The sequence below is a fragment of the Zea mays genome, chromosome 8 (genome assembly GCF_902167145.1).
Source record: "Zea mays cultivar B73 chromosome 8, Zm-B73-REFERENCE-NAM-5.0, whole genome shotgun sequence".
Lineage (NCBI taxonomy): Eukaryota > Viridiplantae > Streptophyta > Magnoliopsida > Poales > Poaceae > Zea > Zea mays.
This window is the reverse complement of record NC_050103.1, coordinates 6219679-6290723: the sequence shown is the minus strand read 5'-3', so window position 1 is coordinate 6290723 and position 71045 is coordinate 6219679. Positions and strand designations below refer to the sequence as shown.

Sequence of the window (71045 nt, the reverse complement as noted above, 5' to 3'; positions counted from 1 at the left end):
AGCAAATTTAGATTTTCTACCTCTTTTAACAAGAATAAAACATTTACTCCCAAATACTCTAAAATATGAAACATTGGGCTTTTTACCAGTGAGGAGTTCGTATGATGTCTTCTTGAGGATTTGGTGAACATAGAGCCGGTTGATGGAGTAGCAAGCAGTGTTGATTGCTTCCGCTCAAAATCGGTCCGGTGTCTTGTACTCATCAAGCATGGTTCTTGCCATGTCCAGTAGAGTTATATTCTTCCTCTCCACTACACCATTTTGTTGAGGTGTGTAGGGAGAAGAGAACTCATGCTTGATCCCTTCATCCTCAAGAAAGCCTTCGACTTGAGAGTTCCTGAACTCCGTCCCGTTGTCGCTTCTTATCCTTTTGATTCTCAATCCGAACTCATTTTGAGCTCATCTCAAAAATCCTTTTAAGGTTTCTTGAGTTTGTGTTTTTTCCTACAAAAAGAACACCCAAGTGAATCGAGAATAATCATCCACAATAACTAGACAGTACTTACTCCCGCCGATGCTTATGTAAGCGATCGGGCCGAATAGGTCCATGTGGAGTAGCTCGAGCGGCCTGTCCGTCGTCATGATGTTTTTGTGTGGATGATGGGTGCCAACTTGCTTTCCTGCTTGACATGCGCTATAAACCCTGTCTTTCTCAAAATGAACATTTGTTAGTCCTAAAATGTGTTCTCCCTTTAGAAGCTTGTGAATATTCTTCATCCCAACATGGGCAAGTTGGCAATGCTGGAGCCAGCCCATATTAGTCTTAGCAATTAAACAGGTGTTGAGTTCAGCTGTGTTCTCATTAAAATCAACTAAATATAGCTAACATTCTAACACTCCCTTAAATGCTATTGAATCATCACTTCTTCTAAAGACAGTAACACCTATATCAGTAAAAAGACAGTTGTAGCCCATTTTGCATAATTGAGATACAGAAAGCAAATTGTAATCTAAAGAATCTACAAGAAAAACATTAGAAATAGAATGGTCAGGAGATATAGCAATTTTACCCAATCCTTTGACCAAACCTTGATTTCCATCCCCGAATGTGATAGCTTGTTGGGGATCTTCGTTTTTCTCGTAGGAGGAGAACATTCTTTTCTCCCCTGTCATGTGGTTTGTGCATCCGCTATCAATTATCCAACTTGAGCCCCCGGATGCATAAACCTGCAAAAACAATTTAGGCCTTGTTTTTAGGTACCCAAACAGTCTTGGGTCCTTTGATGTTAGAAACATGCATCTTGGGTACCCAAACACAAGTCTTAGGACTCTTGTGTTTGCCCCAACATATTTGGCAACTATTTTGCCTGATTTGTTAGTTAAAACATAAGATGCATCAAAAGTCTTAAATGAAATGTTATGCTCATTTGATGCAGTAGGAATTTTCTTTTTTGGCATTTTAACATGAGTTGTATGCCTAGAGCTAGATGTCTCATTCTTATACATAAAAGCATGGTGAGAAACAGAATGAGATTTCCTAGCATGAATTTTCCTAATTTTGTGCTCAGGATAATTAGCAAGATATAAAATATAGCCCTCCTTATTATGAACCATGGGTGCCTTGCCCTTAACAAAATTAGACAGTTTCTTAGGGGCATTGAGCTTGATATTGCTTCCCTGTTGGAAACCAATGACATCCTTAATGCCAGGGCTTCTCCCATTATAGAGCATACTTATAGCAAATTTAAGCTTTTCATTTTTAATTTCATGCTCATTAATTTTAGTAGTCAATTTAGCTATGTGATCATTTTGTTGTGTAATCATGGCAAGGTGATCATCCATAGCTTCTACATTAATGTCTACATCTGGTGCAGATGGAAACATGCTCAACAGTAGATGTAGATAGTTTGCAAACATTTAATTCATCTATCTTAGATTTTAACATGGCATTTTCATTTCTAAGACAGGAAATAGAATCATTGCAAACATTTAAATCTTTAATCTTAGACACTAAATTATCATTTTCAGTTCTAAGACTAGAAATTGCATCATTCAATTTATCAACCTTAACATTTAGACTAGTATTTTCATTTCTAAGACCGACAATTGAATCATGGTAAATGCTAAACTCCTTAGTCAAGTTTTCATTTTTCTCTACTTCCTGAGCATAAGCATTTTTTACTTTAACATGCTTCTTGTTTTCTTCAATAAGGAATTCTTCTTGGCTATCCAAAATTTCATCCTTCTCATGAATGGCTCCTATCAATTCGTATAATTTTTCCTTTTGTTGCATGTTAATGTTGGCGAAGAGAGTAAGCAAACCATCTTCATCTTCACTAGAACTACCCTCTTCACTAGATGTAGTATATTTGGGGTGGTTCTAGATTGTACCTTCTTCTTTTTGTCGTCCTTTGCCATGAAGCATTTGTGGTCGACGTTGGGGAAGAGGAGACCCTTGTTGACGGCGATGTTAGCGGCATCCTCGTCGGAGGAGGAGTCAGTGGAGCTCTCGTCGGAGTCCCATTCCCGACACACATGGGCATCGCCGCCCTTCTTCTTGTAGTACATCTTCTTCTCCTTCTTCTTCCCCTTCTTGTCGTCGCCCTTGTCACTATCACTAGACATTGGACATTTAGCAATAAAATGACCGGGCTTACCACACTTGTAGCACACCCTCTTAGAGTGGGGTTTGTAGTCCTTCCCCATCCTTTGCTTGAGGATTTGGTGAAAGCTCTTGATGATGAGCGCCATTTTCTCGTTTGTCAAGCTTGGAGGCATCGATTGGAAGCCTACTTGGTGTAGACTCCCTCTTTTCTTCTTCCGTCGCCTTGAATGCGACGGGTTGCACCTCGGGTGTGGAGGTGGCGCCTTGCTCCAAGTTGACGATGTGTTTAGAGTTTTTGATCATTAGTTCAAAGCTCACAAACTTTCCTATCACTTCCTCGGGAGACATTAATTTGTATCTAGGATCTCCACGGATTAGTTGCACTTGAGTAGGATTGCGAAAAACAAAAGATCTTAGAATAACTTTGACCGTCTCATGGTCATCCCATTTAGTGCTCCCGAGGTTGCGCACTTGGTTCACCATTGTTTTGAGCCGGTTGTACATTGCTTGTGGCTCTTCTCCTTGGTTGAGGACGAATCGACCGAGCTCCCCCTCGATCGTCTCTCTTCTGGTGATCTTGGTCACCTCGTCCCCTTCGTGCGCCGTCTTGAGGACGTCCCAAATTTCTTTGGCGGTCTTTAACCCTTGCACCTTATTATACTCCTCTCGACACAAGGAGGCAAGGAGTATAGTTGTGTCTTGGGAGTTAAAGTGCCTAATTTGGTCGGTCTCGTCCGAATCGTAGTCCTTGTCCCCTACCTTCGGTACCTGCGCTCCAAACTCAACAATCTCCCATATGCTTTTGTGGAGTGAGGTTAGGTGATGCCTCATTTTATCACTCCACATACAACAATCTTCACCATCAAAATATGGTGGTTTGCCTAGGGGAACGGAAAGTAATGGAGTGCGCTTAGAAATGTGAGGATAGCGGAGGGGCATCTTACTATATTTCTTGCGCTCATGGTGCTTAGAAGTAGTGGACGACAAGTCGGAGCCGGAGGTGGAGGGCGAGGATGAGTTGGTCTCATAGTAGACCACTTTCTTCATCTTCTTCTTATCGCCTCTCTGATGGGTCTTGTTGGAGAAAGAGGATTCCTCCTTATGCTTGTGGCCGGACTCCCTTGAGAGGGTCCTCCCCGAGCTTGCGGGCTTGTCGCCGGTCACGATCTCCCTCTTGGCGTGATCTACCGACATCACTTCGAGTTGTTAGACTCTAATGATGAACCGGGCTCCGATACCAATTGAAAGTCGCCTAGAGGGGGGGTGAACAGGCGTAATCTGAAATTTACAACTTGAAACACAAACTACAAGCCGGGGTTAGCGTTAGAATTAAATCTAAGTCCGAGAGAGAGGGGGAAAACAAATCAACCAAGAAATAAAACGGATGAACACGGTGATTTGTTTTACCGAGGTTCGGTTCTAAAGAACCTAGTCTCCGTTGAGGTGGTCACAGAGACTGGGTCTCTTTCAACCCTTTCCCTCTCTCAAACGGTCACTTAGACCGAGTGAGCTTTCTCCTTAATTCTCACGGGTCACTTAGACCCCGCAAGGACCACCACACAATTGGTGTCTCTTGCCTTGCTTACAAAACATTTGGGAACAAGAATGAGGAAGGAAGAAAGCGGTCCAAGCAACAAGAACGCAAAGAACACAAACAAACTCTCTCTTAAGTCACTAGGTGGTTGGAATGAATTCTAGACTTGGAGAGGCTTTGATCTTTTAGAAATGTGTCTTGGAGTGAATGCACTAGCTCTTGTATTGAATGTGAAGTGCTGGATGCTTGAAGTGGTGGTGGTTAGGGGGATTTATAGCCCTCAACCACCAAATAAATGTTGGGGCAAGCTGCTGTTGATGGGCGCACCGGATAGTCCAGTGCGCCACCAGACACTGTCCGGTGTGCCAGCCACGTCACCCAACCATTAGGGTTCTGGAGCATTTGACCGTTGGAGGCTTTGTCCTCTAGTGGCACCGGACAGGTCCTGTTCACTGTCCGGTGTGCCTTTGACTTCTGCCGTGCACTGTAGCGCACTGTAGCGTTTGTAGAGTCGACCGTTGCACGAAGGAGTCGTTGCTCCGCTGGTGCCCCGGACAGTGTCCGGTGGCACACCGAACAGTCCGGTGTGCCAGACCAGAGCACACTCGGTTTCTTTGCTCCTTTGTATTTGAACCCTAACTTGAATATTTATTGGTTTGTGTTGAACCTTTATGCACCTGTAGAACATATATTCTAGAGCAAACTAGTTAGTCCATATATTTGTGTTGGGCATTTAACCACCAAAATTAATTGTGGGAAAATGTTAACCCTATTTCCCTTTCACTCCTAAGTTTAATACTGTCACACTCGGATTTAAGGGACAAATCTGGGTGCATCTCATATGTGCGCCAAGGAAGAACAACACACATAATAACAGAGTGCATAGAGATAAATGTCATAAATATCATAAATGTACTTATTACATAGCGGAAGTCTTACAAAAATAAATGATAAAATAAAACGAACTAATAATTATTCCCTGGCGCCACAAAGCTGACTAGGAGACGCCACCTAGATCAAGTCGAATGCCTCAGTGTTAGGCGGCTCCTCTTCGACCACCTGTTCTTCTCCTGTGGGGGGTGTGAGACAGCAAGAGTGAGCACACATACGTTCATAGCTCAACAAGTCGTGGGGAATAATGTGGCATTAACTCACCAAAGGCGGGAGTTCATGAAGTGTAAGGCTGATCAATGAAATAAAGGCTGAAGCTGAGCATTGCTTTTATAAGTTGGTCAAAATTTTATTAGCAATTACTAAGTGTAAGTAAATACCAAACCTTAATAATAATAAAGAAAGTAATAGTAAAATAATCCCAAATGCGATGCAAATATCAAATTAAATTTAGGTTCCATAAATTAATCATGTGAGGGTCCGAGCTGCTCATGACCATGAGCATGGCTAGTATACCAGTTTTACACTCTGCAGAGGTTGCACATCTTTACCCACAAGTCATGTTACCCATCTTCCAAGAGACGGCCAATCCCATACACCTCTACCGAGGAGGCGAGGCAGGGTAACACTACGAGGCCTTTACAAAGTTACACTAGCTTCAGAAATTCTGCTACAGTTTATAGGAAGCTCCAATGCAGGAATCCCTCGCCTGACCGTCATCGCAGCAAAATCAACCCAATGACCTCCCTACACTGACCACTCCCCTACTGCCCTTGCCCCTTTTGGGGAAGGAAGACATCCACTAGCTTTCCTAGTTAATCAGCCAAGGGCGTCCCATTAAACCCTTGTGGTAGCACTGTTTTCCCGGGTGGTCGCTCGATGTTCCCATTAACTTAATGATCTTAACATGAACAGTAATAATAAAAAGATAATTAAAATAGTAATCATAAATAGTGTATCTCCATACCCAAATCCACATAAAGCAATAGCAAGTACTACCCAAAAATATTTCAGTGGTAAACAAGGTATAAAGATAACCAAAACTGGGGTAACCTATAGGATCCCATCAAAATTAACCTATGCAGATCATTATAATTAATAAGAACATGGCTGGGAAAAAGTAAGTGATCAAGGGCACAACTTGCCTTCAATGAGCTCCTGCTCAGCAACTTCTATCTGCTAAACTTCAGAATCCACAGTGGCTTGCTCGTCTACTCGCATCAACACAATACATACATAGTATAGCATAAATTAACATCACATCAAATAGATAAATAAAATATACAATAAAAATCTACACATTAAAATGAGAACCTAGGAACAGGAATCATTAATTTTGGAGTTATATATTTTAAGTTATGAATTTCTAAAGGTTTAATGTGCTTGAAATAGAATTAAATGAGAAATTAATTCTCTTACTGTTTTCATGACAAAACAGAGACACTAAATGATAGAGAATATTATTACAAAAATTTATAAATTGGAATGGAGTGATTTGGATTAAAAATGAATTTCCTATGGATTTATCAAGTTCTAGTATTTATTTTCATATTAAAAATCCCTTTGTATTTATTTTCTCTGATTTAATACTGTTATGGACTGGGCCTCAATTTCCAGAAAGGTCAGGGGGTTCTGGCGTAAGTTTACCGAGACTTAGAGAATAGGAACTGAGGACGGCGGGTTGAAAAGGTACAACCCCGGGGTCTCTTTTGCAAACTACGCTAGCCGAAGGGGTACGGGGTAATCAGATCTATCCGATCCAGAACCGAGGGCCCAGATTAAAAACCAGCACATAATTGAACCGGTACGCTACCTGACCGTGCGATATGTGATCAACGGCACCGATTGATCCACGGCCCTGATAAACCTGCGCTCGCCCTCACCCGTAGGATCCAAGATCCACGGTGGTAAAACCCCCCTAGCGAAACACTACGCCCGGATCAATCAGAGTCGCACAATCATGATCCAATGGACAGCGAGGCTTCTTCCCCACCCGCTGGCCAGGCGCGGCCGAAGAACATCGCCCGTGGTGGCGTGCTCCGGCGAGCTCGACCCAATGGCGCACTGGTGCACGATACTCAAATCGGAGGAGAGCTACATCAATCGAGGAACCGAACAAAGGAGACAGGGGTAACGAAGCGGTGTAGAAGCAGGCGATTTCCTCTGGCCATAGCGAATGGCGGCACAACGGCGGAAACATGTGCCCGGCGTGCAATTCGTAACGACCAGGTGACTTGCTTCGCCCAGGGAGGCCAAGGCTAGCTTCGGCAGTCGCCCGAGATTGCCCCAATGCCTTGCGACGGTCGATTCGTTGCCCCCATAAGCTCCAAGCTAGCCGTGGCTAGCTGTAGGTTTTCTGGGAAATGAGCTCGCGTGAGGGGGTAGCAGGGGATAGGAACGGATCACGGGTGCGCTATTATACGACGTGGCGAAGACCGAGGGTGGTCTGCACACCGATCAGCTCCGGCGTTATCGCGGCGGACGTTGCGCACAGTGAGCGAAGAAAGGGGAAAAAGGTGGGCATCGTGCGCACGGAGATCTCGGCGGCAAGGTAGGAGAAGCTGGCTAGTGGGTCCCATGAACCAGCGAGTCAGGCGTGGGTGTACGTGAGCGCGAAGACGGGCGTGTGGGGTCCGCTAGTCGGCCACCAGAGAGCGATGCCCGTGAAGACACACGCGCGGCTGACGGGAGGGGCCCGCATGTCGGCGCCATCCTCCGGGTGGGTTACGCGGCAATAGAGTTAAGTGGGCCGAAATACCGCCTGGCGGCCCAGTTAGATGTCTTTCTTTGTCTCTTTTATCTTTTTCTTTCTCTGTTCTTCCTTTTTAGGTTTAAATTTGAATTTGAATTTTGAAGTCAAACTTGTGCTACATTAATCTTTATTACTTTTGTGAAGTTAAGAATACCAATTCTTGAAATATAATTATATCATTTATATTTCTATATCATTTCTCTCCTTCTTATTTTCAAAAACCCTAATTTTAAGTTAGGGTTTGATTTAACTTCTAGTATTTATTATCTTATTATCCTTATTTTTATTTTTATTTTTATTTTGTTTTATGCACAAACATATAAACTCCACATGATGCATTTCCTTTTATTTTGGTATCATTGGTTTTAATTAATCACTCTCGATTACTTGTGTGCTCTTTTTATGATGCAAATGTGGCACATGAAATGAGGAGATCTACTATACATTCCTTGAATACAACTTTAAGTATTACAAATCCTACCCCCTTAAAAATAATCTCGTCCTCGAGATTTAGGAAGATCTAGGGAAGAGGTGGGGAAAATCTATGCGAAGCTCTTCTTCTCTTTCCCAAGTAGCTTCATCTTCTCCGTGGTGACTCCATTGCACTTTGCACATCTTTATAACTTTATTCCTCGTGACACGAGTCAGTGTATCTAGAATCTTGATGGGGTACTCAACATAAGTCAGATCATCTTGAACACTAAGGTCCTCCATTGGTAACTGCTCTTTAGGTACCCTGAGAGGTAACTGCTCTTTAGGTACCCTGAGACATTTCTTAAGCTGAGATACATGAAAAACATCATGAACATCCGCAAGATGATCCGGTAACTCCAATTGATATGCCACCTCTCCCACTCGCTTTAAGATTAAGAAGGGTCCAATAAAGCGAGGGGACAAATTTCCTTTGACTTTAAATCTTCTCATACCCCTGAGTGGTGACACTTTCAAATAGACATAATCACCCTCCTTAAACTCTAGCAGTTTTCTTCGGGTATCGGCATAGCTTTTCTGTCTTGACTGTGCAGTTCTCAAATTCTCCCTTATTTGCTAGACTTGCTCCTCAGCCTCTTGTATAATTTTAGGTCCAAATAACTGTCTTTCACCAGTTTGATCCCAATATAGTGGAGTCCTGCACTTTCTTCCATACAAAGCCTCAAACGGTGACATCTTCAAACTGGCCTGATAGCTATTATTGTAAGAGAACTCCGCATAGGGCAAACTCTTATCCCAGCTACCACCATGCTTAAGAGCACAAGCTCTTAACATATCTTCTAGCACTTGGTTGGTCCTCTCAGTCAGCCCATCAGTCTGTGGATGGTAAGCCGAACTAAAATTCAATCTTGTATACAAGGACTCGTGCAACTTCTTCCAATACCGAGAAGTAAACTGTGATCCCCGGTCTGACACAATCTTCTTTGGCACACCATGTAGGCAGACAATCTGTGTCATGTACAACTCTTCTAACTTGGCTCCTGAATATGTGGTCTTCACTGGAATAAAGTGGGCTACTTTAGTTAGCCTGTCCACAATCACCCAAATAGAGTCATACCCAGCAGATGTGCGGGGTAATCCAACAATGAAGTCCATACCAATCTCTTCCCATTTCCACTCAGGTATCTTAAGCGAGTGCAGTAAACTAGCAGGTCTTTGATGTTCCGCTTTCACCCTCTGGCAAACATCACTAAGTGCAACATGTGAAGCAACATCCTTCTTTAGTCCATACCACCAATACTTCTGCTTCAGGTCCTGGTACATCTTAGTACTACCAGGGTGGATAGAATAAACTGAGTCATGTGCCTCCTTCAATATGGTTTCCCGAAGACTATCGATATCAGGAACACAGATCTGATTCTTGAACCATACCGTGCCTTGCTCATCCTCCGTGAAATCTGGGCCTCTACCCTCTGTTATCAGATCCTTGATCTCCTGGATTTTAGCATCACCAATCTGACCTCTTCGAATTTCTTGCTCCAAGGTGGGTTCCAATTCAATGGTAATTCCTTCCATATGCGTAATAATTCCCAGGTTGAGCCTCTCAAAATCTTTTGCTAATTCATCGAGTAGCTGGACAACAATAGCGGAATGAACGTGCTCCTTCCGACTCAAGGCATCTGCAACCAAATTTGCCTTGCCCGGGTGGTAATGAATCTCCAAATCATAATCCTTAATAAGCTCCAACCAACGGTGTTGCCTAAGGTTGAGATCCTTCTGAGTGAATATGTACTTCAAACTCTCATGATCCGTGTATACTTGGCACTTAGTTCCCATAATATAGTGTCTCCAAATCTTAAGAGCATGCACCACTGCTGCCAGTTCCAAGTCATGAGTGGGGTAGTTCAATTCATGTTTCCGCAACTGACGAGACGCATAGGCGATCACATGTCCTTCTTGCATGAGCACACATCCTAACCCTTGGCCACATGCATCACAATAAATGTCAAATCCTTTCTATAGATCTGGCATAATCAACACTGGTGGTGACATCAATCTCTTCTTCAATTGATCAAAGCTATCTTGGCATTTCTCATCCCACTTAAATTCTCTTCCTTTTTCCAGCAGCGAGGTCATAGGCTTAGCAATCTTAGAAAACCCTTCAATAAATTTCCGATAATATCCTTCAAGCCCCAAGAAACTCCGGATCTCGGTGACAGTAGTGGGCACGCTCCATTCCATTATCTTCTTCACTTTGGCAGGATCCACTGCTATTCCTCCCTTCGAAATAATATGTCCCAGGAATGGCACCTTGTCAATCCAAAACTCGCACTTGCTAAACTTGGTGTAGAGTTCATTATCTCGTAGCTTCTGTAGCACCAACCTTAGATGTTCTTCATGATCACTTTCACTCTTAGAGTAGATAAGAATATCGTCGATGAACACCACGACAAATCTGTCCAAATACTCCATAAACACCTTATTCATCAAATTCATGAAATAAGCTGGTGCATTGGTTAATCCAAGTGACATAACAGTAAACTCATATAATCCATATCGTGTCGAGAAAGCCGTCTTAGGAATATCCGATGGTCTAATCTTTATTTGATGGTATCCCGATCGGAGATCAATCTTCGAGAATACCCTGGCACCTCTTATCTGATCAAATAAATCCTCAATACGGGGTAATGGATACTTGTTCTTCACAGTAACATCATTAAGTGATCTATAGTCCACACACATCCGTTGCGAACCATCCTTCTTCTGTACAAATAGTACCGGTGCTCCCCAAGGTGAGGAACTCGGACGAATGTACCCTGCTTCCTGTAACTTAGTTAACTGCTTCTTAAGCTCCTTTAGTTCTTCTACAGCCATCATGTATGGTCGTTTAGAAATAGGGGCAGTTCCAGGTAAAAGATCAATGACAAACTCAACTTCCCTATCTGGTGACATCCCTGGTAACTCCTCTGGAAAGACATCCGGAAAATCTCTAACCACCCGGATGTTGTCACCAACAAACTCCTCTGCTATAAAGTATATCGCCCATTTGGAATGGTTACTGCAATTTGAACTTGAAATGTTTCTCCTTTAGGACTAGTGAGCTCTATAGTACCCCTACCACATGCTATAATGGCCTTTGCCTTCCTTTACCATGACATACCAAGGATCAGATCTATACTGCTGGCCTCTAATATTATAGCAGTAGCTCCAAACTCTCTTCCCATGATTGTTAATGTCAATCTACGTGTCATTTGATTTGCCTCAATAGGCCCTTTAGGTGTGATTACTATCATTGGTTTTCTCATATTTAGCAGTGGTATCTCATTTGTGTTGGCATATCGAGTAGACATGAATGAATGTGTAGCATCAGAATCAAATAATATTGTTGTAGGAATGGCATTAATGTAAAACATACCAAGTATGATGTCAGCACCATCAGGAATATCATCGACGCTGACTTGATTAACTCTGGCTATATAATACCCCTTGCCAGGAGTCTGTTGCTTGTTCTTAGCTGGTGTACTAGAATTTCCCATCGGACAAGCATTAGCATAGTGCCCAATCTAACTGCACTTGAAGCATGTAGGGCCGGTCTTCTGTCCTGCAGTCCTCGCCGGGGTGCCAGTGGGAGTAGCCTGACGAGTAGGAGGTGTCCGTGGAGACCCCTGTGGAGCGTACTGAGCTGGGCGTGGTCCCCCTGGTCGAGTCGGTGTACCCTGTGGCGAAACGTAGCGGGGACGAACACTGCTGCTATCCTGTCCCTGCGAGATAGCCTTCCTCTTCAAGTCTCCTAGTTGAACATGCTTGTGTTCAATAGCAAGAGCCTTATCCAGCAGTCTCTGAAATGATGGAAATGTGTGTGCAACCAGTGCATACTGTAGGGATCCATTAAGTCCTTCAATAAAATGCTCCTGCTTTCTCTCATCCTCAGCAACCTTGCCCGGAGCATATCTTGACAGCTGAATGAATTTATCTCTGTACTCGCTGACAGACATGTTGCCTTGCTTCAATGACAGGAACTCCTTCTTGATCTTCATCAATCCAGCTGGAATGTGGTAGTTTCTGAACTGTGTACTGAATTCCGCCCAAGTAATAGTATCAGCAGCATCATGGCAGCAGTATAAGAATCCCACCAGTCAGCAGCAAGACCTGTCAGACGACCAGAGGCATAAAGAACTTTCTCCCGGTCTGAGCATTGGGCGATGTTGAGCATCTTCTCAATTGACTTCAACCAATCATCTGCATCAAGTGGATCTGGCGAACTGGCAAAGGTCGGTGGCTTATGGCTCATAAACTCCCAGTGCTTATCACGAGGTGGAACTGGTGGTGGTGGTGGAGGCAGTGGTACTTGTTGCTGTTGCTACTATTGCTGTTGTTGTTGAAACTACTACTGCAGCTGCAGTTGCGCCCTTCTCTCCTGGTGTATCTCTTCTCGCTCCTGGCGCAACTCCTGGCGTATCTCTTCTCTTTCTTGACGCATCTCCTGGCGTTCCTTCTGCATCTGTGCACGCATATCTGCTATAGTGTCCGCCATTTGCTGCATCATCCTCATCTGAGCTGCAATCAGTGGGTCAACTCCGCCTGGTGGAGGATTAGGAGGATCCATCTCTGCTGGCTGTGGTTGGGGTTGTCTTTATATCCACCGAGTGTGTCGATTAGGAGGCAAATCAATTCCACCACCCCTCCTGGTATTGACCATCTGAGTTAGATACATATGGTAAGAGAGAGTAGTAGACAAGGTAGTAACTAAGAATCATGTTACTTTGGGGGATTTATTAACTAAGCAGATTAATGTTTTACCTACCATAGCTAATTCATTACCTTATGGTGGCACATGCTAAGATGTACATATATAATATCTCAATTAATCAAAGAAGCAAATCAGACATTTATCATCAGAACAATCAAACAACATTTTTAAATATAGAAAATAGTTTTGGTTTGGTCTTAGGCCTCCTATCTCTTAAAAATGTCATAGGGGTAGGGATTCCAAGGTGTGAAATTCATCTTGTCTTAGAATAAAGAAGGTAAGAATGATCAGAGTAGAACAGTAGAAGGTGAGACAGTATCAAGATAAGTGTAAAAAGAATCAGAGTAAGGTAAGTTTAGAAGGATTCAGAATAAGGTAAGTAGGTAAAAGTTTTGTCCATTTCTATCTAGGTTCCATCCTACAGTCAACATTTGCTCTGATACCACTTCTGTCACACCCGGATTTAAGGGACAAATCCGGGTGCATCTCATATGTGCGCCAAGGAAGAACAACACACATAATAACAGAGTGCATAGAGATAAATGTCATAAATATCATAAATGTACTTATTACATAGCGGAAGTCTTACAAAAATAAATGATAAAATAAAACGAACTAATAATTATTCCCTGGCGCCACAAAGCTGACTGGGAGACGCCACCTAGATCAAGTCGAATGCCTCAGTGTTAGGCGACTCCTCTTCGACCACCTGTTCTTCTCCTGTGGGGGGGGGGTGAGACAGCAAGAGTGAGCTCACATACGTTCATAGCTCAACAAGTCGTGGGGAATAATGTGGCATTAACTCACCAAAGGTGGGAGTTCATGAAGTGTAAGGCTGATCAATGAAATAAAGGCTGAAGCTGAGCATTGCTTTTATAAGTTGGTCAAAATTTTATTAGCAATTACTAAGTGTAAGTAAATACCAAACCTTAATAATAATAAAAAAAGTAATAGTAAAATAATCCCAAATGCAATGCAAATGTCAAACTAAATTTAGGTTCCATAAATTAATCATGTGAGGGTCCGAGCTGCTCATGACCGTGAGCATGGCTAGTATACCAGTTTTACACTCTGCAGAGGTTGCACATCTTTACCCACAAGTCATGTTACCCATCTGCCAAGAGACGACCAATCCCATACACCTCTACCGAGGAGGCGAGGCAGGGTAACACTACGAGGCCTTTACAAAGTTCCACTAGCTTCAGAAATCCCGCTACAGTATATAGGAAGCTCCAGTGCAGGAATCCCTCGCCTGACCGCCATCGCAGCAAAATCAACCCAAGGACCTCCCTACACTGACCACTCCCCTACTGCTCTTGCCCCTTTCGGGTAAGGAAGACATCCACTAGCTTTCCTAGTTAATCAGCCAAGGGCGTCCCATTAAACCCTTGTGGTAGCACTGTTTTTCTGGGTGGTCGCTCCATGTTCCCATTAACTTAATGATCTTAACATGAATAGTAATGATAAAAAGTAATTAAAAGAGTAATCATGAATAGTGTATCTCCATACCCAAATCCATATAAAGCAATAGCGGGTACTACCCAAAAATATTTCAGTGGTGAACAAGGTATAAAGATAACCAAAACTGAGGTAACCTATAGGATCTCATCAAAATTAACCTATGCAGATCATTATAATTAATAAGAACATGGCTGGGAAAAAGTAAGTGATCAAGGGCACAACTTGCCTTCAATGAGCTCCTGCTCAGCAACTTCTATCTGCTGAACCTCAAAATCCACAGTGGCTTGCTCGTCTACTCACATCAACATAATACATACATAGTATAGCATAAATTAACATCACATCAAACAGATAAATAAAATATACAATAAAAATCTACACATTAAAATGAGAACCTAGGAACAGGAATCATTAATTTTGGAGTTATATATTTTAAGTTATGAATTTCTAAAGGTTTAATGTGCTTGAAATAGAATTAAATGAGAAATTAATTCTCTTACTGTTTTCATGACAAAACAAAGACACTAAATGATAGAGAATATTATTACAAAAATTTAGAAATTGAAATAGAGTGATTTGGATTAAAAATGAATTTCCTATGGATTTATCAAGTTCTAGTATTTATTTTCATATTAAAAATCCCTTTATAATTTATTTTCTCTGATTTAATATTATTATGGACTGGGCCTCAATTTCTAGAAAGGTCAGGGGGTTCTGGCGTAAGTTTACCGAGACTCAGAGAATAGGATCTGAGGACGACAGGTTGAAAAGGTACAACCCTGGGGTCTCTTTTGCAAACTGCGCTAGCCGAAGGGGTACAGGATAATCAGATCTATCCGATCCAGAACTGAGGGGTGACCGAAGAACACCGCCCCGCGGTGGCGGGCTCCGGCGAGCTCGACCCAATGGCGCGCTGGTGCACGATACTCAAATCGGAGGAGAGCTACATCAATCGAGGAACCGAACAAAGGAGATAGGGGTAACGAACCGGTGTAGAAGCAGGCGATTTCCTCTGGCCACGGCGAATGGCGGCACAACGGCGGAAACACGTGCCCGACGTGCAATTCATGACGACCAGGTGACTTGCTTCGCCCAGGGAGGCCAAGGCTAGCTTCGGCAGTCGCCCGAGATCGCCCCAATGCCTTACGACGGTTGATTCGTTGCCCTCGTAAGCTCCAAGCTAGCGGCGGCTTTTCACGGTGGCTGGCTGTAGGTTTTCTGGGAAATGAGCTCGCGTGAGGGGGTAGCAGGGGATAGGAACGGATCACGGGTGCGCTATTATACGACGCGGCAAAGACCGAGGGTGGTCTGCACACCGATCAGCTCCGACGTTATCGCGGCGGACGTTGCGCACAGCGAGCGAAGAAAGGGGAAAAAGGTGGGCGTCGTGCGCACGGAGATCTCGGCAGCAAGGTAGGAGAAGCTGGCCAGTGGGTCCCATGAACCAGCGAGTCAGGTGCGGGTGTACGTGAGCGCGGAGATGGGCGTGTGGGGTCCCCTAGTCGGCCACCAGAGAGCGATGCCCGCAAAGACACACGCGCGGCTGGTGGGAGGGGCCCGCATGTCGGCGCCATCCTCCGGGTGGGCTGCGCGACAATAGAGTTAAGTGGGCCGAAATACCGCCTGGCGGCCCAGTTAGATGTCTTTCTCTTTTTCTTTTATCTTTTTCTTTCTCTTTTCTTCCTTTTTAGGTTTAAATTTGAATTTGAATTTTGAAGTCAAACTTGTGCTACATTAATCTTTATTACTTTTGTGAAGTTAAGAATACCAATTCTTGAAATATAATTATATCATTTATATTTCTATATCATTTCTCTCCTTATTTTCAAAAACCCTAATTTTAAGTTAGGGTTTGATTTAACTTCTAGTATTTATTATCTTATTATCCTTATTATTATTTTATTTGATGCACAAACATATAAACTCCACATGATGCATTTTCTTTTATTTTGGTATCATTGGTTTTAATTAATCACTCTCGATTACATGTGTGCTCTTTTTATGATGCAAATATGGCACATGAAATGAGGAGATCTACTATACATTCCTTGAATACAACTTTGAGTATTACAAATACTCGTCTTAAAGGAGCAATCAAGTGAAAACTTATCTTTTCTCCTCTCTCATCCTAACTTGTTTTTAGTTCTCACTAACACATTTTATAAACCAAGTTTGTGTTGTTTAGAGCTAATTTTGTAGGATCACCTATTCACCCCCTCTAGGTGCTCTCATCATGGCTTCTTGGAATACATTAGTAGGTGGGAGGGGTCACCTCTTAAGGTTGAGGGTGACAGCCCCACGTACCATGGAACATAGTGGTCAACCAGAGGGGGATTCCCCTTCGGTGCTCAGCTGCTCGTCGATGGTGGCCATCTCGAATGCCACTGTGAGCGATTGGAGGTCGACGTCAGTGACTTCCAGTGCGGTGGAGCCTTGCGAGGTGCTGACGGGTGTAGCCTATAAAGCCATAGGTGATGCCTCTGTCGCCCCTTGTTTGATGGCAGCAGCGCGCTAGTTAAGGCGCTGCTTGAGATCAACAGTGAGCCGCTTAAGGCATCGCTTCTCCACCTTACACCAAACGTCAGCAAGCCCATCCTAGCCGAGATTGCCGGAAGGAAGGTGAGATGTTATCTCAATCGAGGGGCCAGGCTCTAGAGCCTGTTCCCCCTACCCGGCGTGCCAAATGTTGGAGGGGAGAATTCTCCGATCGGGTGGCGGATTGCACCCGCCCTGATCCTCGAATGAGGAGCAGGCTTAAGTGATTGCCTAGCCTTCTAGATGAACACGAAAATACTAGAACTTAAGGGTTTAGAGTGGTTTAGGCCGCTAGAGCGTAATACCCTACATCCATAGTGAGTAGTATTGCTTGAGGACTGTAGAGTCGAATGTATGAATGTGAATTGACCTCTTATGATAAGGAGCATGTGCTCTCCCTTTTATAGTCCAAGGGAGGCACGATACAAGGGAGTTCTGGCCCTGACAGGTGGCCTAGGAGAATTTACAATATGGATCGGGAAACGACTGGATAGAGCTAACGATGCTAGATCTTCGTGAGCACGTATCCCTTCTTAGACGTTGCATGATCTTCTAGCATCCTTATCCTATCACCTTGTCCTGTCTAATCGGAACACATGTCTTGGTGTAGGATGCAACGTAGTCTGATATGCTGCCGTGTGTAGGGTGTAACAGTCGATGTCGTCCAGTCTTCTCCATCCATCCCTTAATGCCTCGGTAATGCACGAAGCATGGTGGATGTCATAATGAAGGGCGCCTAAATGATGCATTGGGTCAATGCCTTTGCTTTAGTAACGTGCGGGTAACAGTAAAATCCACACGCTACAAACCTAAGGCACCACATGCATTTAATGCCAGGGTCACACTACCTGCTACTGATGCAGGCAAGTATGCGTCCCATCTGTACTCAATGCTGACGGGCCCTATGTCAGAGGCTTTCGTCATTCTATACTGTTGCTAAAGTTTAATTCTGCACTTACATTTGTTAGAAACAAAGCAAGTATTGAACTTTACCTTTATCCGAGGCTATCCTTTCTTGTTCTAACACTTAAAGTTATAATTCTCGAATCAACAAAGTTTTGTTGTTTGAGTTAAAAATTCTAGTTTCGCCTATTCACCCCTGAAATTCGCCTAGAGGGGGGTGAATAGGCGGAATCTGAAATTTATAAACTTAAGGCACAACTACAAGCCGAGGTTAGCGTTAGAAATAAAATCGAGTCCGAGAGAGAGGGCAAAAAACAAATCAAAAGCAAATGAAGCGGATGACACGATGATTTGTTTTACCGAGGTTCAGTTCTTGCAAACCTACTCCCCGTTGAGGTGGTCACAGAGACCAGGTCTCTTTCAACCCTTTCCCTCTCTCAAACGGTCACCTAGACCGAGTGAGCTTTTCTCCTTAATCAAACGGGTCACTTATACCCCTACAAGGACCACCACACAATTGGTGCCTCTTGCTTTGATTACAAGTTGCTTGAGAACAAGAATGGGAAAGAAGAAAAGCGATCCAAGCGACAAGAACTCAAATGAACACAAATGTCTCTCTCTCTCTCACAAGCCACTAAGTCTTTGGAATGAGTTTAGAACTTGGAGAGGATTTGATCTTTTGTTTTATGTCTTGGAGTGAAGTCTAGAGCTCTTGTAATGAATGCAAATGTCTGAAAACTTGGATGCCTTGAATAGTGGTGGTTGGGGGTATTTATAGCCCCAACCACCAAAACAGCCGTTGGGGAGGGCTGCTGTCGATAGGCGCACCGGACAGTCCGGTGCGCCAGCCACGTCACCCAACCGTTAGGGTTCTGACGGTTTCGACCGTTGGAGCTCTGACATCTTGGGGCATCGGACAGTCCGGTGCCGCATCGGACAGGCGCTGTTCACTGTCCGGTGCGCCTTCTGCGCCTGCTCTGACTTCTGTCGCGAACTGTAGCTCTGTCAGGACAATGTGCAGTCGACCGTTGCGTTGGTAGCCATTGCTCCGCTTGGTGCACCGGACAGTCCGGTGGCACACCGGACAATCCAGTGAATTTTAGCGGAGTGCGCCTGGAGAAACTCGAAGCTATGGAGTTCAGATTGTACGGTCCCTGGTGCACCAGACACTGTCTGGTGGCACACCGGACAGTCCGGTGCGCCAGACTAGGGCACACTTCGGTTTCTTTTGCTCCTTTTCTTTTGAACCCTAACTTGTTCTTTTTATTGGTTTGTGTTAAACCTATGGCACCTGTAGAACATATAATCTAGAGCAAACTAGTTAGTCTAATTATTTGTGTGGGGGCATTCAACCACCAAAATTATATTTAGGAAAAGGTTTGACCCTATTTCTCTTTCAACCCCCTCTAGGCGACTTTTCATGAGCCATTGGTGGTGTAATGGTGACGACATGTGCCCATACCACATTGCAGCATGTAGGCACAGAGCTTGGCCTATCCTGTTGCCCACTTGTTGCCTGACCCAAGTTTGGGTTTACTCGAGCCTTTTTGGAACATGGCTACCCTTATGTCCCATGTTGCCTTGGTGAGTTGTATGTGGACTGTCAGGTTACTTGGCCTTGGGTCATGAACCTAGGCCCTTCTTGGCAGAGCCACTTGTGGTTGGCTGCTGGAGGCACTTTTGGAGGCGTTCGACTTTGCTAGGGGTGGTGGCGACCTATAGGTTACCATCCTTCATGGCAACAAAGTCCAAGGTGCCAAATGTGACCTTGGTACTCAGAAAGGAGGTGTAACAGGAAGTAACTAGAGCCACCGAAAGCAAAATATAGCTTACAAAATCCCCTATCTAGCGTATCAAATGTCAAGATTTCATACCTATGCCAAGTAGATTTGTAGGTTAGTAAGCAACTTGAGGTACCACTGTTCCAAAGGACTTTCTCTAGGCGAGTCTGAAGTAAGTTTTTAAACTCGTTTGATAAAGTCCTCATATCCAATACGACGCTAAAGCCCTTGTTACTGATTTCAAGTATTACAAGGCGGAGCCCTAAGCTCTCGTGAGGTCGTGCTCGTGCCTTTGTGACCTTTTGTTTTTACATGAAGCCCGATCCCTTTATATTGTTGAGTATAAGCGGAGGCCGTTGTTACATGCGATCGAAGTAGAGATGGCAATGGGTAAATACCCACCGGGTATTACTATCTCATACCCATACCCACAACACAAAAATAACTCCATCGGATCACCGATATACACTGGTGGGTATGAATTTACCCTTGTACCCATACCCATGTACGGGTCACCCATCGGGTCACCCGTATCCACAAAAATTAAACATCTATAAAAATACTATATTATACAAATGTCAAGTATATCCATTTAAATATCATTAGGTCCCGTTTGTTTCCTTTCATTTTAAGGAATTGGAATCTTACTAATAAAATAAGCTATTTTTTTAGAATACGAGATTCCACCACTTTCCAAAGTTATCAGATAAGCCTATCTCAAATTCATGGGGTGAGAGATGGAAATTGATTCTATAGATTTACATGTTATTTTCCCGATGTACAACTTATATCATACTCTCCTAATTGCTTCGCTATAACATAAATGCACTATATAACTATCTCTCTTATATGATTTAGGATAATATACAAATATATTACATATATAAATATATTAACTTAATTAGTTTTGTCTAAATTATAATTATTAAAATGGAATTCAATTCCAACGAAACAAACGGGCCCTTACAAAATTTCTAGTATCATTTAACCATCTATTCAACACACCAAAGATAATTGGATAAAATAGCAACACTAGGACAAATACTACATAGCACATTACATGTTCCATTATATGGTCATTAAATTGTCGTTAAGCCTTCTATAACATTATGGCCTAAAAGGTTGTTAAATAGTAAAAAAAGATGGATGACTAAAGTCCAAGTTCATGCTTGGGCTAAGTTTATATTGGGTATTTTATACCACGGGTTAACGGGTATGGGTGAAGGCGGAACGTTCTGATTCCCGTTTACTTATTGGGTGAAGATTTTTGCCTAATAATAGACCTACGGGTGAATATTTATCCCACATATATATCCTAGTGGAGTCAATATCCATCGGATATCGGTCGTGGGTACCCATTGCCATCTCTAGATCGAAGAGTAGAAATTTACTTCCTAAACCTCTCTCTGTCTCATGCAGCACAATAGACGCTTTGTTTCGTTGCAACAGCTTGTTTCTCTTTGACGTCCAAATTCGTCTATCTACGGACCCACGGCCGCCCAGATTTTGAAATTTCAAAACGGAACACACCCCGGGGTTCGGAGTATCTGCTGCCCCTGCGGTCCTGGAAAGCCCGGCCCACCTCTCACTTGCACCACCAGCTCACCGGTTCCGGTCAACAGTCTCTCGCGGGTGCCTGTGCCGGTGGTCCTCCGTCCTGGCTCTGGCTGCCACCCACCTCCCGATTACCGTTCTCGCCTCGACTTCAAAACAAGAGCCCAGATCTAAACCAAGCACGCCCATCTTTGCCACACCACACCCCCAGTATTCGAATCTCTCGTGCCCAGATGCGGCAAATTAAAAACAACGGACAGACGCGGAACCCCTCCGGCCAACGGATCTCACCCTCTGCGGCATGGGTCCCACTCACGCTCGGGTCCACTCGACAGCGTGTAGGGCAGAGAGGCGAGCGGTACCAGTACCATAGGCCTCCCGACGCAGTCCGGGCAGCGGGCCCCGCGGATTGGACCGGTCAAAAGGCGTGGCCCAACCAAACCCCAAGGGATCCGGCGCTTTGTCTGCACGTGAATGGTGCCAAGATCGCCTGGTTGACAGGTGGGACCCGTGAGGTTGTAGACCCACATGTCTGTGGCGTTAAAGGAGGGGGGAGGGATCGGCGGGCGGGTGGTGCGCGCGGGCAGGCGGGCGTCGCGTGGTGGTGGTGGTGGTGGGTGCTTTGACTGCAGGCCTCGGCAGCAGGCAGAGAGGACTAGAGGAGTCGGGGCCTCGGAGGAGGGGAGGGAGAGGGCGAAGAGTAGGGGGAACCAAATCTTGAAGGGTAAACGGAGAGTTCTTTCGTGGAGGAGGAAGGGGGGGACAGCAGGAGGAGGGTAGAGGTATGTGCGCACCCATCTGTTCTTGCTCCTGATTTGGCTGTTTGTTTTTTCTGTCTGTTCTTCGCTGTTGGTAGTTTGTGACCGTGAATGGGCGTTCCTGGTCCATGTTCGCGTGCGCTGCTGCCGATTCTGGGAGCTCTCTGGTCGTCCGTCTCGCTGGGATCTGCCTTTTCCCCGGTGAGAGCCGCGGAACGTTCGCCGCCTTTTCTTACTCGCGGGCCAGTTATGGTTTCTGGAGCGTTTTCTCTGTTCTTGGCGAGGTGGTCATCGCTCTGAGAACGATGCGCTCTTTCTCCGAGTTTGTGCTCAAGTTTTCGTCAGCCTAGAGGCTATAGCGTTTGCTGCGGATCTCACGACTTCTCTCTTCCTCTTCTCTATTGGTGCATACGTTTTCATCCGAAATCCATTAGTTAGTGCCCGAGCCGTCAATTCTTTGTGGATTTGCTTGTTCCCCTTCGTTACAGGCTCGGAAATGCCCCTGAACAGATTCACAGGGGTCCTAGATTAGGATTATTTTCTATGACTTTCCAAGAGTCAGGAGCACGATTGCTTTCTCTCGGCTGTCTGCCTGGTTCATGACTCAGCCGGGTTTGCAAGCCTAGGAAGAACTTGCTCACGTTTCTTACATTTATCTAGATTCGAGGGACGGGTTGTACTCGTTAACAAAGTTCACCTCGTTAGTCATTAAAGCTCCGCTGTTGTGAATGATGCTGCCATTGCGATATCTGGAATCATCGCTCTGATCGATTTGGTTGTTAATCCACTTACAGGTAGCTCAATAGATCTACTGCTCTCGGGGGAGTTAATGCAAAGCTGAGTTGCTGCACGTTGGCTTTCTTCAGAGATGGCTTCAGCTGGTGTAGCCCCATCTGGGTACAAAAACAGCAGCAGCACTAGCATTGGTGCCGAGAAGTTGCAAGATCAGATGAACGAGCTAAAGATTAGAGATGATAAGGTGAAGATGCCTTGATATCTTGTTTCGGGCTTACTGTAATTTCCTCAAGATTATGTGAAAAATGGGACTGTGATGTAACCTTTGGTGTGAATGCCAAATGCAGGAAGTTGAAGCAACCATAATTAATGGGAAAGGGACTGAAACTGGGCACATAATTGTCACCACTACTGGTGGCAAGAATGGTCAACCAAAACAGGTGAGTGCTTTACTGCATTTGATCATGATTTATCAACTATTCTACATGTTTTTAGTGCATGTCTGAATCTAATAATTGAGAGTCAAGACCATAATTTAATGTCCTTCTTTTGCATATTGCCAATATATCCATGTTGCTAACTTATAAGATTGTGGAGTTGTTCTGATCAGTTTTGTCAGATTCTTTTTGTATAATAATGTGTATTTATTGGTTGCATTTGCAGACAGTGAGCTACATGGCTGAGCGCATTGTAGGTCAAGGTTCTTTTGGGATCGTCTTCCAGGTTATTTGCAATAACTTGTGACTGACTTTGATATGTACTATTATGTAGCCGCCTGTGGTGTTGCTTTCCACGGCGCTGCACATGTTTTAGATCTTCATATCTTGCGTGCTATAAATCACCTTTCTTAATCAGATGCCATTTCACCTGTTCATAGGCTAAGTGTTTGGAGACGGGTGAGACTGTTGCCATAAAGAAGGTTCTTCAGGATAAGCGTTACAAGAACCGCGAGTTGCAGACCATGCGCCTTCTTGACCACCCTAATGTTGTTGCTTTGAAGCATTGCTTCTTTTCAACTACCGAGAAGGATGAGCTTTATCTGAACTTGGTCCTTGAGTATGTGCCGGAGACAGTTCATCGAGTTGTGAAGCATCACAACAAGATGAACCAACGCATGCCACTTATTTATGTGAAGCTGTATATGTACCAGGTAATGGTTTGTCCTGTTCCTTTTTGCTGTTGTTTTAATTATACCTTAAAGCTTATGTTTTGGGCCCTGTTTGATGTTGAAACTAACAAACATATTTCATTTCGCCTAAATATTGTCTGCTCCAATGAATGTGCTAGTTCTTTTTCAATATTTGATATTATATTGGATTTTGGCAGATATGTAGGGCATTGGCTTACATTCATGGCACTATTGGTGTCTGCCACAGAGATATTAAGCCACAAAACCTTCTGGTATGCTGGAAAATCTGCTATTTTGCTACTGTATCTTTTTGTAAAGAAATGATTTGTACTTTGAAATTGATGTTCAAACTTCACTACAGGTGAACCCACACACCCACCAGCTTAAACTATGTGACTTTGGCAGTGCAAAAGTTCTGGTCAAGGGGGAACCAAACATATCGTACATCTGCTCCCGATACTATAGGGCTCCAGAGCTCATATTTGGTGCCACTGAGTATACCACAGCGATTGACATTTGGTCTGCTGGATGTGTTCTTGCTGAGCTTATGCTAGGGCAGGTAAGGTGTCTCAAATTTTTATTGCCATTTTAAAAAAGGTTTTCAAGCCAACAAGGTCCTTTCAGTTCACACTGTCTTACAAGAACTATTTGGACAGCCTTTGTTTCCGGGTGAAAGTGGTGTGGACCAACTTGTTGAAATCATCAAGGTAATTGTCGGTTCTACAAGCTTGTGAATTGTCTTCTATAGAAGCATAAAATCTGATCACCCCTAAAATGATTTTGTATGGCAGGTCCTCGGTACGCCAACAAGGGAAGAAATTAAATGCATGAACCCAAATTACACAGAGTTTAAGTTCCCACAAATCAAAGCACACCCATGGCACAAGGTGCTCAAATCTTTCTACATTTTGTTACAATACTCTAAGAAAACTGTTACTGTTGTGTTACTAATTTACTTTTTGTACATTTTATCTTTCAGGTATTCCACAAAAGGATGCCGCCAGAAGCTGTTGATCTGGTCTCTCGGCTACTCCAGTACTCCCCAAATCTGAGATGCACTGCTGTAAGTGCATGCCATTGTACATTATACATGATGGAAATACCCCTGTTGACTTTGGTTTTCTAAGATCTTCATGAATGTTTTGTCCAGATGGAGGCACTTGTTCACCCATTCTTTGATGAGCTTCGAGATCCTAATACTCGCCTTCCAAATGGTCGCTTTTTGCCACCACTATTCAATTTCAAGCCTCACGGTATGTTTCATGCCTACATAATTCAACATCGTTATCATAGCTGCTACAACCAGGTAGCAGTGTAGTACTAAGTTTGTTCTTTGTATATCACCACCTTACATGCTCGCCACCTCTGTTCTGCAGAACTTAAAGGAGTCCCATCAGACATTGTCGCGAAATTGATTCCAGAACATGCAAAGAAGCAATGCTCCTATGTTGGATTGTGAAATGACCGCGCCTTGAGACTGGAACCTGTGGTTGCAATTGTGAATTTCCCCTGGGATGTTTGACGATCTGAGGCATGCGAGCCTGTTGTTGAAGATGCAAGGTTACGTACTTGTACGACAATGTGACCTGTGTAGCTGAGTAGTCTATGTCGCAGTGACATGTAACGGCACCCCCCTTCCTACTAACTGACGCTTACTCGAGATTGCCATAGTTGATCTTGTAATTTGTTATAGAGCAGTATGAATGTATTTATGGTAGCTTGAATCTATGTATGGATTCACTTCGTTTTTCCATGTTTCCTTGTCTCCAGACCCAGATTGCTACCGTATTGTTTCAGAATTCCTAGCTACCTGTTGCCTATTGAGTATTGACTACCAGCTTGCACTTGTCTGTTATTGCACTGGCTGTGGAATCAGCTGTTGATTTTTGCCACAATATTTTAGTTCAGATGTACTCCCTATTCTAAAAAGAATGTGAAATCTTACTAATAGAATAGACTACTTTTTTTAGAATTTCTTTCCATTTTGAGGAATTAAAATCTTACTAATAGAATAGACTACTTTTTTTTAGAATGTGACATTACACCACTTTCTAAAGTTATCATATAAGCCTATCTCATTTATGGGGTGAGAGATGAAAATTGATTATATAGATTTACATACTGTTTTTCCGATGTACAATTTATAGCACACCCTTCTACTTGCTTCGCTATAACATAAATGTAGTATATAACTATCTCTTTCATGTGATTTAAGATAATATATAAATATATTACATATATAAATATATGAACTTAATTAGTTTTATCTAAATTATAACTATTAAAATAAAATTCAATTTCAACGAAACAAACGGGGCCTTGATTAATTATAAAATGTATTTTTGTAATAAGTTGATTTAAAGCTATAATGTAAATACTATTTACTAGAAACTTGGTTAAATATGAATTAGTTTAACTAACGAGTTTAATTGGCATACCACTTATAGTTATATTCTTTGAGACGGAGGGACGAGTACGTTGTTCGATCGGTCTGGAAGTATGCTGACTTGATCGTTCTTACCAGAAAGTTGCATTATTGCAGCGTTTGAGACGACTGACGAGGAAATGTGACACGCAGATGCTACTCAGTGCTTGGCAGGACTGCATTCCAAGTGGTCCTTCTGGGGAGAGAGGAATCATAGACTGTAGCTCCGGTTTCTTGAAAAAAAACGGTTCCCGTGAAATGGCAGGTATGGTTCTCCGGTTCCTTTGAAAACTACTCTTTGTAAAATGAAGTATGCTTGGCTCTATCGAAGTTAGCTGTTGTTAACAGCCATACCAGACAGGTTCTTTCAGTGTCCGGTTAGATTTTGAGGCGTCGAGGGTTGTTTGGTTGAGAAGTGGAGAGTTCCTTTAGAGTGTGTTTAGTTGAGAAGTGGAGGAAAATGGATCGACTATATTCCTATTTTTTTTATGTTTAGTTTCCAAGAAAAGCGGAGCAGAGCGGCTCCTGAAGTTTTAGAAATTTACCATAAATAGTTTAAATGCTCCCGCTCCGTCAAAACGAACATACACGAGCGCTCTCCTCCCTCTACTTCCTTCTACAACCGTATGTCTTTCCAATCAAGCAAAGAACGGAGTAGCTCTGCTCTATTCTACTCTTAACCAAACAAAAAAATGAAGTGACTCTGTTCTGCTTGTCAAATGCGAAATAGAATGATTCTATTCTAAAAAATTGGAATAGAGCCGCTCCAACCAAACTAACCTCACTCGAGGGACTAAAGTTTAGTCTTTACTCTATTTGATTCCAAGGACTAAAAGTATTCATAACATATTAAATGACTTGAAAACTAAAATGTTCTTAACATTCTTCCGCCATTAGCATAACTAAAATAAACTAGGGATAAGTGAAATTAATATGGACTAAAACAATTTGGTCGCTGTTTTATTCCCATATTTGACAATTTAGAAATTAAATAAAACTAAAATAGATGGATTAATTTTTAGTTCCTCAAACAATTTTTTCTAACAATTTTCGATGGACTAAGTTTAGTCATTTTTCATAAGAAATTAATATGGACTAAGGGCCTGTTTGTTTACCCCTCAGATTATATAATCTGGATTAAATAATCCTAAGAGGCAAACAAACAGTCTAGCTTATTTGTCGAGATTATATAATCTAACTCCTGGATTATGATAATCCATAAGCAAGTGAGGAGGTGCTTATTTCAGATTATTTTTTTCCACTTCTCCACTACCCTTTCAAGTTTCCTAGAAATTACCCACCATTGCCATTATAACCCACCATTGGCATTCTTGTCTTCCTCATACAAAAGAATCCTATTAACAACTCAAATAATCTGGATAAACAAACAGGACTACTCAGATTATATAATCCAGATTATATAATCCAGATTATATAATCCTCCAAAAATAATCCAGATTATATAATCCATGGGGGTAAACAAACAGGCCCTAAAGCAGTTTAGTCACTGTTCCCACGTTCGACAAGCTGCAATCGAGTGTCGGACTGTTCAACTACAGATGTTTATTTGGTTGTGCCTCTATGGTTTTGGAGGGAATAATTGGTATCCTGTCTCCCCGCTATTATGCCATCTCTATTATGTCATCTGTATTTTGTGTGTCTATCTATGTCGATAATTTATAAATCTATCTATATCTATGATTTGTGAGTCTAATGCTAAATTTTTGAAACCCATCAGTAATAATGACAAAATAGTAAATCTCTTGGTTTTGGCTAGGCTTCGGATTAGCAAAGGAAATTCTCAGTTTTTGTAAAAAATCGTGTGGAAATTCTCAGTAGAGACCAGAGCTGCCAACACCCAACACGATGCCCTTGGGGAAGTACTACTGCGACTACTGCGACAAGCAGTTCCAGGACACCCCCGCCGCCCGGAAGCGCCACCTCCAGGGCGTGCAGCACCAACGCGCCCGCGCCCTCTGGTACGACTCCATTCGCCACCAAGGTCAGCCGGGAATCCTCCCCTCTTCCCCTCCCCCGTCCCGGTCGTCGCTTCCTCTGCTCTCTGGTTGGCGCGTTTCGTCGAATACCGTGTCTGCCACCGCGCCCGGGTCCGCTCAGTTCTTTCCGGTTGACTCCTCTCTTTCCTTCGTCCGCAGACCAGCATGGCGGCGCTTCCTCCCTCCTCCTGCCTGACGGCACCCTCGCCAAGGGCATCTGTCACCACTTCGTCCGCACGGTGAGTCATCTCACGTTGCGTCGGTAACTTATTATAGTCGCTGCCTCACATGCACCAAGAGTAGGCCACTCTGAATTTTGAGGTCAATCTCTTCGTGCTGCAGGGGGCTTGCAAGTATGGGGATTCATGCAGATACTTCCATCCGAAGCCAAATGGTGTCAATCCAGCATTAGCTGCACCAGGTAAGGCCTTCTTCAGTTATTCCTATTCGACATGGATTGGATGGGACCGGAAGAACTTATGAAGAATTTGACTTGCTATGGATTCAAACACATCCAATCCCGTCTAATCCATATGGATTGTGATCAAAACGAACAGACTCTAAGGGTGCAACTTACGAGCTGTTTGAACATCTACTCATAAGTATCCATCGAGTTGTACTTGTATGTTGCATTTGGGCTAGATTCTATTTGAATGAAACATCTCCTGAAGGTCACATGTTCCTACATTTGATTTATCACAAATAACGTGTCTTTTGAGCAACAGACACAATAATTGATTTTAGATGATATATGTGCCCTATTTGAGCAACGGACACAGTAATGAATTTTAGATGATTTCTGTGCCCTCTGCGGAACCAAGCAGGACTTTTGGGTGTCACATACTTCTGCCTCAAGGAAATAATTGTCTGTACACAAATCTGCTGGAGGGTAGGAACATTTAGCCTTTTCCCCTCTCAAACACACAAGAGAGGTGTATATCATTATATTAAAAAGAAGTAAGGTGTCTAAGCGATTCATACAGCCCCTTAAAGGCTTTGTCTGGGTACTCTACTACTCTAGTATTTGCCTCAATACACAAACAAAGCCTAAGGGCTAACTTACACCCTAATCCACCCCAATCCATGTGTATTGAGGTAAATACTAGAGTAACCAAATAAAGCCTAAGGGCTTGTTCGGTTATTTCCGTTCCATGTGGATTGGAGGGGATTGTGTGATATTGAGATGGATTTTAACTTATTATGAATTTAAACCGACTCAATACCATGCAATCCACATGGAATCATGTCAAAACGAACAAGCCTTAGGGCTTGTTCGTTTTGCTATTAAACCATGTGGATTGGGTGGGATCGAGTTGGTTTAAATTCATAGCAAGTCAAAATACATCTCAATCCCACCCAATCCACTTCAATCCACGTGTAATTGAAATAACCGAACAAGGCCTTAAACGGGCATGATCCCAATACAGCAAGGAGCCTTTAGCCTTGTTAGGTATAAATTGTTAGGTATGACTAATTATTTTGAATGCAACAAAGCTTACATTTACAATTACTATTGATAACACATGATGCTATTGCTTATAACTTGGAGAAACATTTGTTATTGGTTCTGTCAGCACTAAAAAAGATACTGAGTTTAAGTTGGTTTAGTCCATGGATAGACCTCATATGTTTCTAATAATTTTGTATTATTCAGGGCTTGGGTCTGGGCCTGCACCCATGGTGCAGCAGTCTGATATTATTGGGAACCAACCCAATTTTGTTGTATACCAGGGAGTAGACATAAATTCTTCCTCAGGTCGGTGATCTTTTTATTGCATGAGATTCTTATCAAACACAATATTGTTATAGTTAACTGTATGATTGCATGCCTAATCTAGAAATTACTAGTTGGATTTTGCTTCATAAACAATTAATTTTCTGCATTCTATTTAATGCGTAGAGATTGTTTACAATATTCTTTATAAAGCTCCAACCTAAACGAAAACAATGAATATAAAAATTTAAGAGTTATGTATGCCACCCACTCAGTCAAGTGTTCACAAACATATGCCACCGTTGATTTTTCAAAAACTTTGACCATTCGTTTTATTAAAAAATGAGTTATCATTTATTTTGTTGTGATTTGTTTTATCACTCAAAATCTTTTGAGCGTGACTTAATTTTATATTTTCGAATAAATATTTTAAATAAGACGAGTGATTAAAGTTATTGAAAAAGTCAACAGCGTCATATATTTGTGAATGGAGGTAGTAGTAAATATATGAAAAGTGTGCCTTAATTGTAGGTGTCTGACGCTCTCACCAATCCAGAATAATCATCACACTTCTAGAGTTCCAGTGTTACATTATTTTTCTGTTTAGTAGTTTTTAAAAAAAAATTAGTAGTTTTTTTTTAAAAAAATTGGGTTGTCATTGAGGACATCTATTTGTTTAACATGCCATGAAGGGAAAATTCTTTTGTGACCATTGAATGAGATGAAAAAACCTACTTCTACTTGTAAGTAGATAACACCTGCTTTTAGAAGAAAACACACATAATATTTTCCGCCCAAACTGCTTCGAACCAACAAAAGATCTCTAAATTCTTGCATCCACCTTTACAGAAAGAATTGTGATATACGACAAGCTAGATGCTTACCATATCCTCACTTCAGTCAGCTGTCATGCCATGATGTGAGCCCTTGCGACACAATCATCCTATTTGGACATTCCAATTTACTCCATCATGTGCCAGCGGGTCCATTGGTTAGTGACTTGGCGCCTACCAGAGACTGATCGTGTGCTGTTTGGATGTTTCGAGGCTATTCAATTGCAAGCGGTCCTGTCGGTTGGTGCCTCAGGATGACTAGGAAGGAGGGCGTACAGATTAAAGACCTTAAATTTGTTTGGTTTGGAGCTGTTGTCAGCTTCCTGGCCTGCAGGAACCATGCTCCTGATCCTTTCTCTGAATTTTGAAATGTCGTGATGCTTTCAAGTGCTTAAGCTTCCAGGGCATCATAGGGTTCACCGTTTGCAAATGCTCCATTTCCCTGGTCACCAAATCATCCTTTAGTGGCTGATTGGTGGTTAGGGATCATGAGGGGATCCATGAGAGACAAAACCCGATCACGAGGGGATCCATGAGGGCTTGTTCGGTTATTTTCAATCCATATGGATTGGAGGAGATTGATACGGATTGGAAGAGATTTTGACTTACTATGGATTAAAACCCCTCAATCCATATGGATTGAGGTAGAACCGAACAAGCCCTAAGGAGGAATCCCCTTCTAGCAAGGGGATTTGTCTCCCATGAGTTGATTTGGTGACAAGGGGATCACGGGAGGATTGGAGGGGATTGAGGGGGAAATAAACCAATCCTCCCGGGATCCCGGGTCACCAAATCAGCTGGGGATTGCTCCTCATGGATCCTCTTGTGATCCCTGTCCACCAAATCATCTCTTAATGAGTTCCATGACACTTACCTTAGGGATTTTGCATTGGCAATGTTTCATTCCTCTTTGTTGCCGCAGGGAAGATACTGGGGGGACACGCCTCTTGGGGCAACCTGCCGCCATCACTGCAACCTCCTCCTGAAGGCGGCTACCCTCCCCTCCCGTTCATCGACTGGGGCTGAAGGGGCGTTGTCTCCCTGAAATTCGAACCATTTAATATTTCATACCTTGATTGGTTGTGCTAAATCGCATATACTTGGAGCGCAGTAGAGTTAAGGTGATCCCAGTTTATTTTGATCTTAAATTTATCTCTGTAATAGATATTTACAGTCAGAGGTACACTTCGCAGATTGCGTTGATGTTTGAATGAACTCACATTTGCATCAATGGTGCTCTTATGGCAGTTGAGTCCACGTACAATTTGCACGTACTACTTCACTGTCAAGCAGTACCTGGCTTTCACATTAAATTTTCCTACCAAGTACACAAGTGCAATTCACATGGACGCCTTTATTTTTTTAATGACGGTGTGGGGTTGCCAGGGGGGAGAGAGTAGGAATGAAAACGAGACGGGAAAATCTCGTACCACCCCGTTCTGAATACTATTTTTCTGTTTATTTTTGAATTGTTCAAGAACTGATTAGAAACGGTACATAAATGATTTAGCTAGTTTTCTGATTGTTTTTACATTTTTCTTTTTCGAGTGGTGGTGATATCGTTTTTACTGTTTTTTATATAATATGAGATACATCTAGCTATAATTTATACAAGTTACAAATATTTTTGTTGTGTTCAAGTGAATGAATAAGATTTTTGTTGTGCTCAAGTGAATGAATAAGAGAAAAACAAAAGTTGTAATTACTAATATGAATGATGATGAAGAGATGCTTGTGTATTATATCTTAAAAATTAGATAATATTATGTGGAAACTAGGGGTAACAATGTGCTCTAAATTTTACACTATAAAATTTAAGGATCAGATCTAGGTAGGATCGGACCCTATTTCTATTCATTTTTGAACTAAAAATAATTTAGGGCCATAGCAATTTGTGAAGAAACATTTATATCATGATCCATTACCACCTTTAGTGGAAACTATAAAATATTTGTCTTTTCGATTAGAGTTTATTGTTTTTGAATAATCGACAATTCCGATCTCGTATTTCAATAGTTGGTTTTTCGTTTTTGTTTTCACCCCGTTAAAAAAAATGAAAACAAAATTAATTTAGCTGTTTTTTGATCGTTTTCGACCGTTTCTATCCCTAGGACATGGGCCGAGGTGACGGAGTAGGTGTCGTCGCGCGAAGATATCATAAAACTGTAGACAGTTAGGAGAGTTGATTGTAGGTTAGAGTGAGGGGCAGACAGCTAGGAGAGTTGACGTGCGTAGGATAGAGGGTGAGGGCATAGAGTTGACATGTGTATACGATTTGGATGCAAAGTGGGAAATTAATATATTAATGTAACAATGATGAGATTGTATATAATACATGTTGTTTATAATTTGTGTATGAGTTCGTCTCTATGGGCGCAGTAACGTCCAAATCATCAGGGCAGCCCTCAAATGCACGACATATTTGTTGTTGCCTTTCATGTAATTCCTCAACCTAGGTGCCTGTCAACTCCGTAGTCGGCTGCGAAGTTGGCAAGTCGGGTCCGGAGTGATTTGGGTACCGGACTTTACGCAAGGCATTGTAAGACATGGTTTTAGTAATTGAACAAAAACAACTGAAATTGGTGAACTAAACTACATAATTGAAAAAAGTTACAATGTGGGAAGGTCACTTGAAGATACATGATGAGAAGTATCTGATGGTTTTGTTAGTTGAGGCGCTTCCACATCATTATCTGTGTTGACAGACTTGCACGAAGGACCTCATAGTGCTTCTCAACCATCTTGGTAAGAGTATTTTTGATGGTGGAACAAGCTCTGCCCACTTCGGAGTCATACTCAACCAACGTTCTATGAATTTCGTCGGGTCACGTTCTTGGAGTTGCTTGATCTTACTTGAAATCATATCTTGAACAATGAAAGCTAAATATGAATGGTATGATGACTACAAGGGTCAGGACGAGAGACATCAAAAGTGTTTGCCGTGCCCCTTTGTTGTGAAATAATACATAATAATGCATAAGTTATAATTATTAAGTAGAACAGATGGATATAGTTATACATAAAACATTTATCATGCACAAACTCGTAATAGATATCATATACAAAAACTAATAGTGATGCTACAGATATACCACATGTCCATAATAAGTGACATGCATATTTATGCAGGATGATGGCTTCACATTTGTTTTGTATAAATGACATACCACACAATGGTCAAATGGTTCCCTGCTTTGGCGTGACTTTTGCTTTGGCGTGACTTTCTCTTATCAGCTTTTGTCAGTGTTTGAAAAATGTTTTCATCGAAGAATTTTATGCGAGGTGTGCCACATTTGTTGTGGGAGGGCTTGTAGCGTTATGCAGGTGGTCCAAATAATACAACTACAAAAATAAAAAAAATGAATTTTATTAGCCATGGGTGCAAACTACGTAACTAAAAATAATAACACAACATTTGATGAGTATATCATAAATTAGATTCCACGTGAATTGCCAAAAAATGAACAGTCCAAGATTATTTACTTACTAGTATGACAATTAAACATCCATATATCATTGTGGGCACATTAGTAGTTCTTCTTGTATGCCACTTATGAGCATCTTCACAAAGGTCGTTGAAAATTAACTGGCACCAGTCTGTCTCATGGAAGCGATCCATTTCTTTCGTCAGTAACACGACATGGTTAGATATGCCCTAGCTGGCAGCGGGGAACAACAACATATTGAATAGGATAAAAAAGAAGCGCCTAATGGAGAGATCATTATCGTCTGTTTTTCTCAAACGATCCTGCAGCGATGCAACAACGAACTCATCTTTGGATAAACTAAGTTCAACCCTCAGGTTATTGCCCACCACTGCTTCAAGATACACAGTTTCATAAGCCCTAAACCCTAAAAAAACTGATGTCATTATTTAGAACCGTGCAATGAAATGAAACCCTGCGTGCTGAGAATAACATTGTTTCATTCTTAGTTTCATAACATTTTTAATGATATAATAGTGTTGAAAAGATGGTTACGAAATTTTCATTGACAATAGCCTAATAGCCTCTCTCTTCCTCTGCAGCACTGTAGGGCCGTGGATGTGTAATAAACATTGCCGAACTGAATAGGCACTATGCAAGAGTAACTTCCATTGAAACTTTACAACAGAGCTGTTGAGTTGTTCTGTCTGCTAGACTGGGAGACAGTGATTGCGGCAAGGGGGGAGGAGAAACGTCCGGACGGAATTCTCGTTCATCCAGAAAACACGCGGCAACGGCGAGCAAGATGAATCGTCTCAAGCACTTGGCTCCATCGTCCGTCCGTCCCACCAGGCCGTCAAACCATCTGCATCCACGCGGACTTGCGGTCGACGCGAGGCCACTCCAGGCAGGAGACCAGCCACCGTTCTTCCTCCTCCTCCTCCTCCTCCGCGTCGCGCGCCGCCGCCGGCCCGAACGCCCAGTTCTCCGGCCGCCGTTCACGCGCCGCCGCCTCCCGTTCCTCGTCCGCGCCCGTGAGTTCCTCGTCATCGGCACTGATGACAATGGCTCGCAGGAACAGGAGGAGGGAAGCCATCGTCCAGTGGACCGATCGATGGGACGGAATGGAATGTACTGCTCAGAACGCAGGTGGAGATGGCAGTGCTCGCAGCTGCCCAAGCATCAGCAGCTGCCCAAGTAAACGGCTTCATATAGTAGTGGCCTACGAGTGATCTGACAGCGCACGGACCTTTCTTTCTTTTTTTTTAATACTGGTTTCAGGTGGATCTGCATTTCTTGCAAGAAATTTTGCCCTGTGTTCGTGCAGCTGTGCGAGGCTGCCTTCTCCGGTCCATCAGGTGCATCACACAAAGGCCATGGTCAGCGTCCGGCTGTCCGCTGGGCTGTAGGTGAGCTGAGCCGGTTGGGGTGTGGTTGGTGCTGGGCAGTGATGTGAAGATTTCTTCGTTTCTGCATATGTGCTCTTGCAGTGTGTGCGTTACCTACTTACCTACCTGACTGAATTAGTTTTGTGAAGCTCACTTAGCTAGCTGAATTTCATGTGGGTGAGCTCGGTAGATTCGTGCACTGCATTGGCCAGTGGAGTGTACGTCTTCACTAGTGACCTCCTGGTCATACCAACTGCTGCACCGGCGTGTTTGGAACTCTTCCACAACATGTTAACAACACAGCAGCAGCAGTGGGGGACCGGAAGGGAGAAGAGAATTGGAGAAAGACAGCAATGCGTTGGGGAAAGAGCACGGACTTCACGCTGTTCATAGCTTGGAAAGGGTTATTAGACTATCCGCAACATTTTCTCTAAATTTCGCCCTTGTATATTCCTTTATTACGGGGTCTATTCTGGACAGAAACAGAAGATAGTCTATTCTGTCCTTTATTACGGGGTCTTGTTTTTAGCCGAATTGAAACGAATTTGATAGATCCGAGATTAGCCTAACAATACATTAGTGCGTTAGCTAAAACCCCATATTGACTCTCCTCAATGACGAAACATCGATTGTAGCTCTAGCAAGCAAACAATGAAGTATTGCCTCTCTATATCTATGTTTCATGTTGTGGCCATGCCAATCAATCACTAGTTAGTCATCAATAATTATAAGTTTTCGCTCAATAATCATATGTTTTCGCTTAATATTCACATCCCCGTTCTTTTCCATGCACTTGTTTATCCTCTCCCGTTTCTATTCGAGACTATTCCAGATTTGGTCTCATTTCCGGCGACAAAATGTGGAAACAAAAATGGTAGAGGTTTTCTCGTCCATTTCCATCCGTTTTTATCCATATTCACAAGAAACACATGCCATGAGTCACGATACAAAATAAACGAAGCGCAACATGTAATCTCTGCAGTAGGGAGAAGCTGCTTCCCACAGAATTGAGAAATAATCGAAGTGTTTGGGTGGGACTATCGTTTATTTCCAGCTATAATCCGTTTATAAGCGGGTCCAAACAGGACCAATGCAATGATGCAATCTCCTCGAACACTTTCTAAAATACTATTTCACTCACATGAAACAGTTTTTCTTCTAAAATTCGATTTTCACTCAGCCAGGATTTACAATACAACCTCCATCCACCAATCAAACATTCCAATGTATATGGGACAGTGCAGTGCCTGTTGAGATTGACACAAAACAGTACCAATCCGAAGGCACTGGCCTAGTCACCACTACAGCAACGAGTGCCATCAAGTTCTGACCAAATTTCACGAAATAGCTGACTGTTCCACATGTTCTAACTTTCATATCGTGTGCCAAACCTTCCAAAACAATGGGATGATGCAAACAACCATTCGGATAGACCCAGCATAGCGATATACCAGGTTTGACAAAAAAAATACTAGGTTCACATAAACGCCAACTCAGGGAGATTTTTTCCAAGCAGATAAAACAGTCATACAGGTCAATGTTTTTTTATAGCATTTCAGTTTAGTTCGTTGGAAAGCAGCTTGTTACGATGCCTGAAACAGCTCCACAGTCCGTTGCGGTTGTAGACGCTGCAAAGAAAGTAATTGGGAGACAGTTCTGCCTATATATGAATGCTTACCTCCTCAAGCTACATAACAGCAATGGGTGATAAGTAGGTCTAAGCGCACCATTGACACTGATTCCTCACAAAATCGCCCTGAAAATTTGGAACCTCTTTTAGGACTCAAAAGAGGAAGGGAACATTTGGTCAACATTTTCTAATAAGACGGAGGCTTCCCAAGCCTGTAGCTATTAACAGTCACAGCTCTTTAATTAGCTTACCTAGCAGGACACCAATTGCTCAAACAACGAAATGATTATCTCTAGCTACATTAGAACTGCAGGGCTTAACATCAAAAATCTGAAATGGGTAATTAACTCAATAACTCACCACTATTCACAGCTAATATCGCCTATAGGCCCTCCCAAGATCATCATGCCTCTCATGTTGAAACTCACCATATGCTGCATGAGCCTTTGGGGCTGAATAGCTATCAGAAGCATACGGATATGTGCTCTTCGAATCCATTGGTTGATGTGTAGCTGAAATATGTGCCGTTCTCTGCTCAAAACCTAGATATCCGGTTTGTATGTATGAAGGCTGTGCTTGTTGTTGACTTTTAAAGGTGTCAAGAAATTCTTCCCACTTCTTTGCATGCACATTCCTCAAGGTAATCACTCTCTCCATGTAATTTTCTCTAATCACTCTCAGCGACTGCATCACAAAGGACATTGACATATCAACAAATAATAACAACAAATACACTAATGGAACTTTTTGCTACAGAGAGCCCATTACAAAACATGAATTGAGCAAACAAAATAAATAGCACAAACTTGACTTCAGTGAAAATAGTTATTTGACTTAGCCCTTATACAACAAAAGGTAGAGTAAATTCCACAAACCTACCACTATTTTGGTCTAATTATCACTAAACAACTTGTGGAGTGACATAGCACTTAAAATACACCCATTCAGACCTTATCATGGGTGGCAAGCACAACAAACCTGACCAGAACAACAAAAGCGACAAACCTGACCTGAACTGTGCCTCTGATGGCAGCGATTTCCAGCCAGATATGATTGCAAGGTGAGAGCTCGAGCTCCGATATTTGACCAGGAACTCGATTAAAATCTGAAAAATACTCGACTGACCCATCTCTAGCCTAAAGTATTTGGCCTAATTATAAGCTCGGGCTTCAAAGTTTGCAGTGAGTTTTTTCAAATCCAACCTGAAATCAACCCAACCCAGCAAATAAACAGGTCTGTACCTGTAATATGCATCCATGTCAGCAAATGATGCTTGCTAGCCAAGCCGGTCGTATGGAGAAAAGGTACCCAAGCACAACTTGGGCTACAATAAGATCAATGATGTGGAATATGGCAGAAGCTAACATGGATGTGCAGGAGAGTGTAATTCAAGTGATCTGCCAGACATTGTTGCATAATCCAGCTTGGTTTATTTTTTCCTTCTTAGTTAATTGATTATTTTCTTTCTTAGCTAATTAATAGCCGATTGGTTAGTTTCCTTTTTAGCTAATTGATAGCTGATTAGATAGTTTCCTTTCTTAGCTGATTGATTGATGATTGGTGACGTGATTTATAGATGTGAGCATTTGTAATTGTGTATATGTTCTAATTGTGTATATAAACATATCAATAGAATACACCTATTGAAACAGTGTAGTTTGGCAGCGTAAAAAAACTCAATGTGTTCTTCCAGTGTTCGTGTTGAGTTTTGTGAGCGTTTGAATGACCCAGGGATCATCTCCTTTGTCTCCGGCAAGACACGCCGACGAGTAGAGGCTACAACTTGTATCAAAGCCGCTACCGCTGTTGGGGTCATGCTTCCAGTCAAGCAGTGCAGACGAACAGCATTGCCACCGCGTCACTGTCAGGAGACAAAGAGGCTCTAGCATTGGCGATCGCGGCCTAGTGATCCATCGGGTCGTGAGGGAGAGTGGCGGCAATGGGCAAAAGTTGAAGCTGCAGGCGAGAGGAACATCGGCACCACCGACTACATCGACGATTGCGACGCTCTAGAGGCCATCACCCCCCGGCATACCTCCAGAGATGCAAGGGGCGGTCGAGGAACGTCGGCACCACGGACTACATCGACGATTACGATGCTCTAGAGGCCATCACCCTCGGGGTACCTCTAGAGATGCAAGGGGCGGTCGCGAGCAAGGCGACTACCAAGATCACACGGGATGCACTCAATAAAATGCACCTCGGCGTGGACAGAGTGTGCCAAGCAAAGGCGAACACGCTACGACAAGTTTGACTCGCTTAGGTTCAAGGATGGTGAATCTGTTGACAACTTTGCCTATGCATCACCGACCTGGTCAACCAGTTGGAGGTCCTCAATGCCAGGTACTAGGAGTCAGAGATCATGCACAAATTACTACAGGTCACTCCACCAAAGTACTCGTGGATTTGATCACGATCAAAACCCTTCTCGATCTCGATACATTGATTTGTGGAGAAGTTTATCAGGAAGCTTAAGGCAACGAAAGAATTGTACAATCTCAGTGGCAACAGCAGTGGCAAAGCCTTAGTTGGCTTGAACATGATTGAGGATGAGTTGGTAGCACGTGTTATATCGTGTCTCCAACTCTCCGACAATGGAAGCTCGAGTGGCAATAGAACGTTGTCGGGCATGAGCCTTGGGCGTGGTGGCAAGCGCAGCAGAGACAGTGGCAGCTTGAGGCCCACACGAAACACTAGTTAGCAGCGAAAAGGGAAGTGGATTGCTGCCGACAAATGTAAGTATTGTTGCAAAACGAACCATTGGGCTCACGAATGTCGCAAGAAGAGGGACAAGTAGGCCCATGCTACCAAGGCTAGGGAGGAGCCAACTGAAGGGTCACTAATGTTGGGCCTTGCCACCATCATGGCCCAAATTGAAAAAGAGGTGGGCAAGGGGACACTGATTCAACTGTCTTTTCCAAATCCATCACCTTCGACGGGTACCGCGTCGCTAGGAACTAGAGATGGACTTGCTGTCTAGATCGAAGGCGAAGGCAACACGCGATTGGCATTCACCGAAGAGCCAGAACATGTGGCACTCAGGCTCTACGTCCGCCAACAACACTAGGCCACCCCTCCACGAAGGCAGACCCACCCTGATGCTGGAGATCCACCTCGATGAGAATCGATTCTTCATCCGGCTCGAGGAGAAGGGTGGTGGCGGGAGCACATGCTGAATCCCTAACATCGGCGCAATGAACCACATGACGAGGGAGCAGATATCCTTCTCCAAGCTCAACATAGGTGTCTGCATGACCGTTCAATTCGATGACGCCTCTATGGTCGCCATCGAGGACCATTACACTGTCCTTTTCAAGTGCAAGAGCAGCAAGCAACCAGGTGTTGGCTGGTGTCTACTTCAATCCCTTGGTTGGCATCAAACATCATCAGAATAGGTCAGCTTGACGATGGCGGCAACAAGGTCCTCATCGAGAATGGCATTCTCAGGATCTTGGACTAGCGCCAACGGTTGTTGGTCAAGGTGCAACATTCAGTGAGTCACCTCTACGTCCTTTACATCAACATCGCTCAGTCTGTGTGCTTTATCGCCCAAAGCTCGAACGTGTCCTAGCACTAGCATACCAGGTTCGGACATCTCGGGTTCCAAGAGCCCAAAGAACTACCACAGTGCCACATATCCACCACGTCGACTAGGTTTATGGGAGTTGCTTGGCCGGGAAGCAACCACGACGTTTGTTCCCTACAACCAGCAAGTATTGTGTGCCTCATCTGCTCGACCTGGTGCATACAAACTTGTGTGGTTCGATCACCGCGGAGACACATGGAGGAAAGTTGTTCCTCCTCATCGACGACAAGAGTCGCTTCATGTGGCTCGTGCTACTAGCGTCAAAGGACCAGGTCGCGGCCATCATCGAACTCTAGGGACGAGCCAAGGGTGCGAGACGAAAGATGGGCACGCTCCTCACCGACTGCAGAGGCGAGTTCACGACGCGCACGTTCAGTGACTACTGCGCCAAGAACGACATTCAACGTCATATCACCGTGTCGTACACACCCCAGCAAAACATGGTGGTGGAGAGGGGCAACCAGATGGTGCTTGGCATGGCCAAAAGCATGTTGAAGGCCAAGGGGATGTCAGGCTGGTTGTGGGGAGAGGCAGTCACCACCATAGTCACAAGAAACAGGTAAAGTGGTAGCGACCCTCGACCCGGAAATGTCGTCCCCAACCCAAGTACGCAGGGTAATTTTCATTCCCACCATGTAAAAATCTCTCACTGGTAGCGTACCACGTTCCTCGACCTCGTTCCTCGACCCTATCGATCCAGGAACTTGGTGACTATGGTCACCACAGCCTCTTCATTTTCAATCGGTCATTGACGAGGTGTTGAAAAAAAGAACATCGTAGAAAGCCTAGTATTATATAAAGCCTCAGATTCACTTCCTAACTACTTTTGGGTGTGGCATATGTGAAGGTGGCCAGAAAGCACCAACAGAAGCTGAATGATCGGAGTATACCGATGGTGTTCATCAGATATGAGCCAGGGTCCAAGGCGTACAGGTTCTACAATTCTGACATCGTGTGATCATCTCAAGCGATGTGGTGTTTGAAGGGAAGGCGTGGGAATAGAGTAATGTCAACGGGTCCAACGCAATGGGGGCAAAAAAGTTCCACGTCGAGCTTTCGACAGTGATGCTCTAGGGCGCGAACATCGTCGGACCAGAACAGAAAGACGTGGAAGACAGACAGCCTGTTCGCTTGGCTTTAATCTGTATCGGCTTCTACTGCTTCATCAGTGTTTGTCTCTTTGGATTGCGGTTGCAGCAATCCGAACAATTGCCTTTAATCCGAAGCGAACAACCCAGAGAATCTATGTCAAGAAAAAGCAACATGGTGCCTACATCGGGCTCGTCGGGGCGCACGAGTGGCAGCTGCAGGCTCGCCAAGGATGCCAACATTAGGCGACACATCTACACCAGCGCTCGATACACATGTAGCGGCCAGTACACCATCACAGATGTAGATGGAGTTTGTGAAACCACCTGACACTACTCGAGACCTAGACACCAGCCACGACGGTGAGACGCTTCTCCAATTCAAAATGTTGGACATTGTGCTCGGATCGGTGGAAATTCCTAGGTTGGTAGAATGGGAGTTTGTGGTGAATGAGGACTTTCTTCTTACCATCGGCGATGATGAACCAGACACGTTCAAGGAGGCTCGAGGCAATGCCGATTGTCGCAAGGTAATGATAGAGATGACATTCATCAAGGCGAACAAGACATCGGCTCTTGTTGACCTTCCTCCAAGCCATCGCCCAATTGACCTAAACTCTAAAGTGGGTGTACAAACTGAAGTGTGATGAGCAAGGCAGCGCCGTCAAGCACAAGGCCCAATTTGTCGCCAAGGGTACGTCCAACAACCGAGGATAGACTACAACAAAGTGTTTGCTTCGGTCGCATGAATGGAATCTGTGCAGATGTTGCTTGTTGTTGCGGCACGAGGGGTTGGCTTGTGCAACACATGGATATCAAGTCAGTGTTCCTGAATGGCGAGCTCAAGGTGTACGTCCAACAGTCATTAGGCTTTGTCGCTAGGTCCTACGGTTAATGGCGTTGTATAAAATTTACCACAAGTCACGGTCATGAAACATCTGGTCAATGGCCTGCGTGAACTCAACTTCACTAAGTGTGTCAACAAGCATGGGATGAACACCAAGGCATCACGTCAGGTGTGGTGGTAGGGGTCTATATTGACGACTTGGTCATCACTGGAGCAAGACCGATGGATGTTGATGCATTCAAGGGACAGATGTGTTGTCTATTTTGGATGAGCGACCTTGGTCTCTTGTCCTTTTATTTTAGGCTACAGATCAAGCACGGGCGCGACCCCCATCACATTGGGACAAGCAGCGTATGCCTGCAAGCTGTTGGAGAAGGCTAGCATGGGGAAATTCTAACCCATCATACATGCCAATGGAGGTCCGACTGGAGCCCTTGACAAAGAGCTCAACACCGAAAGTTCATGCAACGATTAACAGAAGTTTGGTGGGGAGTCTATGCTATCTGATTCATACCAGGCTAGACATTATGTTTGTGGTGGGTTTTGTGAGCCGCTTCATGGAGAGACCACGACAAGAGCATTTAGTCGTCGTCAAGCCATCTTGTGCTACATCATCGGCACAATTGACTAGCCCAAGCACCGCAACACCAACAACAGGTTGGCAGACTACGCGCTGACCAGGTACATATGCAACGACATAGGGGGGATACATCAATGGGAGGAGAAGCATCGGTGACATTGTCTTCTTCCTGGGAGACATGCCTATGTCTTAGCAGTCTTAGAAACAAAAGATGGTGGCCCTCTCAACTTGTAAAGCAGAGTATATGGCAAATGCGGCTAGAGCATGCCAAGCTATGTGGCTCATGCGGTTAGTGGGGGACACCACCGGCACCAAAGCCTAGTCGTCACTGCTGAAGATGGACAATCCACAATTGCACTCATCAAGAATCATGTTCTTCATGATCGAAGTAAACACATTGACATTAAATTCCATTTCACTCGTGAATGTGTGGAGAACGTGAAGATCTACATGGATCATGTGAGTACTCTTACGGTTACTCTGACGAAATCACTTGGGCGCGCACGATTCGCTGGAATTCATGGCAAGATTGGCATCACCAGGCTTAGAAGGATATTGTTGCATTAATCCAGCTCGTTTTATTTGATTCCTTCTTAGGGTTTGTTTGGTTCAGTTGTAGACACCTGAAAATCTGATTGTAACTGTGAGCTGTGAGAAAGCTGCTATAAGCTGGCGATTGTGGGAAAGCTAAAATATGTTTGGTTGAAACAACTATCAACTGTAGATTCTGTAAAAGCATGATATCTTGGTAACATGGATGACAGGAATCTGGAAATTTTGAGATAAAAGGTGATTCCGAATTGAACTAGAGAAATTTGTAGATTTTCATAAATCTATTTTGCTGTTGTAGCCATTTGGTTGAGATTCCAGATTTTTAACAGCAAATCTAGTTCAGAAAGCTGAACCAAACACACCCTTAGTTGATTGATTAGTTTTCATTCTTAGCTAATTGATAGTCGGTTGGATAGTTTCTTTCCATAACTAATTTATTGTTGATTGGTGCCGTGATTTATGGTTATGAGCCTTGTAATTGTGTATATAAACTAATAAGCATATCTATAGAATACACCTATTGCAGCGGTGTAGTTTGGCAGTGCCAAAAAAACTCGATGTGTTTTTACAATGTTCATGTTGAGTTTTGTGAGCGTCTCAGACAATGATCCAAGGATCATCTTCGTCGTCTCCGGCAAAGCATGTCGGCTAGTAGATGGCTACAGCTAGGGCTGGAAACGAGCCGAGCCAGGCTCGGCTCAGCTCGGCTCGGTAAGGCTCGGTGGAATAGCGAGCCGAGCTAGGTTCGGCTCGGTCACTTCACGAGCTCGATAACGAGGCTCGGCTCGGCTCGATATAGGCTCGCGAGCCAGCTCGGCTCGGCTTGCGAGCCTGTACACTCAAGTACTCAACAACAGTAATTATAGTCGTTAGTTCAAATTTGAAGCACAATATGTTCCATATAATAAAAAATTATGTCCCCGCACTCTAGTTCCTTGTAAGTTGTGACCAAAACAACACACTGGTCACTAGATCTAGATGACTGGACACTAATAAACAAACTGACAACTGACAAGTGATAGCTGCAGTAGTTTGGACCGAGCCTCGAGCCGGCTCGCGAGCCTCACCGAGCCGGCTCGGCTCGGCTCGTTAGTGTAGCGAGCCGTGGAATTAGGCTCGGCTCGGGCTCGTTTAGGCTCGCGAGCCTCACCGAGCCGAGCCTGATCGAGCCCGAGCCGGCTCGCGAGCCTCGAGCTTTTTTTCCAGCCCTAGCTACAGCCTACAGACATGAATCCACTGACTAGGAGCAGCAGACCTAAACAGTGGTAATTTTGTGAAGAAACCCCTAAAAGTAACTATGTGCCTATGTAAATGGGTTCTCAAGAAGTTGTAGCTTTCTAACAACTAGACAAAATAGAGTGCATTTCTGAAATTTACTATAAGTAAAACACTTTTTTCTACAATCAGAAGTTTACTGTGACTAGGACCCAAAATTAAGTTGCTCCAGCCTTGAGCAGCCCACCACATTTCAATCAAATAAGTAGATGAAATTGTTATACAGATAAAAGAACCAATAAATTAATAGTGCACCTTAGCATCAGGTAAAAATCAGTTCATTAACAATGCCACGTTCATGCATATAGGCAAGAGATAGCAACTCATATTAGGACAACAAATATTAAGTAGATTTTTTTTCCAAATCTAAATTTTAGCTGAAAATTAGTAATTCAATTGTATCTGTAGTTACTCCCAAAGTCTATTAAAAGTAGACATGGAAAATAATACAAGACAGCAAGATTCTTCAGCCACTTAGTACTCTATTATATGCTTCAGATCAAATTAGCAGACCCCAAATATTTTGACCTAAAATAGAACACCCCAAGCCGTTTGTTTTATGTTCTGGTGAGGTCAATGTTGCAATATTATTTCTTTTATCATACTTCAAGTACTATAGTCATACAATGATCTAATGCGTCCAAAACCTTTTTCTTGGGGGTGTTAAAAAACTTGCAGCTGCTTTTTGGTCATGGACAAAACATAAAAGATAACAGGTGTAACAATTAGACACCACCAGTGAGCATAACATAGTAAAATATGGATATAGAAACAAAGTTACAGTCATGGTAGGTAACAAAATAACCTTTACCTCTCGATGCCTATAGTTCTCTTCATCCTCCTCTTGGTCACGAGCTCTAGCTAATTGTGTAGCTTCTTTTTTAAACTCCATCTCAAGTTCTTCCAAGGTCTGTTGGTGGGATGGCATGTCAAACCTAAGACTTGAACTGGCATCTGCTCCATGCCTCTCAATTCCCCAATCATTGGGCACTCGTGATGCAGCAAATTGGTTATTCTCGCCATGTGTTCTAGGTAATTCATCAAGATAAGAGGTATGGCGTGGAGATTTTGATTGGGCTGGACGGCCTTTTGCTCCAAAGTTGGCATGAGCTTCAGCAAAAGGAAGAAGATGCAACATATTGCATTTTAGTTCCAGATAGCTAAAATTGTTTCAGACCTAAGTAGATTTTATTGCATAGTGAAAGGAGGATTAATGCCAGATGCAATACAAAAATTGCAGGCCATCCAACTTATACAGCATGATGTGTTCAAAACATCCTTTCTGACCAATTAAAAGGCGGAAACACTTCATATTCGGGCACATATTCGAGACAGTCTTGTTTGAGCAATGATCAAGGAGAAACGCTTCGTCACATAAAGCTTGAACTTACCTTGAGCTGCAAAAGGACCAAACAAGTAATACTCTAGCACAGCAATAACCAACAGAAAAGGGACCAGAGATATTTTCTTTTAGCTCAAATTGTCATTTTCTTCTGCCTCCTAATGCTCATACAATAGATGATTATACCAGTGTGCCTGAGCGCCCTACCTTGTGGAGATCCTTTCGAAAACTTGGGCATATTGTTGTGTAAGCGACCATCTCGATGTCTTTCATTATAGTATCCTTTACTTTGAGAGAGTGATGCATTTCTTGGACTATGGGACCATTGAGAATCAAAATTTCTTGGGCTAGGTGAGCGATGAGAATCAGAGTGTTTGGAACGAAACTCAGTAGTGTTTCGTACAGGCGACCTAGAGCGATCGTGTTTCGGACTGCTTGGACTATGTTTACCCTTACCCTCTTGAATAATTTTATGCACAGCAGAAACACCTTTGGATAATATTAATCTATCCTTTCCACTGACAAACAGGAACTTCTCATCCATTCTGATTTTACACCCCACATCTTTCTCAATCTGGCTTATTACCCTCTCATTGAAAAGATCTCTGACTTGCTTATCTCTTGCTGGAACTCTTTCAAAAAAGTCTGCATTTCTCTTATTTGCCCCAAGTGTGGAGGGGCAACCCTGTTCAGAAAGGAATGTTAAATGAAGAGCATGCTTTGATATATTTATGATAATTTAGCAATGGAAGATAAAATAAAATAAAAGTATACACAAAGTGTCATGTACACCAAAGCAGAAAGAGGAACATTCATGTTACACACCAAATAAAAAGGATAAAATACAAAGCAGATAAAAGAAACTACACCTGCAGGATTTTCCTGTCAAGTAAACATGGCCTACTTTCCAACTTTGCTCAAACCATGTAAGAAAAAATGAAAAAAAAATGTTAAGTACGGTTTTGTGCATCATCTTATGACTTGCACTTGCATTGGCATATACTGCTATTAAAAAGGCTGAAGTCTTTTTTATCATGAACTGTGACAATATAACAAACCAGTCTATCAACTAATCCCACCACTTCTTTGCAGTTAAAACCTCATATGATGCTGATTTAAAAAAGAAACCCGCTGCTTAAATTCGCTAGGATCAGGACGCAACTGCTATGAAGTTGCTAACACTACCAATAACATAACAAACGTCAGGAATCCTTGTGTGTTCTTTACATGTCTTTATTCTGATATATACTTTCATGCAAGTTCTATTTTCGATACAAAGAAGATTACCTGAGTAAAATGGCCTGGGTCTCCACATATTTTACAAATCATTTCTTCCTCCTTCCTCTTCTTCCAGTTCCTTTCTGTAGCCTTAGCTTTAGCCTCCCAGACCTTAGCCTCTCGGCTAGTGAAGTCCGTGGGAACAGCATTAGGATCTGGGGCCTCATCTTCATCATCTGACTTATCACGAGTCAGGGGCCTCTTCTCAGCATTTCCTTTAGGAGTCACACTATTTGTAGCTGATGCAACTGGGCCGCTGTATGCTTTCCCATAAACTTCATTGTAAAGTTCATCATCTATTTCAGGACTCGGTTCTCTCGCCATTGGTGGAAGAATATTTGCTCAACCTACAGTAGTTGAAAACACGCGAGGGAGAAAAATTATTTCCCAAGGAAAATGGAAACATTTTCCAGCTACATTGAAGCTAGGAAACAAAAGGACTACACATGCATTAAGGCACCATTGACCATGGGCGTACGCATGTTCACCCAACGGCATTTTTTGGTAGAAACTCGAAGTTAGTAGATAACTTGGTCAGATCCGAATACAAAATATATTTGCATTAGGGTTTGGGGTGCTCGGTTCTGCACAGCAGAAAGGGAATAGAAGGGGTGCGGGCATACCTGGTGTGTAATCGCCGCCGGCGAAGACCTGACGAAGGGCGGCGGCGCCCAGCCGTCGACCCAGAAAGGACAGAGAGACGGAGAGGGGGGAGAGTGGAGAAGGGAGAGACGGAGGAGGAGGAGGAGAGCGCCCCAGAACACACGCGCGGATCGTACCAGCTAGGTTAAGGGCAGAGTAGATCAGGCTTGCATCCAGCGTTCCAGTTCCAGCCTCGCCCGCTCGTTGCTCGAAGCCTGGACTCCTGTCAGGCCCAGCCAGTCCAACGCAGCCCACAACGGCCTGTTTCATACGCTCGGGCCTTGTCTGGAAAAAGTTTATTTAAAGGCAAGAAATCGCTATGTCATTCTATTCTATACTAGGTGAGTACCCGTGCGTTACAACGGAACCGTATAATAACACGATAACTTATGTACATATGTGTGTTATAGTACGATGCTCGTGCGTTGCGAGGGCACACAAATTATTCGGTAAAATATTAGAGTGCAACGATTAAATAAAAACAATCAACATACATATTATCATTGACCTCAATATCTCAAATTCTTTAACAACAACCAATACTGCATTAAACTGATACCAATAGAATTATACTACAATAGGTATGTGTCCGTGCGTTGCGACGGAGTAATTTTTTTAGTATGAAATATAGATACGGGACGACAAACATCACTACGATATACAATATCCTTGTGGCAAACATTATCAATATCATAAATTATTTCTAAAGAGTCAATTTAAAATTTTTAATGACAGACAAATCTATCGATAAACATACACTAATCTACTTCTTTTTAACGATATCGTCATGAGCCCTTTGTCGCCTGTCAGCGAGCGTAAACATACACTCGGTATCGGAGGAGGGGAAAACAAATGTGTGCTTCTTGTGTGACACAAGCGGGGAGGGGAAATAGATGTGCGCTTTGCACGTGATGTAGTTGTCAGGCGATAAATGGGCGAGGAAGATACAGATGTGTACTTCGCGTGTGACGCAGGACGACCGGGCAAGAAGCGAGGGACAGATGTGCGCTTCCGGTGGATACCCGTTAACCATCTGCCCACTACAATTTTAGCATTCGACACTAAACAACAATTTTATCACATTTCAAAATAATTATCATTCCAGCAGCATCAAATGATAATTTCAGCATCAAACAATACGTCATGGATAAAAATTGAAGTATAATAATTAATGATAATATATTGAATCTGGCTGGCCCATATGTGAGATATCTATTGGGTAACAGTATTCATACCCACGAAAAAATTATCAGCGGATACCTTATTATATCCATAACTGTACCCACGAATACCTTATTATATCCATAACCGTACCCCAAATTCCACCATTCCCATATCCAATTGATAATTATCCGCGGTTATTTACCCGTACCCGTACCCATTGCCATCCCTAACCTTACCCCTATATTTTGCAGAGATGTTGTATCTTCTAAAAATGAAAATGTCATATGTTAAGCAATCCCAAAGCCAGATTAGACACTTACCCAACTTTGCAGATACCAGAATTATTTGGCCTCTGAAATCTGACCTCAATTAGCAACAATTATAATAGTGGGTTCAAATATTCACAGTCAAATATACAACTACAGAGACAACTTTTTACCAAGTATTTCATTAGAGTGAAAACAATACTTATTGTCCTAAGGCATAATATAAGTCATCTTGCTTGCACGGTAAATGTAAACATCATCACTGCATCTAATATGCGGTCTGAGATAACTCCAGCTACATGACAAACCCTACTGACTCGGCTTTCCCTGCCACAACCATGAGTGAGACCAGAAGCTATCCTTAGCTTGTGTAAAGTGGCATGCGAGAAGAATGGGATCGTTGCTGCCTCATGTAGCCTCCGTGTTGCACAAAAAATCTGGTGTCAAGTAGAACATTAATGAGAAAATCTATTATGTCATAACAACACATCATATAGCAGGAGATGCATTTCATATAGCGGTGCCCATGGAATAAAAGGCACAATAACTTCTATACCTGACAAATCTCTGCTAGATTATCCCCGCCAACATCAACAATAGACTCCAAAGAACTATTTGGAATCTCTTAGTTCAATGGTGCTCGAGAATCTCCTGTCATAGAAGGCATTTTCAATGAAATCTGTACATGTAAAATTAAAATTATGTTTACGAAGGAAGGCCTCCAAAGTCATACCCAGTAGCACTTGTTAGTCCTCTATAATCCTCCAGTCTATAAATTTATCCAGCAACATGTGCAGTGATAAAAACTAAAATATATACAAAACTTGAGATTTTCTTATAAACATAGATAACATCAAGAAAAATAGATTGAAACTAAAAGGAAACAATAGATGCATGGTATGAAGAATTGAAGTTGGTGTAAATAACTTACACTACAGTAAGGCATGTTGCATGATTGCTGCTTGACTGAAGAAGTCGAACACCACAATGTAATAATCTAAAATGAATGGGGATATCATCTAACCATTGTGCTTGAATAGTTGCACACATGTCAAAGCACTGAACAACCCTCGCCCCTCTGTACAAGTATGTTGCAATAAGATTAAATGCCAAATTTTGGAGAAAGAGTGCATATGTGCACAATAATTTTCTTCACGGTCAATGTTTCAGGATTCCTTATTCGTCTATATGCTACATTAATTAGTTTGTCTATGTGTTGTCCGCTTGTTATATTAATTACTTTATCACTTGAGAACTTTGATCTTCATATAAAAATTCAAAATAGCAGACAACATTTAAATAACTCAGATCTCGAAAACACAAATCATAGAAGTATAGAAAAGCTCTTAAGGTATTGTGGCAATGTGGCAGCATGTGAAAGGTCAGGAACTTTTCTTTAGACAACTTGGCAGCTACATCTACACAGATACCCAACCGTAAGTACATCAAGCAGTTCCTGTTGCACAAACAGTATGTCAAGGAACTAAAACAATTACAATACGATGCAATCTAAGATGCACTGTGATAAACAGACATGGTAAGGTTATATATCCCCATTGTTGCAAATAGAGTAGCCAGTTAGAAACCAATTAATTAATTAGGATAATTTTGGTGCTATATGTTTCAAAGGGGCATTTGAGCCACAAAATTGATATGCAACAATAAAAAACACCGATGAGGGGGGAAGTGGGCAATAGAGTGCAGAGATGCTAACACTAATTTATTTGGAACAGAAGGAGTACTTTTGAAGTAAAAATAGACTTTCTAGAACGTGGATGTGATTTCCATTCAAAGAATGAGTAGATGTGTCTTAGAGATAAGCAATCTCCACCAATGTCATCCGAAATTTGCTTTTAACATATAATCAACTACGAATACATCCACCTTGCCTGTTGTGTCCTTCTAGATCTCAGGTCCTGCGTTTATGAACAGTAGAAAACAACAAGATAGCATTAAGCTACATGTCCTAACAAATGAAGCTACATGTCCTGACCAATGATTGCTACTGTTCGTTGAGAAATAAGAACAGGTTGTAGAAAACATGTAATACAATGTATGGACAGTTAACCCGTAAATGACAATGAGGTACAAAATTAATTCACAAGGTATTGCACTTTTTGTACTATAATGCCAAGGATCAATCAAGTTTATCAGTTTCTATGTAAACTATCAGATTGCATTCTACAATATAGAAGTGTTATATTCTATAAAATACATGCACTAAAGACCAGAACACTGCATCTAAACCTTGCAACAAAAATACTCATGCACAACTAAGCATATGAGCATATCGACATTCCTAAAGGCTTGTTGCAGACATACTAAAGCTCAAGCACAAACACCAGCTCGACACTAAAGGTTGTCACTGGATGAAGACCAGTGATTTAGAAATGTTTGGTGACTTCTTATCCATTTGTATTATGGGCTTCTCTAAAGGCAAAAGAGGAATAACATCACACTATGAATTGAGAAAAAATGCATCATGTTTTATAGAAATGACAAAATATTTTTTTCTTGTCACCTGGGTGCATAAATGTATTATAGAAACTTATTTCCCACTGAACAAATTTATGTTGTTACATATCCATATGGCTATTTCACGTGTGGAACTGCATCATAACAAAAAAAATGTTTGATTAAATAGAGATCTGGATTGAGTGGTTTGCTCCACAAATTTTAGATTTAGTTCCATTTTGGACACAAACAACTATCAAATGAATTGTTCTTCCACCGGTTCATACGCCCATTGTTCAAAACAATCAAAAAGAAAGAGTCCTCATACATTTTGAATACTATTGTACTAAAAAAATACATACACACATACAGCCTAACTCTTGGTAAGAAGCAAGTTTAGACTTACTACTCATATCACCTAAGGACGGACCTTGTAAAGAACATGGGTATACAGATGCACACCCTATAATATGCATGTATATTTGTAATAGATCATATCCGAATATAAATAGTATGTCACAACTCACAACTGAAGGGCGATGAAGGACGATTATTGAAGAGGTGGACCGGCCGGTGGCTGATATTGAAGAAGGCAGTACCGGTTTAGAAGATAGAGAGCAGATTCTATTCTAGAAGGACATATCATGTAATAGGTGTGGGATCTGCTGATCCCTAGAAGGGCAAATAAGTCATGCGGTAGACCTGCCCAAACGCACCGGCCTCGATGAGCTCCCACTTACGCCACCAAATCGATGGGTTCTCCTCTCCGCCTCCGTCATTGGCCCCATCCCCTCTGTTGCCGCTGCCCGACTGAACAAGCCATGTTTGCTTTCAGTATCTGTGTCATAATAATACTTAAATAAATGACATGGTTTTTGGTGCATCAACATGTAAAGCATGGGGTATTTAAGCTGATGTCCTTTTACAAGGGACTTCAAGTTCTTGCATTTGGATAAAAAAGCATGCCTCACAAGAAATCTCTTAAAACAAGCAATAACTAATAAAAAATATATTTCAAATTAATTATTAAACACATCAACAGACTTGATCGCTATACATCACAATGTCTCTAGTTGTCTGGTGTGTGACTTGGCTTACTACTCAAATCCAAAGAGTACATATTTGGTGTCTGATAGTGTAATGCATGTGGTATACATTGGCTACATTTCTTTTGTTGATTTACATCGTTGACAGTGCTATGGTAGGTACATGCAAAAGAATGAATGCACATTATTTGACTCTTTTCCACATGGTGGTAGACTGAATTTCTACCACCTCAAGTACCTTCCTTCACTGGACAAGCAGAAAGAATCCAGACTTCCAAACCAAAGTTTCACCCTTGGACCCTAGATAAATTGCATACCTTGGTGTTGTTCTTAACGCTCATCATTAGGACTGACAGAGGGCAAGTGCTAAATTCCTCTTCCACTTTCTTCCCAGCTTCCAATAAATAGTCAGAAAAGAGACTGAGTTAGCCATCGCTATGAATTGATAGAGGTTAGAAAAGCAACATGCATGTTGTGCATTCAATGATTCTACCAGATACATCAAGCAGTGGCTCTTCTATGTACCTTCTGTGTACCATTTTTATGAATTTTCCTCATACACAAGTCTGAGGCTTCTAGCATAGCCTTGATGAAGGACACCCTTGTGGCTTTGTCATCCTAAATGGCTACCTGTGGCCCATTCCACAAAGCTGGGGATGGTGAAGGAGCGTCAACCTCTTTGAACATCACTCTAGAAGTAGGCATAGAGAATTCATCTGCAACAACATAAAGTTTTGTTTTATTACTATTATTCATAGAACAACAGTAAGCATAAATTTTTATTTTGAGTTCAACACCTCAAAATAGAGTTTTGTTCTATTACTGTTTATGAAAAATAATGGTTACCTGTTATTCAATTACTGTTTATAGAACAACATAAAGTTTTGTTCTGTAGAACAACATCACAAGCTACAAAGAAAAAGCTTGCATGCAGTAGAATTTTCAGCAAGCACAGATCCAAGATATTCAACACCAGGTAAGCATTATTTTTTATAAAAGGTGCAATATTTACACTGCTCACAGGTCAGATCACAAGCTACAAAGAATTTTCAGCGACTAAGAATTTGCATATTAAGGCTGGAGTATATAACATCAAGCCAATATATACAGGTTAACAAACATTTATTATTAAGCATTTCCCTTCATAAACATATAGCTAATAAATCGTGTGGGCAAGCACGACATCATGATCAGCAAGGTAGCTAGCATGCTTGCATGCAGTAGGCATCTAGTCAGTTAAGGTCTAGTAATAAGCAGGAACAGAAAAGATAGTTATGCATGCAGCCATGGAGCAAGCTGAAGGAAATATGCATACATTAAAAGTGTTTTATAGGAGTACATGACATCAACACTTCATGATTTCTTTTTTTATTTTGACATGCGAGAACATCACTACATCTGTCAGCCAACACGTAACAAAACTCAACCTTTAAGAAAAGCAAACTGGTTATAAGTAACAAGATATTGACATACATAAGTTTACAAAATTTTAGTAAAGAGTTTGAACTAAAAGTTATACCAGCCAACTTTCGCTTGCATCAATAGCAACACAGTTGGCCCATAAGCTTTCAAATGTCTTGCTCTTTACTGGATGTATAACCTGAGTGCACTTCTGCAATTTGCAATGTCCAGAAACAGCACGAGCAGACATGGCCACAAAAATTCAAGCACTTGTAGCCTTTAAATGGCAATAAATAGTCTATATCTTAAACAAAAATGAGTAAACAAGATATTATGTGCATGAAAGAAAGAAAAAGAAATTAACAAATACTCAGTAGAACAGGTTGCTAGCTTATGTTCATGTTTTTCTTCTAAATATATAAACTTCTTGCCATTTTCCACTTGAATTTGAAAATCTCTGTTAGAATTTAGATAAAAGAAGAAAATCAAGCTATATATGATGCAGAAAACAAGAAAAAAATGATGGTTGGAAACCATTGCGCACCCCAGATCCTAGCAGTCCCAACCGTTGCTAGATGAACCTTGATACATTAATGGACCATGAAAAAGTGGTAGTACCTCAACTACGTCGACAGATGAACGCTGCGGATGGAGTCTTCATAAGATGTGCCCCTAGACCAAGTTTAACTTCCAGCCGCATGAGAGCACATCAACTTGGTAAGCATTCAAAGCAATCTATATATGGCAAAACAAAACTATGACAATAACCATCGGTGGTTCCAAAACTGAGAACTGTGACTTACGATTGGTGCAAGAAAACCACCGAACACCATTATCCCAACTATGATGGTGAAACGTGTGGCATAGTAGACCTTTAGGTTAGCTGCACTCTGTTCACATAAGGTAGAAGTTTATACCTTAGTAACAATCAAGCATCTTAGTATCTGAGTGCTAAAAGGCACACATACATACCAGAGGAGGTAAGAATGGAATAAATGATGGAAAATCAGGAAATTCTTGGTCACGCTCTTCATCTGAAAATCCGAGTTCCACATTTTTATTCTTTGATGTATTCTCAATCGTCGAATCTATGAACAGAGCACACAAAACTAAGGATATAAGACCTAGAAATAGCTTATGATGCATTTTCTGGTACCACTGCAACCAGAACCAACTATAAGATTGATTAAAACACTCAATCAGATTACAGAATCAAAGAAGCTACACAAGACATGCAAACATCAATGTATATCTCAAGCTTTGTTTTTTGAAAGGTCTACATTACCTCTTTCGCCTCGGCCTGGCCTTGCACCCACACATGGTGCCCACATCTGAATCTGGTTACCGGACACGATGTGATATTTCGTTCCTTAACTAATCCGTCAGCGCCGTAGAGATCCTCCTAATCTCCTCCTCCTCCTCCGTGGCTCTGAAGGTTTCTGTAAATCTCTCGCTCTTTCTTTTCTTGTAGTTGCAGGTGAATCCGCCATCTTGCACCCCCGGTCCCCACAACCCTTCCTCCTCTTCCTCTCCCTAGATCTCACATGCGCATGACACCGGCTAAGGAAAGAAATCGACATGTATTAGTTGTCGCGTGATTAGGCTATTAATCAGGATTAGGGAAGAAATAAAATAGAAGATACAGATACAAACAAATTACTCCACTTATCTGAGATGGACTAACACCACTTGTAGTAGGGCGTGGTTGCTCGAAGATGCCTTGTCGTCGTAGATGAATTGGATGCTGCTGCGCCGATGGAGGAAGGGGTACTGGAGCCGCGTTGATGGAGGATGGGGTGTCGAGAAGTCGGTCGAAGATGCCTCGTCGTCGCAGATGAGCTGGCCGATGTCACGCCGATGGAGGAAGGGGTGTTGGGGAAGTCCTTCGGCTCTAGATCGATACCACACTTCTCACCATGGGTTCGCAGGCGGCGCGGTGGCGTTGAGCGCCCGTCGCTGGTCGCCATTGCCACATCGGGATCTTGTGCGAGGGTGGCGTCAGGAAGTCAGCTCGGGGGCGAGGCGACGTGTCAGCGAGGAGGTTCATGGTAAACATTTCAATGTCAGAACTCATAAATAGATGAAACAAACTTGGCTAACTCACCCAACATGCAGAATTTGGAACACAAATAGCAAAAAAATGATTTCCACCAAAAGATACATTGTAACCAAATTCTATGACAGGAAGCAACCCAGATCTAAGATACCAAGATTCATTTTCACCCCTTCCAACATACTAATACAATAAACATATTCTATTAGACGTCATGCAAATCTTAATGTATTCCGCGAGACAAATTACTTGTAAGAATGAATAAGAGCATTAGTATTATGGAAATGAATGGAGAATGCTTTGGCTAGGGCAGGACAAAAGTACCCTGACAATACAATAGTTAGAAAACAACAAATGCATAAAAATCTTGGTCTGCGCCATGAAACCAACTCAACATCAGCAACACTGATCTTACCCGGTCTGCAAACATAATCTTCCAAATCAATCTCGTCACTCAAATTCACCTTAGCAGTGCAGACTTGAATTGAAACAGCAACCAGCAAAACCGTTGAGAGAAAAATATAATCCCAGTGACAAATACAAAAAATCAAATCAAAACATATAAAGAAGAAAACAATTTAGTTTGCATTGACCACATATGGTTGACAGACCATATGACATTATCATAATTGAGCATGTGCATCTGTGTAGAAAAAGTTGGCAATTGATATGCAATATGACATGGTTGAAAATTTTAATTAATTACCAAATAAAGAAACTTGAGCAGTTTAATAGTTATTTGCACGAGATAAAAAAATATGATCCCACTTTCCAGTTAGCTTAAATTTGGTGCATGTGAATCTAATGCATGACTACATGATTCTCAAAGCTTTGAAAGGAAAGCAATATGCCACAAATGTGTCATTTGCTATTGCAGCATATGCCGTAATCTGCAGACCTACGTAATATGGATATTTATTGCATAGAATGGGTTTCTTGTAGCTAGTACAAAAATTACTGCTAAATAGCCTTCTAAGAAAATTGGTGTTGGTAGTAGAGAAATCACAATGCAAAATGTGGGTTATAACGTATATGTTCCAAAAGGCAACAGGTGCGAGGAGTTTGAGATGTCAATGTAATGGCAGGGAGAAACTTTTTTTAACATACAAGTAGTTTATTTTGTAACATACACAGGTATTTTTCACTCAGCAAGGGGTCATCAAAGAACAAAGAACATTAATCCCAATAAGTTGAGGTAATTCTCCAATTGAACCAATTAATAAATAAAAGAATATCAAAACCTGTATCATCCCTATTGGTAGCCGCGTGGACCGCCGCTGAACAAAAACATGAAAGAGGTAATTTTCTAGATAGTTTTTTTGCTATAAAACAAATATTCAGTTTGACCATTAGATAATCTGTAGTTTGGGCATTCGTCATAAAACCAAGAATGATCCAAAAATTGAGACAACTTTCGTTTGAAAAATTCTAACAAATTGAAACAATTAACCCCTGCCAAACTCACCATTCTGAATCTGCTCTATCATAGAGATGAATGATAACATACCAAAATAGCAGAACCCATCACCCACAGCCAAAGTTTCAGTTGCAATCGTGCTTAAGGTATAATCAAATCTCTTCAAAATGTAAGCAGCTACATATCCCTTATTCCCCCACACAATGCATACAGCCTCGAGTAGCACCTGGATCATCCGGAAGGTGCGGGCGAGGAAGGACTCCACCTCGTCGACGCGGGGCAGGGGGCAATGCTAGGCGAGGTCCCCGAGATAGAGCAGTGCGGCGAGGAGAGTCGCATTCTTGGGGCAATGTTGAGCACGGTCTGCCACCATAGGCCGAGGGTGAGGACGACCTCGCCTGTTGATTCACGCGAGTGGGACAGGGGAGGAAGGAGACTCCTCGGCCGGGGCATCGACATTGCGTCGGGTGAGGGTGGAGGACAGTGGGGACATCGCGGGAGGACAGGGGTGAGGGTACGAGCATGGACTCACGGGGTTCGTTGCTCCACCTAGGGCATGAGGGGGATGTGCCCGCTGTCGCCGCCGAGCTCCGGTGCCACACTGTCGGGGATCACGGGGTTCGTAGCTCCACCTAGGGCTCCGTGGTGGAGCACAGCAATAGAAGCAAGCGAGGCGAGGCTGTCTGCCGAGGGGGAGGCCACCGGCGATAGAGGCGTACCGGCGGAGGGGAGTGGAGGCTCGCCGGCGGGGATGAGGCCGCCGCACGACTGCCTGTGGGGAGGAGAGCCGCTGCGCACGCGCTCGAGGAGAGCCGCCGCGCGACTGCCTGCGGGATGAAGTTTTTCCTACATGGGCCTTATGGAATTTATTTGATAGATGGGCCGCGTACGTTAACTAAATAACGCAACCAAGCAGGCTACCGTGGCACAAATATAATGTACCATATCGCTCAGCCAAAGATTGCGGTAGCAACTTATAAACCATGCTGCTACAGAGGAAGTAGTCAGTTTGTGTAATCAGCTCTTGGTATTATCAGCTTGTGTAGATTTTTTGTGCGCGGATGGGGCGGGGTGAGGAGGGCACGGCTAGCAGGTTAGTGTGGCGATCGACGATCCAGATTGAACAACAGCGATGGACGATCCAGATCGAACGAAGGCAGAACGGCAGGCTACCCTTAGAGCCTTAATAAGTAGTAGAGATTATTAAAGCAGGGGGGAAACTGCTCCAAAAAACGTCCACGTCAGCGAAATTATTTTGACCGTTGGATTTACTCATGTGCGCTGTGTGTAGATTCTTCTATCAGCAGATTCCTCTCTCTCTGTTTTCTTCTTCCTTCACAAAATCTCGCTCTCGCGTTGTCTCCTCCTCTCCCAGAACTCCACCTTCCCCTGCTCGCCCCCGCTCACCTGCGTGCTCCGGCAACCTTCCCCTGCTCGCCCCCGCTCACCTGCATGCTCCGGCAACAACCGCTTTCGGACTTCGGTTTCCCTCCACCGGCGCTCTAAAGGTAACCACGCTTCCTCCCCCGCCCCCTCCGTCCACCCCACCCCCTCCACCATAATCCGATTCCCATTGCTAGGGTTCGTCGTGTTGGGTTGGAGTAAACACGGCAGCGGCTCTTCCCCCTCCCCCCTCATCGGATTCCTCATGATGCGATTTATTTAGGGTTTAGGGTTCGTCGTCCGATTCGTATGCTTCCCATTTTCCCCCAAAGTTCTTTGCTTCTGCAATATCCGGTGTCTTCCACATTGGAGCTCCGTGTCTCCAGAACTCCGTTGTGCGATGGCTTCCACATGCCGACGGCCTCCATGGGGAAAAAGCGGTGAGTCTTCACTCCCATCGTCGTCTCCGTGTTGGACAATACGACTTCCCGGTCGAATCTAGTGCCGCCCTTCGCTCTTGCCCGTTGTTTTACACCTGCTCCAGCCTTGCAACGACGCCCCCTACCCTTGTCCCCGCCCGTGGCCCTGCCGCTGCTCCAGCCTTGCAACGGCGCCCCCTACCCTTGTCCCCGCCCGTGGCCCCGCTGCTGCTCCAGCCTTGCAACGGCGCCCCTGCCCTTGTCCCCCGCCCGCGGCCTCGTTGCTGCTCCAGATCGATCTACTGCCCTTGTTCGACACGACCAACGCCTTGCAGACGTAGGCGGCATCCGACCCCGCGAGCATAGGCGTCGGGGGCTTCACACCATGCTTCCCTTGACAGTCCATGGGAGGGACTCTAGCAAACGGGGATCGTCATCGAGCCGCCGACTCCCATCTCATGCGTCATCGCCGAGGACACACCAGACGCCTCGCTAATGGCTTTGGCTCGCCTCGGACGGTCTTTTTCCGGCCGCCTCCACCGCTCTGTCTACCGTCCATCGGCGCCCAACGTAACACCTCTGCCCACCCTATCCGCTCGTTCTAGATCTCGATGGATTTATGCAACCGCACCCGGTTCCATTTCGGTTTCAGAGGCTACCATGCCTCTGTTTCCCGACCCTTCGCTCCAACCCGCACAGGCGTATGCGTACGAGGTGATTTGGTTGATGTCGTGATGGCCTGCTTCAGCTAATCTGTTCCTGTTTAAGTCCTGCTTACAAGAGGAATTAGTGACTTCGATACACCAGGTTCGAAGTTGTAATGAACAAAAGGTAATTGCGGGGTAATAGCCTAGTAGGGAAATTGTGGGGATTCTTAAGGATTAAGTTTCTGATTTATCTCTTCCTTATTTAGCTCGTCTGTTGTGGTGGCTTTTGCTTCTTGCTGATGCTGATTATGCTTCCGGTTATGAGCCACAAAACAATATTGATCGGCAACCTGTAGTTTTGCCTCAGTTCGTCGCTTGATGTCTCTGTTAAATGACCAAGAATAAAGTTTAGTACTTCACACATTAGGCATCCAGTAAAACGGTATCATAATTCCAAAGGTCAGTAACGCAAACAAACACCTTCTAAATCTTTTCCGTTTGCTGCAGCAGCCATGAGATTCTCCTTGATCTGTTTGCGCCATTTATTCCTCTCTTGAACAATATCTTGACTATTCCCTCCAGTGAACAACGAGACATATTTCTCATTCTTAGGGAAGAACTACAAATGAGTTGAGATATAGAAGCTTTAGCTCAGGATTCAAGCAGGTACAGATAAAAATGGTTGATTAGAACCTCCAATCTAATGCAAATAGAATGATACATCACAGAAAACAAAGTTGTAATGATACTTATATGTCATATCATCATGGGTAGGGCAGTAATGTAGGAAGCTTACTCTAACATATTCAAGATCTTCTCGCAATTTTGACAGATTATTGTTGACACCATCACCATTTGAACGTTGTTGCTTCTCGAGTTGCCTTATCATCCTCTCAATCTTCCGTCTCTCCCCTGCTTCTTTATCACTCCTATTTTCCAGATGACATATACATCAAAAAAAGGGGGGATGCTCTTTGTTGGCTTCCTGCTCCTGCGTATAACATACTAATTTCGCTATATAATATACGTATATACCTTAACTGCGACATCTACTGATTTGGATTTTTTTCTTCATAGCAGACCATGATAAACTGGAGTTCCAAATCGTAGTCTGTGTCAACAAGTTCAATCTCACCAATCTTATCAGGTCATCTCAAGTCCAGTGACTCATCAACCAGGTACTTTGTACACACTTTGATACTTCACCATCAATATTATCCAATATTCCAGTTCATGCACATATGTACAATTGCAACTCCATTTTTTGTTTAAATTATGAAACATTGCATGTGTTCCTATACAATTGTGGTTCTTTTTTTCGTTAGAATTATTAAACACTGCATGTATTCCTTGTTTTGCTGGTACAGCAATATATATTTATATACCGAAAGATCACTATATACTTGATCTAGGTATATATACTTACATATTATTAGAAAAAAAATGTAGGTTCAAAACGTGAAACGTTCCAAGTTGCTACATTATTAATGTATGAAAATCAATATCGTTGATCCAAAATGGAACATGTTGTTTCAAACATCACAAGGAAGACGAGTAAGCGCCTTCGTACCCTGTCTACATACATCACCCAGATCTAAACAGAAAAAGTATCATCCATGGATTGTTATGCTCATACAAGAATTTATCATGTCAGAACAAATCAGTACATGTTGCGCCCCATCGTCTGTACCTCATGTGGAAGCTCGTCGCATACGTAGACAATTGTTGAATGAGAGAAGGTTAATATCCTCAGGTAGCGTGACCATCTACCCTTTTATTTTTTTTAAAAAAAGGAGACTATATAGGTACCTAGTGCTAAGAATATAGATATACTATGTTAGGTGCATTCGCATCCTCTCAACAAGCCTCAACATTACAATGTGGTCACTTCGACCCAAATTTTGTTGAAGCACTCAAAGGTATGTCTAATTCTGGATGTAACCCATTTTTTAAATAAATTGTACTTACTAGCTACACCTAAACAAAATTTATGGATTTGAATAAAAAAGATGGTGAAAACTGTACCTAAAAGAGTTTATAAATTTGAACATAAAGGTGGACGGGAACAAAGGGAAAAAATATTTTAAAGTAATTCTTTTAAAAATATTTGCTAATATTACTTTGTGTAAACGAAATGCAACTTCTTACCATGCTCGATCTTACTATGGACCGCCATGCTACCAATGTACCCACTGTTCTGCTCTTTTCTGGTATGATGAGAGAATAGGATCGTCAAGTGGAATCGATCAATTGTTTACAATAATTGTTGCAAAGGTGGCAAAGTCCGTCTTCCTCCTTACAGCCCTAGACCTGAACCATTGTTATCACTAGCCCGGTTTGATGGTGATTCGATATCTAAATCCTTCATGCAAAATATCATGCAGTATAATTGCTTGTTTGCATTCACATCTATGGGAGCCCATATTGATAGGTCAGTGAATGATGGTCATGGTCCTCCAATCTTTAAGATATGCGGTCAAGTCCACCATCGAATAGGATCATTACTGCCAGTAAACGACCAACCTCCTAAGTTTCTTCAGCTTTATGTGTACGATACAGCACATGAGGTCAACAATCGAATAAACTCTCTATCCACTGCTGATGGTCCTACCTCTTCTATACGACAAGATATTGTACAAGAATTATTAAAAATGTTGGACGAGCACAATCCATTTGCTAAGAAATTTAGGCTTGCCAGGGAAAGGCTTAATGAACACACAAATGAAGAATTTATCATCAGAATTATTGGGGCTAGAGAAGGAGATCCTATGCAGTACAATATGCCAACAACCGATGATTTAGCCATGCTTGTTATTGGTGATTTCTCACTTGATACCTTCAAACGAGACATTATTATAGAGACAAGAAATTCGGAATTGAGGCGTATTTCATCATTGCATCCAGCATATATGGCTCTCCAATATCCACTTTTGTTTCCATATGGAGAGCGTGGATTCCAAGTTGGTGTTGCATATAGTGATACAAGGGTTAGAGGAATAAATTCAAGGGCTCATATAACCATGCAAGAATACTATTGCTATTAATTTCATTACAAGGTTGGCCAGCCAAATCCATTTCTATCTTATGGGACACTATCAAACCAGGCTAAGGTCGATGCCCGTGCCTGTATTGATGAAAATAGACTTATGTATATTCTAAATAATCAAGATAAATTACGAATGGAAAATCTTCAAGGCATATCAGATGTTGTTAGTAGAGGCTGCATAAACGATGACGAAATGGGAAAAACAATCGTACTTCCGGCATCACACATTGGTGGACGACGATATATGATACAAAATTACCATGATAGCATAGCCATCTGCAGAGTCCATGGTCCACCCGACTTTTTTGTAACATTTACATGCAATGCAAAGTGGCCTGAAATTGTAGATGGTCTTCAACACTCTGCCAGAAATCTTCAGATGCACCTGATATTCCTGTAAGAGTATTTCATATTAAATTGGAAGAGTTGTTACAGGATATTAAAGGTGGTAGCATATTTGGCCCTTGCAAAGCAGGTGCAAATACATTTTACTATGTTTTCATGACGAAACTATTTATCATTGCTAATCTAGTTCGATTTTTTATTCCTTTTTCCTTTTTTTCTTCCCTCTTGCCCATTCCCTACCTACAATTACAGGAATCTGTTTTTATTTATGGTTCTACCGTATTTGTAGTATACCTCCACAGATTTTAGATGTTTATTGTATTACGTAAAAATAGCGCATACGTGTAAATTCTGCTACCAACTTAGATAATATTTAATATATATTACTTTTGCTTATCAAAACTATGAATGATGTGCATTACTTTTGTTTATGAAAACACAAACACAACAACTTATTTACTGTTGATTGCGTTGTTGCGACACTTTTTTAGTGGGGGTGTGGTTTGCTACATGGAACTCTATAATTGTGGGAGCAGTTTTCCTTACTGCTTTAATAGTAAGGAAATGTGTTCAACACAAATATTGATTACAACTATGTATCCCTTTTCAAAATAACCTTGCAACAAATATTGTTTATTCTTAAAAAAAAGAGAGAAAAGTCAATAGTAATTTAACTGCTTATTGATACTGTATTGTTCATACTTTGTTTTCCTTAATACTACAATCCACAGCTTGTAATAAAGCATAAAACTTCTAACTTAACTTTTAAAAATAGATTTGTCCAAACAAAACAAGACCATAAAAGGAGAAAAAATGCATGTAAGCTATAAAAAGCATTCATGGTTTCCATATACATAATATCTTTAATAATAACAAAATGATGGCTTTATAACACACATTTACAACGATTAGTTTTCCTTTACCAAACATTTTTACTCCTCCTATTAGTTTTATTTTTACTCTTCTTATTAGTTTTATTATCAATACACATGTTTCTGCACAATGTGTATTTTTTTATAAACGTGTCTTGCCTTATGCACACGTAATCTTCTAGGTATCAACTAACACTACAAGACCAACGACTGAATTTATATACTCTTTCATCACTGCTGAAAAACTACATCCAACAATTAGTCCCTTGTAATACATTTTGCTTGCTGGGCATATGATTGTGGAATTTCATATATATATATATATATATATATATATATATATATATATATATATATATATATATATAAAATAAAAATAACTTCGTATCAGAAAATACTTGTAGTATTAGATTCTTCTTGACCAATATTTCTACACTTCTTAATAACCTTTTTGCCAAAACATGCAGTTCTGCACACGGTAGAATTTCAGAAACGTGGCTTGCCTCATGCACACATTATTTTTTGGGTTTCAACTGACACTATGCAACCAACAACTGAATTTATAAACTCTTTTATCACTGCTGAAATACCAGATCCTGCCAATGATCCATTAGGATACGCATTGCTTGCTGAGCATATGGTTCATGGACCATGTGGATCCTATAATCATAACTCACCCTGTATGAAAAGAAACCACTGTTCCAAACACTATCCTAAACTATTTCAAACTGAAACTGTTGTTGACACAAATGGATTTGCAGTTTATAGAAGAGCAAACAATGCTAGATTTGTCATCAAATCAAACACCAAATTAGACAACAGGTGGATTGTTCCTTACAACATGACATTACTCAAGAAATATCAGGCGCACATCAATGTAGAGTGGTGTAACAAAAGTATATTCATAAAATATCTTTTCAAGTATGTTACCAAAGGTCCTGATTGCAGCAAATTATACCTACAACGAGTTTTAGATGGCCAAGACACTCCTGTCGACGAAGAAACAAACACAAGGAATGAGGTCAAGGAATATCTAGATGCTAGATTTATTTGTCCATACGATTCATGTTGGAGGATTTTCGGCTTTGAAATTCATAGACACTTCCCTCCTGTTACCAGACTGCCGGTGCATTTGCCTAATGAGAATTACATCACATATCATGCCAACAGCAACATGTCACATATCTTATCACAGGAATACCTACGTCGAACAATGCTAACTGAGTGGTTTGTCGCTAACCAAGTACATGAGAGTGCGCGATCCCTAACTTACACCGATTTTTCGTCTGAATGGAGATGGGATGAAAAAAGAGATCATGGGAACAAAGACATAGACACGGTAGCATAGGCCGCATTCATTTTGTACATCCATCGGCGGGTGAAAGATATTATCTTAGAATGCTTCTAATGGTTGTCAAAGGAGCTCAAAACTATGAATCTTTACGAACATACAATAATGTTTTACACCCGACTTTCAAAGAGGCATGTAAAACTCATGGACTACTTGAGGATGATCAGGAGTGGTACAATGCCTTTGATGAGGCCGCATCCTGGGCAACATCCAGTCAGCTTCGCCATCTTTTTGTCACAATGCTCCTTTTCTGTGAAGTAGGCGATGAATTCTCGTTCTTTGAAAAAGTCTAGAAATTACTTGCTGATGATATCCAGTATAACGCAAGACAACTGCTTAACCATCCATCCTACCAGATGAGTGACGAGGCGCTTAAAAATCAATTGATAGAAGAGCACACAACTTTATTCAGTCAAAGAGGAAGTCGTATACAAGATTTCAATTTACCAAATAGATCCGATTCATATAATCAGATGAATTCAAATCGTTTTATCGATGATGAACTATCATATGACATTGACACTATGCAGACTGAATCTGAAATCTTAGTTTCAGGATTAAACAGTGAACAATTACATGCTTTCACAGCTATTACAGAAATTGTTTTATCAAACAAACCAGGTTTTTTCATATCAGGATACGGTGGCACAGGTAAAACATATTTATGGAACTCTATCGTAACATTTTTACGCAGTCGCAAACAAATTGTTTTATCTGTGGCTTCCTCTGGTGTGGCTTCATTACTTCTACCAGGAGGACGAATAGCACACTCTCGCTTCAAAATTCCATGTGAACTAGATGAAACAACAGTTTGTGATATTAAATGTGGCACGATGCTCTGCCAATTGGTGCAAGCTGCATCTTTAGTAATATGGGATGAAGCATTGATGACACATAGATTTGCCTTTGAAGCATTAGACAGATCATTTCGTGACATCTTGGCTACTTCATCACCAGCGGCAAGAGATTTACCTTTTGGCGGAAAAGTTATTGTTCTGGGAGGAGATCTCAGACAAACATTACCTGTAATTGAAGGCGGGAGCCGTTCAGAAATCGTTAATGCAGCAATAATCAACTCTCCCCTTTGGTCTCATGTACACATCCTACATCTTACTCGGAATATGAGGCTTTCAGGAACAACCTTGACACATGAAGAACAAGAAAAACTATCCTGATTCAGTAAATGGATGCTTGATGTCGGAGAAGGCAAAATAAATGCTACAGCACAAGAAGGCGAAGATGAACCAACATGGATACAAATACCCCATGAACTACTCTTGTTGCCACAAGGTGACAAAATCACTTGCATAGTTGATAAAATTTATGATGATCTAAATAAAAATTATATGCAGCTTGAGTATTTGAAAGATCGTGCCATATTGACTCCTACTAATGATATAGTTGATTCCATAAATGAATACATTGTGTCTCTTATCTCTGAAGAGACAAAAGAGTATTTAAGCTGTGACAAAGTCATCAAAGCTCCCAATACTCATGAATCTTATGACCTTTTATATCCTGTTGAATTTTTGAATACATTGAATGGACATAGCTTTCCACAACATTGAATAGTCCTCAAAAAGGGTACACCAATTATGCTTCTCAGAAATCTGAACCAATCAGAAGGTCTATGCAACGGTACAATATTAATTATAACATCTTTGGGTGACCAAGTTATTGAAGGTCAGATAATGACAGGTACTCATAAATCAAAAATTGTGATAATACCTCGTATATCATTGACATTAAAGAATACAAGATGGCCATTTGTTCTACAAAGACACCAATACCCTATAAAGGTATGCTATGCAATGATAATTAATAAGAGCCAAGGACAAACACTTTCAAAAGTTGGGGTATATCTGAAGAAACCAGTTTTCACACATGGACGATTGTATGTTGCAATATCAAGAGTTACATCACAAAATGGTATTTTTATCCTTATCGAAGATGATTCAGGCAATTGCAGTACTAAGACTCGAAACATAGTGTACAAAGAGGTCTTCACACGTATTACTATACAAGGCATTGATGGATAACAAGTTGTATTTTTTAACCTCATGTATCTTCGTGCATATATATCCATATAGAAAAAATTGTGTATATCTAAACATGTACAGATAAACTATTATATCTTGAATAGGTATGTTTTCCACGCTACATATAGGCAATTTCTTCATTAATCCTGCATATTAAAGATTTGTAACCATTGTTCCATATTAGTAACAAGTTACTAAACGATCCCGTCTCATTATTTGCAGGTACAACAATAGCAATGCTATTCACACCTATCACAGAGCTAAATCCTCAGAAGATAAATGTTGTGATAAGAGTCCGTGTCATTAGAAAATTGGAGTTCCGTGGTGCAACAAATGACGGTCCTCTACGCCATATCAATTTGATTTTAGCTGATGAGCAGGTACTGCTCTAATTATTGTGTGTTGTACATCGTCAATAATTACAAAAAGGAAAAAACTTTAAATATTTTCTTCAAAATTACCAGTACTCAAATTATTTACAAAAACATTAAAACGTCCATATACCTTCTCTCTCTTTTTTTATTCTTTTCATTCTATACAGTTGACTCTATTACGTATTTCAGATGTATACACTTTACAGCATACAACATACTATACCCACTTTGCAAATACATATTATATTACACATGGTACCAATCATGTTTTCCACGCGCTTTTACATACGTTTACACTCTTATTAAGATTATGTAATTAAGAACAGCTAGGCTGCCAATCTGTTACATGGATTGGCAGTTACTGTTTGCTACTGCCTTTTTAGGTAATTATATTTTTAGGTGATGCCTCTCCCCAAAATATACATTATGGTTATCAAACTTTTAACGAAATCGGTCCCAACCATCTGAAATCCACATGGCAGAGGTTCTTTACATGCCATTTGATGCATCTTTGCATGTAACTTACAGCTCATAATGCAATTTTCTAAAAAAAATATGAGCACCATATTACACAAATCTATTTACAAAAATGTCCATATATAGTTTTTCCTCACCTTTTCTTATTTCATAGTTGATGCACTTCTTCAATTCAATCTACCAAACATGTTCTTCATAGTCTTCAAACTCCATTTTTTTATAATGGCAGGGAACAACCATCCACGCTGAGATTGCAACAGCCTTAGCCACTGAAAAGGGCTCACTAATCCAGATTGAGAAAGTATATGAAATTAGGCACTTTCGTGTTATGCCTTCCCGAGGCTATTTCAAACATGTTCACAACAACCTGATGATACAGTTTACTCTTTACACTCAAGCTAAAGTGGTGAATGATCCACCTCATATCTTTCCAACATATATATATACAGCCTCACTTCTTTTGAAAAAGTAGAAGAAAACATCAACAACAGAAACTACTTGATCGGTGAGAAATATTTTACTACAGCATTATTATGCCACTACTGATAGGTGAAGTATGTTATCCATTTAAAACAAAAAAACTTACTAAACCAACAACACAGATGTCATTGGAATGCTGACACAAATTGGTGCTCCACATGTAGCTGGTTATAACAATTCAAGCATCGTCAAGGATATCTTCATCAAAGATATAAGGTACCGACAAATTTTTTTAGCTATGTACTGTTGCTATTATCTTGCACCACAAATAATGTATCAAATCCTACAATACCTTTTCCATAATAACCCTTACAATATATAGTGTGATTATAATTGACTATGTTATTCTTTTTTTCCTATTTAGTGATGCCTCTCTAAAAATTACGCTTTGGGGAGATCAAGCATCAGGTTTCTCTATTGACAATGTCTGCAATCAAAGCAATAATAAATCTATTGTCATAATGTTTGTTGGATGCTTAGCTAAGCAATTCAAAGGTATGTTTTTAAATAGTTGAAAGCAATGTCTACATTATTTATATATACAAACAATCTAACAAATGTGTTATTTGTTACATAGGCCAATCATATCTAAGTGGCACTACAACAACTACATGGTACTTCAATCCAAACATTCCTGAGGCACAGGAATACTACATCAAGTAAGACAGAATAATTAGAGAATTCAGAACTTTAAAACACTCCATACTTTCGTTTTTTCACTCCATACACGTATTTTAAATAAGTAATTTATGCCTGCAGTTAATTGTTCCAATAGAATATTTTACCAATATTGATTTTTTTATAGAAAGGTTATAATACTACAATATTTTTATAGCCACTTTTACTCACAAATTCACATTTACTCCATAATGAACTAATAAAATGAAAAAAGATAGAGGGGATGAAAGTTTACGAACATTTATCTGATGCATAACATCATATTACTTGAAGGTTACAAAGCAGTGACCTCCAACTGATTAGACCCACAGTAGCAGAAGAAGAATGTGAGGTTTCTCAAAAACCTAATATTGAAGACAAAACTATCCAAGAACTACTTGAAATGGATCCAGATATGTTCACTGTAATTATTGTCAAATCCTTTCCTGTTCCACTTTTTTAATACATAAAAATGAACTTATTATATTTATAATACTATTCTTGTCTTATATGATGCAGCCACAAGGGTTTAAATGCACCACCACTATATCACGACTCATACAAGATAACAAATGGTGGTTTCCAGCTTGCACCAAATGCAGAAAATCTTTGCCTCAAACCTCCACTGGATACCGCTGCACATCATGTGGTTGTACAGACGTAAAGTTTAGGTAACCCTAAACATACACATTTTATTTCCTATGATTTGTTTACGTAATGCTAACACATTCACTTGGCAGCTATAAACTCAGCTTCGTTGCCACTGATGGAACATGTGAGGCTGAGTTCTTC

General features: G+C 41.9%; 4 protein-coding genes and 2 long non-coding RNA genes across 55 annotated transcripts; 2 read left to right on the top strand and 4 right to left on the bottom strand.

Annotated features, from left to right (window-relative positions):
* The first annotated feature begins 21710 nt into the window (after window positions 1–21710).
* Window positions 21711–25606, top strand: LOC100282499 (glycogen synthase kinase-3 MsK-3). 2 transcript variants are annotated; one of them, NM_001353227.1, is made up of 12 exons: window positions 21711–21920; window positions 22691–22875; window positions 22979–23071; window positions 23295–23354; window positions 23509–23781; window positions 23958–24032; window positions 24122–24319; window positions 24417–24467; window positions 24552–24647; window positions 24740–24823; window positions 24911–25013; window positions 25137–25254. In NM_001353227.1, the coding sequence occupies exons 2-12, from the start codon at window positions 22765–22767 to the stop codon at window positions 25217–25219; spliced, it is 1227 nt and encodes a 408-aa protein (NP_001340156.1). In that variant the 5' UTR covers window positions 21711–21920; window positions 22691–22764; the 3' UTR covers window positions 25220–25254. The 2 variants fall into 2 exon arrangements, with proteins under 2 accessions (NP_001340156.1, XP_020397732.1); XM_020542143.3 differs by having other exon boundaries at window positions 21777–22097; window positions 25137–25606.
* Window positions 25607–27960: 2354 nt separating this feature from the next.
* LOC103634705 (zinc finger CCCH domain-containing protein 3) lies at window positions 27961–31975 on the top strand. Of its 2 annotated transcripts, none has more exons than XM_008657295.4 (5): window positions 27961–28187; window positions 28342–28421; window positions 28525–28603; window positions 29837–29938; window positions 30746–31166. In XM_008657295.4, the coding sequence occupies exons 1-5, from the start codon at window positions 28052–28054 to the stop codon at window positions 30817–30819; spliced, it is 471 nt and encodes a 156-aa protein (XP_008655517.1). In that variant the 5' UTR covers window positions 27961–28051; the 3' UTR covers window positions 30820–31166. The 2 variants fall into 2 exon arrangements, with proteins under 2 accessions (XP_008655517.1, NP_001340157.1); NM_001353228.1 differs by lacking the exon at window positions 30746–31166 and adding an exon at window positions 31652–31975 and having other exon boundaries at window positions 28042–28187.
* LOC109941636 (uncharacterized) lies at window positions 30507–31761 on the bottom strand. Its single transcript, XR_002264332.1, has 2 exons — window positions 31604–31761; window positions 30507–31171 (listed from the first exon to the last, which is right to left on the bottom strand). It is a non-coding gene; the product is annotated as an uncharacterized lncRNA (long non-coding RNA).
* Window positions 31976–34646: 2671 nt separating the features above from the next.
* LOC103634704 (uncharacterized) lies at window positions 34647–36198 on the bottom strand. The gene has a single exon (XM_020542646.3). The coding sequence runs from the start codon at window positions 35248–35250 to the stop codon at window positions 35011–35013; it is 240 nt and encodes a 79-aa protein (XP_020398235.1). The 5' UTR covers window positions 35251–36198; the 3' UTR covers window positions 34647–35010.
* Window positions 36199–36887: 689 nt separating this feature from the next.
* LOC100192703 (uncharacterized) lies at window positions 36888–48596 on the bottom strand. 3 transcript variants are annotated; one of them, XM_020541869.3, is made up of 7 exons: window positions 48344–48573; window positions 47730–48067; window positions 46650–47127; window positions 46492–46497; window positions 45912–46210; window positions 37533–37856; window positions 36888–37298 (listed from the first exon to the last, which is right to left on the bottom strand). In XM_020541869.3, exons 2-6 carry the CDS (start codon window positions 48042–48044, stop codon window positions 37545–37547), a joined length of 1410 nt encoding a protein of 469 aa, XP_020397458.1. In that variant the 5' UTR covers window positions 48045–48067; window positions 48344–48573; the 3' UTR covers window positions 36888–37298; window positions 37533–37544. The 3 variants fall into 3 exon arrangements, with proteins under 3 accessions (XP_020397458.1, XP_008654311.1, NP_001131378.1); XM_008656089.3 differs by lacking the exon at window positions 46492–46497 and having other exon boundaries at window positions 48344–48596; NM_001137906.1 differs by lacking the exons at window positions 36888–37298; window positions 46492–46497 and having other exon boundaries at window positions 37301–37856; window positions 48344–48414.
* Window positions 48597–49870: 1274 nt separating this feature from the next.
* Window positions 49871–58994, bottom strand: LOC103634703 (uncharacterized). 46 transcript variants are annotated; one of them, XR_004851831.1, is made up of 15 exons: window positions 55979–58994; window positions 55666–55781; window positions 55497–55583; window positions 55312–55380; window positions 54812–54904; window positions 53818–54008; window positions 53610–53686; window positions 52949–53084; window positions 52774–52823; window positions 52314–52401; window positions 51535–51708; window positions 50724–50870; window positions 50526–50598; window positions 50349–50443; window positions 49871–50229 (listed from the first exon to the last, which is right to left on the bottom strand). It is a non-coding gene; the product is annotated as an uncharacterized lncRNA (long non-coding RNA). The 46 variants fall into 46 exon arrangements; XR_556881.3 differs by having other exon boundaries at window positions 51677–51708; XR_002264396.2 differs by lacking the exon at window positions 52314–52401 and having other exon boundaries at window positions 51677–51708; window positions 55979–58526; window positions 58696–58994.
* Between the last annotated feature and the right edge of the window lie 12051 nt (window positions 58995–71045).

Bases quoted from the DNA above. Each gene is read 5' to 3' on its own strand.
- LOC100282499 (XM_020542143.3), top strand. From the start codon at position 22,765: ATGGCTTCAGCTGGTGTAGCCCCATCTGGGTACAAAAACAGCAGCAGC. The intron at 24,033-24,121 runs GTATGCTGGAAA...ACTTCACTACAG, and splicing joins TTAAGCCACAAAACCTTCTG to GTGAACCCACACACCCACCA. The intron at 24,648-24,739 runs GTGCTCAAATCT...TTTATCTTTCAG, and splicing joins AAGCACACCCATGGCACAAG to GTATTCCACAAAAGGATGCC.
- LOC103634705 (NM_001353228.1), top strand. From the start codon at position 28,052: ATGCCCTTGGGGAAGTACTACTGCGACTACTGCGACAAGCAGTTCCAG. The intron at 28,188-28,341 runs GTCAGCCGGGAA...CTTCGTCCGCAG, and splicing joins CGACTCCATTCGCCACCAAG to ACCAGCATGGCGGCGCTTCC. The intron at 29,939-31,651 runs GTCGGTGATCTT...TTGTTGCCGCAG, and splicing joins AGACATAAATTCTTCCTCAG to GGAAGATACTGGGGGGACAC.
- LOC103634704 (XM_020542646.3), bottom strand. From the start codon at position 35,250: ATGGCTTCCCTCCTCCTGTTCCTGCGAGCCATTGTCATCAGTGCCGAT.
- LOC100192703 (XM_020541869.3), bottom strand. From the start codon at position 48,044: ATGGCGAGAGAACCGAGTCCTGAAATAGATGATGAACTTTACAATGAA. The intron at 47,128-47,729 runs GTAATCTTCTTT...CTTTCTGAACAG, and splicing joins ACCCAGGCCATTTTACTCAG to GGTTGCCCCTCCACACTTGG. The intron at 37,857-45,911 runs GTAAAGGTTATT...TTTGTGATGCAG, and splicing joins AGAACTATAGGCATCGAGAG to TCGCTGAGAGTGATTAGAGA.